Genomic DNA, 60,948 nt, shown 5'->3' on the forward strand with positions numbered 1-60,948 from the left:
AGGACCCTTGGTATGGAACAACCCCCTCCAAGAGATTAAGCCCCAGTATTCCCCGACTGAAACAGAATGGGGACTTTCATGGGGGCATAGTTTTCTCCCCTCGGGTGGTTAATGACAGAAGAAGGAAAGGTACTTATACCCAAAGCCAGTCAGTGGAAAATACTTAAAACCAATCCTTCCCTGGCAAATGACTGTAGGCTTTTTATCTCTCTACCAACCTCTGCTTACGCTGCCACTCCCATTCCTGGAAATACCTGGGTCTTTACCAACTTAACCTGCCACCCTCACTATGAAGGAAAAGAACCTTTCCGACTTCTAAATATGCAATCATTAGCCGACTTCCCCGTCTCTGACAGGACCAAGAATACTCTAACAGGACGTGCAATCCAACTTTTATGTCCTTATATTTGCAATCTCACCTATTGCACAAGCAATGAAAAGCCCATACATGGCCCTGTAACTATGAATACCATCTTAACTTTCGAAGCCCTTTATGCATCCAACGCAACCTGTTATCAGGTCTGCCCCTGGGGCACCTACTACCGCGTCAGTGTAATTACACCCTACAACTTCAAGCCCCAACTGATCACAGAAACAGCTCCATTTAGATGGCTTATCCGCTTCTCAGGGCCCCCCAAAATCATCATCCCCTGCCTGCTTAACAAACAGTCCACATTTTGTAATGGCAAACATACTCCCTGCATGACCATTCGCCCCTGGACCCCCTGCAGCAGCGCCCTCACCACTAGTGAATGCCTTCTCATCTCCTCTTTCAGTCACTCTCGAATGGTTCCTAGTAGATAGAAAATGGTTTTTTCTCCAATGGGAAAATAGAACACAGGGAGCCACTCAGTTTGCTCCCAACACCCCTTTCCAGCCACTCACCAGAGCTACCTTGGCAAGCACTCTAGGAGTATGGGAAATGAAAACAACAAACTCACACACCTTTCTAACATACATAACCAGTTCTGTCTACCCAGCCAAGGTGTATTCTTCTTATGTGGAATGTCGACCTACATCTGCCTCCCCATTAACTGGACAGGCGCCTGCATCTTAGTCTTTGTAAGTCCCAACATTAACATTGCCCCAGACCCTATCAGTACCCCTCAAAGCTCAAGTCCATCAGCGCAGAGCCATACAACTAATACCCCTACTTATCGGGTTAGGAATGGCTACTGCTACAGGAACTGGAATAGCCAGTTTATCTACTTCATTTTCCTGCTACCCACACTCTCAGAGGATTTCTCAGACAGTTTGCAAGAGATAACAGAATCTATCCTTAGTCTACAATCCCAAGTAGACTCTTTGGCAGCAGTGACTCTCCAAAACTGCCAAGGCCTAGACTTCCTCACTGGTGAGAAAGGAGGACTCTGCACCTTCTTAGGGGAAGAGTGTTGTTTTTACACTGACTTGTCAGGGATAGTATGAGATGCTGCCTGGCATTTACAGGAAAAGGCTTCTGAAATCAGACAACGCCTTTCAAACTCTTATACCAATCTCTGGAGTTGGGCAACATGGCTTCTCCCATTTCTAAGTCCCGTGGCAGCCATCTTGCTATTACTCACATTCGGGCCCTGTATTTTTAACCTCCTTATCAAATTTGTTTCTTCTAGGATCAAGGCCATCAAGCTACTGATGATCTTACAAATGGAACCCCAAAAGGGCTCAACTAAAAATGTCTACCAAGGACACCTGGACTGACCCACTTGCCCTTTCACTGGCCTAAAGAATTCCCCTCTGGAGGTCACTACAACTGCAGGGCCCCTTCTTCACCCCTATCCAGCAGGAAGTGGCTAGAGTGGTCATCGCCCAATTCCCCACAGCAGTTGAGGTGTCCTGTTTAGAGGGGAGATTGAGAGGTGAAGCCAGCTGGGCTTCTGGGTCGGTTGGGGATTTGGAGAACTTTTGTGTCTAGCTGGAGGATTGTAAATGCACCAATCAGTGCTCTGTGTCTAGCTAAAGGTTTGTAAACGCACCAATCAGCACTCTGTAAAAATGGACCAATCAGCACTCTGTAAAATGGACCAATTGGCACTCTGTAAAATGTACCAATCGGCAGGATGTGGGTGGGCCCAAATATGGGAATAAAAGCTGGCCACCAGCACCAGCAGCCGCAACCCACTCTAGTCCCCTTCCAAGCTGTGGAAGCTTTGTTCTTTTGCTCTTCACGATAAATCTTGCTGCTGCTCACTCTTTGAGTCTGCACTACCTTTATGAGCTGTAACACTCACTGTGAAGGTCTGCAGCTTCACTTCTGAAGTCAGCGAGACCATGAACCCACCAAGAAGAAGAAACAAATCTGGAGGCGCCACCTTTAAGAGCTGTAACACTCACTGCAAAGGTCTGCGGCTTCACTTCTGAAGTCAGCGAGACCATGAACCCACCAGAAGGAAGATACTCCAGACACATCTGAACATCCGAAGGAACTCCGGACACACCATCTTTAAGAACTGTTAACACTCACCATGAGGGTCCACGGCTTCATTCTTGAAGTCAGCAAGACCAAGAACCCACCAGAAGGAACCGATTCCGGACACAGTATTAGGGCCGGGAAGAGGAGGTGATATGGCAGGTGACATTTTCTCCTCCTCCCTCTTTTTAGGCTCTTCTGTGTGTAACTGAGTCAGGGTTGCTCTAATTAAAGCCCAGAACATTAAAGCTGTTGCTGGGACCTGCTGCGTTTGTACATGATGTTGTTTAAGATTTCTCCCCATGTGTTCCCAGAGTTCTGTGTCTAGCATTTCTTCCTCTGGAAACCATGGGCTTGGGATCACAACAGTTTGCATTACAACAGTTTGTCTAGCATGGGTGATTAGGTCCCTTAATTGAGCCTGTGAAAGTGATGCTCTGCTAGCCTTAAGCAATTGTTTTAACACTTCTATATACTGTTTCTGTTGAGCTGATAACTGTTGTCCCGTGATAAAACTCCACTTGAACAAACTTCCCCCAGAACTTGGTAATCTCAAGTAGGCACCAATGACTTACTGATTACTCACTGACCTGACTGCGTGGTTCCGTTTTTCACCTTCGTTTTCCTGGGGGGTCCGTCATGTTTCCTGCACACTTCCTTCACAGCTTTCCTCATGAGGGTGGTCCTGACACTTCCTTTGCAGCTTGCCTCACAAGGGGCTCCAACTGTGGGGAGTCTGTTTCTGCAGACCCCTGACTGGTCTCACACTTCCTTACAAGAGGGCACCAGTTGAGGTATTGCTTCTCCCAAGAGGGCACCAGTTGAGGTAGTGCTCCTCACATGGGGCACCAGTTGTGGTATTGTGCCTCATACCAATTGAGGTATTGCTCCTCACAAGACGGCATTAGCTGCAGGGGTCTGCCCGCAGACCCTGACCCAAAAGCCGGATGAATAAAACGTACTCTCACACACAGATACTCTGTTTTGCCAGTCCTGCTGAGTGTCCGACCGCCTGCACACCAAGAGAGGCTTGTCGCTGCAGCTGAACCTGAGCAGCTCACACTGTGAGCAGCTCGCACTCAAGGCATTTATTGAGTATGGAATTAACAACAAACGCTTTGAGTAAACACACTTGAGGGTAATTAACATGGTTAAGAACATAGTTCCATGAATGATTAAAGTTCAGGTACCAACCGGTCTAAAGTAAATAACCATTAGGGGGCAATATCCCTGGTCGACCTCCCCCGTGAGAGGACCATCTGGATAAAAGGTTGGTTAATGGAGGTAGAGTAAACAGACTTAACTGGGGAAACCTCTATTGCCCCTAGTATTTACCCTATGACCTAATGCTCTAAGGTAAGAACCAGCTGCCTTCAGCCTGTTCAGTTATTACAAGCTATGTAACCTTTTGGCCTTCCAAAAGGTTTGTGACTATTTCCTATAACTTTCCCTAATATTTCCCTTTAATATTTCTGCCATTGTCTTGAGTGAATCCCAGAATAGATAAAACCAGGGACAATGAGGGATCACCTGATTTTTGGCTCTTATGAACATGCTTTTCCTGCGTAGATGGTTGTTAAACTGGTGTTCTTGCATGGGGGACAATCAGTGGAGCCTTCCATTATATTTCACCATCTTGCTGTGCCTCCCCTGGATTAGTTCTGTTTTTTGTTTGTTTGTTTCTTTTCTGAGACAGAGTCTCGCTCTTGTTGCCCAGGCTGAAGTGCAGTGGCACAATCTAGACTCATTGCAACCTCCACTTCTTGGGTTCAAGCGACTTTCCTGCCTTAGCCTCCCAAATAGCTGTGCCTACAGGCACAAGCCATCACGCTCGGCTAATTTTTTGTATTTTTAGTAGAGATGGGGTTTTACCATGTTGCCCAGGCTGGTCTCCAACTCCTGAGCTCAAGTGATCCACCTGCCTCAGTCTCCCTAAGTGTTGGGATTACTGGTCTAAGCCACCGTGCCCGGCCTCCCCTGGATTAGTTCTTACAGGAATAGATTAGTTCTTGCCAGAGCAGGTTGTTATAAAAGTGAGGTTGCCTCTAGTGTTTTGCATCCTCACACGTGTCTGCTTCCCTCTTGACCTCTCCCTATGTTATGACCCAGCACAAAAGCCCTCACCAGAAGCCAAGCAGAAGCTGAAGCCGCACCCCTTGAACTTCTCAGTCTACAGAGCCATGAACCAAATAAACTTTTCTTTATAAATTATCCAGCTTCAGGTATTCTGTTACAGCAACACAAAAGGGACTAAGACAACTACCTTATCATAATAATACTATGATAGTCAAAATAGATAATGTCTGTTAAAATGCTAAAAGAGTTTACACATGTTATTTTTACCTCATTTGAGTGATTTATTATTCGTTAATATGTAGAGCGTCAATAAGGTATAACAACATAAACACTGAGATCATTAATCAAGGGTCCTGAGATTCTACTCTTGTTCTCCATAAATTAGCTGAGTAAATATGGTAAGTCATTTAACATTTGGGCTTCAGGTTTCTCAATCTATAAAAATGACAAAGTATCATTTAGAACCTTTTAGCTAGGAAATATATCATTTTGTGATCTCCTAAATCTAGTTTTTTCTCACATGCTGGCTCTAAGTTTTTGAGATAGGCTCTTGCTCTGTTGCCCAGACTGGCATGCAGTGGCATGACCATGGCTCACTGCAGCCTTAACCTCCTCAGCTCAAGTGATCCTCCTGCCTCAGTCACTCGAGTACCTGGGACTACAGGCTCATGTCACCACATTCAGCTATTTAAAAAAATTTTTTGTAGAGACAGGGTTTTCCTGTGTTGCCCAGCCTGATCTCAACCTCCTGGGCTGAAGTGATCCTCCTGCTTGGGACTCTCAAAGTGCTGGGATTGCAAGTGTGAGCCACCATACCCAGCCTTTAAGTTTTCTCCATTAAGAGACTGTTGCATTTGTCCCCTTTGCTCCTGCCTTGCTGAATGAGTTCATATACATGATTATTACAAAATACAACATGCTTAGGAAAATCTGTGACACATAGAAAGAGGAATCTTTTTACTTTTGAAACTTTCACTTATTTTGTTGCGTTTAGTTTTGATTTACATGCAGACCCCTGACTGGTCTCATACTTCATTTACGATGTATTTACATTACCCAAATTTAAAACACTATCACAAGTGACACAATGAGGAGTCCAGCTCCCTACCTTACCTGTCTACCCTTTTTCCTGCTCCCATCTTATTCCTATCTATCCTTCCAGTGTTTTTCTATGCCAAGTTCAAATGATATAAATATAATTTTTCTAATTTTCTCCCTTTTCCTGTTAGACATTTTACTTTTCTCACTTAATAATATATTCTGGAAATTACCATACATCAGTACACAGTGAGCCACCTTCTCTCTATTTTGTTTTTTAGCTTCATATTATTCAACTGTGGGGCAGAACCATAGTTTATTGAATGACTCTTCTAAAGAAGGACACTTGTTTCTAACATTTTGCTGTTGCAGAAAATGCTGCAAATAAATAACACTGTGCAGACATCATTTTGTATTATGTACAGGTGGATCTGTAGAATAAATTCCCAGAAGTCAGATTCCTAGGTTAAAGAGTAAATTAAATTACGCATTAAAAAATGTCATATTGCTCTCAACAAAATTCAGACTATTTTGCACAACTAGCAATATATCAGCGCGCCTGTTTTCCAACAGCCTCATCAACACAATGTGTTCAAATGTTGGATTTTTAAATAATCTGATAGGAAAAATGCTATGCAGAGTGATTTTAATTTGCATGAAGAGCTTTTAAAGAAAGAGTTGAGAAGTTGAAATTTAAGGTGAGTTTTGACAGAAATAGATTCTTCAAAGTGTCCCCCAAATAGGAAGCTTCACAGTTAATATTTAAAACCTCTTGTAAATAACAACTGGCATTGAAAGCAAAATATTACTTTGTAATCCAAAGCATATTGTCGGCCAAGTTCAAGGAAGCTTGGCGATTGCTCAATCTTAAATTACTCAATCTTAAACCAGAGAGATGAAATGGTGCATTCGTGAGCACTGGCCTTGAACTGTTAACTCTCCCAGCACTGTTAACTGGAGTTTCTTTATTGTTGGGCTCTTATCCATCCTTTGTATTAGTAACTCCAAATTAATAACTGCATGTTAATAAGCTCCAAAGGTGACATTACACATATCTGGTGTTTTGAGCAGAATGGCAGAAACAAGATGAGAAACAGAGCTGGAGGAAATTTTGTTTTATATCAAGTTAATTAAACTTCCTCTCTCCCCGTTTCTCTTTCTCTTTCTCTCTCTCCACACGCACACACCAGCAGAAGCATTTCTTTCAGATTAAAAGAAATGGAAATGTGTACATTCCATTCTATTGTCCTCTTAATTCTAAGTTAAATAAATCAATGTTAAGGAGTTGAATGTTATATAAAATATGTACTATACCTGCTGTGGTTACATGTTATAAAAACTACTATACCAAAGGCTATCTAATATCGTTTCTTTTGGTAACACCCCAAACCTCATTTACTTTAAATATACACTGTGCTTCAGTTTACTCATCAGTAAAATTTTAAGGATGCTGATCCCCACCTCATAGGGTTTTTGGTGAAGATTAAATAAGTCAAAACAGCCAGGCATGGTGGCTCACACCTGTAATCCCAGCACTTTGGAAGACCGAGGTGGGCAGATCACCTGACCAACATAGATAAACCCCGTCTCTACTAAAAATACAAAATTAGCCGGGCATGGTGGCACATGCCTGTAATCCCAGCAACTTGGGAGACTGAGCCAGGAGAATCGCTTGAACCTGGGAGGCAGAGGTTGTGGTGAGCTGAGATTGTGCCATTGCACTCCAGCCTGGGTAACAAGAGCGAAACTGTCTCAAAAAAAAAAAAAAAAAAAATTAAATCAAAACATGTAAAGCATCTAGAAGAATGCACGGCATACAGTAAACACTCAACACATGGCAGCTATTATTGTATTTATTCTTTTGTTAGTGAAAATTTTCCTATGACTGCAGACTCTTTGGACATAGTACCTATGGTAGGCATCACACACATTATTTCTAATGTGTATGTTGAAGAAAGTCTTGAAACCTTAATTAATGCACAGTTGTCAGAAAAAGCCTGGAAAGTGGAAAAATGAACAAATACACAATTGTTTATATTTGTGTTACAATTCTGTCCTTAGAAAGGACTCTCTCATGGTTAGCGTCAATGCTGAACTTGTTTGATGTACTGGAGGCAAAATAATGGTCTCCATATATGTCCATGCCCTAATCCTTGAAATTTGTGAATATGCTACTTAACATGGCTAAAGGGATTTCACAGATGTGATTCAGGGTAGGGACCTTGAGATGGGAGATTATCTTGGATTATCAGCCTGGGCCCAAATTAATCACAAGCCTTTAAAGGCAGAGAAGCTTTCTTGCTGAGGTCAGACAGAGACGATGACAGAAGAAGGGTCAGGGAGATGTGAGGGGAGGACTTGACTAGCTAGTTGACTTTGAAGATAGAGGAAGTAAGCTGAGAACACAAATAGCCTCTTGAAGCCAGAAAAGGCAAGGAAACAAATTCTGTTCTGGAGTCTCCAGAAAGGAGTACAGCCCACCTGATGCCTTGATTTTAGCCCAGCGAGGCCTGTTGCAGATTTCTGACCTACAGAATTGTAAAATAATACATTTGTTACAGCAGCAATGGAGAATGAATACGCCACAGTAGCAATATTTCGCAAGGACATAAAACTTAAGTCCACTTATTACATGTTTTGTACTAAAAATATTAAAATGAAACATGCCAGGAAGGAATAAACAGCACCACACACTACACATTCATCTGAATCACAGATAAATTTAATGCACAAGATTCCAATTTGTTATTCTATAAACATTTGAGATGGCTTAGTCCAGGTCTGAGGCTAAAGAAAACTTTTGAGCTATGGGCAAGAAAATCAAATCACTGCTATCACTTAAGGGATTCAATGCCAAATCTGTTTCAACTAGGACTTTCACACATAGATGCACAAATGCACTGGGTGGTTTTCTTATTCCTGGTGAAACTGGATTTTTGGAAACTCTTGGCAAGAAATGGTTTGGCTCAAATTTCCAAAATTAAAAATATAGCCTAGGCCGGGCATGTTGGCTCACACTTGTAATCCCAGCACTTTGGGAGACCAAAGGGGGCGGATCACCTGAGGTCAGGAGTTCGAGACCAGCCTGACCAATGTAGTGAAACCCTGTCTCTACTAAAAATACAAAATAGCTGGGCGTGGTGGCGTATGCCTGTCATCCCAACTACTAGGGAGGCCGAGGCAGGAGAATCACTTGAACCCAGGGGGCAGAGGTTGCAATGAGCCAAGATCATGCCATTGCACTCCAGCCTGGGTGACAAGAGCGAAACTCTGTCTCAAAAAAAAAAAAAATATATATATATACACACACACACACACACACACACACACACACACACGGCCTATACTACATTTCTAAAATTGTAGAGTTAAAGAAGTTTCAGACCTTTTTTTTTTTTTTTTTTGAGACAAGAGTCTTGCTCTTGTCACCCAGGCTGGAGTGCAATGGCAGGATCTTGGCTCCCTGCAACCTCCACGTCCCAGGTTCAAGCCATTCTCCTGCCTCAGCCTCCTGAGTAGCTGGGATTACAGATGCCTACCACCATGCCCGGTTAATTTTTGTATTTTTGGTAGAGACAAGGTTTTGCCATGTTGGCCAGGCTGGTCTTGAACTCCTGACCTCGTGATCTGCCTACCTCAGCCTCCCAAAGTGCTGGGATTACAGGTGTGAGCTACTGCACCCGGCTATTTTTTCTGACTTAAAACTTAAATAAAATAACATTCTGCAGTTCACTTTTATTAATTAATAATGAGAGTATGAATTAAGACCTACTAATCCATGTTTCCACCCTGCAGTGCAAGATAGTACTGAAAACATAATACGCCAACCTTAAAATATTAGAACTCTCTACAGCACAGAATGCAGTTTGTCAGAAAGCGTCTTTCTGGTTTTTAACTGAAGATATTTCCTTTTTCACCATAGCCCTCTATGGGCTTCCAAATATCACTTTTCAAATTCCACAAGAACAGTCTTAGCAAAAGGCTTCTTGAAGGGAAAGCTGAAACTCTGTGAGATGCATTAACAGAACAGAGTGCAGTTTGTCAGAAAGCTTCTTTTCAGTTTTTAACTGAAGATATTTCCTTTTTCACCATTGCCCCATCCTTTGGGTTCCATTTCACTATTCTTGAAGAATGTTGCATTGCTATGTACCTATTACTGCTTAACAAATTACTCCAAAACTTGACAAATTGAAACCGAATGTATTATATCCGTTTCTGGAGGTTAGAATTGGCATATCTTCTCTGGATCCACTGTTTCAGGGTTTTTCTCATAGGCCACAATCAAGGTGTCACCTGGGGATGTGGTCATCTCAAGGCTCAAGTGAGAAAGGATCAGTTTCCTAGCTCACTCCGGTGACTGTTGACAGGACTGGGTTCTTAGACCGTTGAATGGAAGCCTCAGTTCCATTCTGGCTGTTGAGGCCACCTTGAGTTATACCTTTGTTTAGTGAGGGTCTGATGGCAATAAGCTCTATCAGTTTTTATTGTCTTAAAAATACAGCCATGTACTGCATGATGACATCTTGGTCAACAATGGTCCCATAAGGCTACCATTTTTAGCTCCTCTAATGGAGCTGAAAAATTTCAATCACCTAATGATGTAGCTGTCATCATTATAGTGCAACACATTACTCACATTTTTGGTGATGCTGTTGTAAATAAACCTACTTCACTGACTTTTTATCACTATTTTAATTATAAAAAAGTAGTCTACTGTAAAACAACCTCAGGCAGGTCCTTCGAAGGGATTCTAGAAGAAGATATTGTTATCATAGGAGATGACAGCTCCATGCATGTTATTGCACCTGAAGACCTTCCAGTGAGACAAAATGTGGAGGTGGCAGACAGTGATATTAATAATCTTGACCCTCTACAAGTCTAGGCTCACGTGTGTGTGTCTTAGTTTTTTTGTTTGTTTATTTGTTTGTTTTCTGAGATGGAGTCTCGCCCTGTCGCCCAGGCTAGAGTGCAGTGGTGCGATCTTAGCTCACTGCAAGCTCCACCTCCTGGGTTCACACCATTCTCCTGCCTCAGCCGCCTGAGTAGCTGGGATACAGGTGCCCACCACCACGCCTGGCTAATTTTTTTTTTTTTTTTGTATTTTTAGTAGAGACGGGGTTTCACCATGTTGGCCAGGCTGGTCTCAAACTCTTGACCTCAGGTGATCCACCTGCCTTGGCCTCCCAAAGTGCTAGGATTACAGGCGTGAGCCACCATGCCCTGCCAAGTGCAAATTTCTTAAATGGACTAGATTTAGCCACCCTTGTAAAATGCCACATGACAAATTGGGCCATGGCCAGAACTAATGAACTGGTTAACTTAGCTGACCAATTATCCCGCACTATGCTAAAAAAGGAAAAACAAAAGATTGCCTGAGTTATGCATTCACAGCTAAAGCAATTAACTTCTCAAGCCTCTCAGTCCTGGAAAGACTTTAAGCTCCCTCAGTTTGAGGACTTTTCCCGCCCAGTCTGTTTCCACTGTTAAGAGACCAGGACACCTTAAAAGAGACTGCCTTAGAGGGAAACGAAAGAAAAGGCAGGTAAGTGCAACTCAGCAAGCTGGGAAGACTAGGGGTGCTCCGAGGAAGTTCAGGGGTTTCACCTCTCCAAACAGCCTACCCTGACAAAGAAATTGGGAGAGATTTGTATAATAATACACCATGAGCTTACAACTGCCTTAATTGACACAGGAGCAACTACATCTCTTATAAATCCCACCTTATTTAGAAACCCCATTCCTCAGAGTAATGAAAGAATTAACATGGTGGGTGTGTCTAATAAAACTGTCTCATGTTTTAAGTCCAAGCCTATACTTTACCATTTTGTTGGGTTCAGCTCCCCTGCCACAGGCTCTAAGTGTGACAGGCACAGTCTGTCCCAAGCATTTCTAATATGCCCTGGGGGGTCCCTGTCAAACTTTTGGACCAGGATCTCCTCAACTTCCATAATGCCCACATGGGATTATGGCATTATCTTTTTCATCAAAAAGTGAACTCTTTTAAGAATTGGAGCCAGGAGACCAAAAATAACAAATTCAAAAATGTCCTGACAATGTACCACAATTTAGTACTAGTAATGTTAAAATGTCATCTTGTGACCAGGAAAGTGACATGGAGACAGAGAAGGAAATATTAGGGGAGAAGAGAGGACATTGGAATAAAGAGCAGGAAACAGTAAAACTCCTTTTGGCTTCCACAATCTTCCTGTTAACCCCAGAAACGGGACACTTACTCAAGGATGTCCCCTCCCACTTATGGTCTCAGTCATATACAGATATAGAGAAAATATTCTCAGCCACTCCTATAAAGATAGCGATAAACCCAAAGAAACCCCTACCCAACCTTAAACAATATCCTCTATGACAAGAAACCATAGATGAAATTGCCCCTATCATATAAGATGATCTGAAAAAGGGGCTCATTATTCCCTCCACAAGCCCCTGCAATAGCTCTGTGTTCCCTGTTAAAAAAAAAATGTGGGAGAGGATGGAGATTTGTACAGGACTTGAGGGTAATAAAAAATATAATACCCAGAGACCTAGTAGTCCCCAACACACATACCTTTCTATCAGCTATACCCACCACCAGTCAGTATTTCTCAGTTGTGGATCTCTGCAGTGCTTTCTTTAGTATTCCTGTAGGTCTGGACAGCCAGTATTTGTTTGCCTTTACTTGGAAAGAATGGCAATATACGTGGACTGTAATCCCCCAAGAGTACACAGAAAGTCCCGTTTACCGTTCCCAAATATTAAAAGTTGATTTAGAGGATTACTTTTTCCCCAGGGCTCAACACTCATCCAGCATGTGGATGACCTTCTCCTTTGTTCAGACACACTGTCTTCCTGTCTGGAAGATAGTCTATATTTAGTCAGTTAGCCACCAAGGGACGCAAAGTGTCTAAAGACAAACTGCTGCTACGCTTACCACAACTTATGTATTTGGGGCATATTATCTCAGTCAAAGGACTGAGTATTAACCCTGATAGAGTGAGAGGAATTTTAGCTCTCTCAATGCCCACCACCAAGAAACAACTTAGAGGACTTTTGGGCCTGGCAGGCTATTGTAGAAACTGGATATTAAATTTCTCCCTTATAGCTCAACCTCTGTATGCATACCTAAAAATTGAACAACCTGATCCCATCATGTGGACTCCAGAGGGAAAATCAGTTGTACAACAAATAAAGGAAATTCTAATACCCCAGTCTTAGGGCACCCAAACTACAAATTGCCTTTCTCCCTTTTCACACATGAAATCAGAGGTACTGCATCTAGAAACACAGTGATCAGCAGAGACCTAGAGGCTGTCATAGCCAACAGCTGGAACCTGTGACTCAAGGGCTGCCTCCTTGTGTGAGAGCAATAGTAGCCATGGCCCTTCTCTGCAAGTCTGTTGAAGAAACAAATATGGATTCCTCCTTTACCATTTTTGTGCTGCATTCTCTTGAAACCCTTCTAAACTCTCATCATACTCAACCTCTCTCTGTCAACTGGTTAGCCTCTTATGAAATTCTTCTTGTATCATCTCCCAATATTACCATTTGCTACTGTAATAATCTTAACCTGGCCACTCTTGTCGGGCCCTTCCAACAAAACCCGTCATGCCTGTGTTCCGGTGACTGACCTATTTCTCACACCCAGGACAGCCCTACAAGAGATGCCACTGGATAATGCTGAGATAGAATGGTGTACAGATGGGGCTTATTTAAGAGGAGAGAATGGAAATTTTAGACCAGGATATGCTGTGGTTTCCTTACTAGAGGTAATTGAAGCCAGTCCTCTTCCCCAAGTCAGATCAGCTCAAGTGGTCAAATTGATTGTCCTGATCTGAACTTGTCAATTAGCAAGAGACAAGGCTGCAAACATTTATACTGATAGTGCTAGGCTTCTGGGGTTGCTTATGACTTTGGGAGGCTATGGAAAGAGAGAGGATATTTTAACTTCCTCAGGGCAACTCATAAAAAATGGACAACAAGTATCAGAGCTGTTAGAAGCCATTCTAAAACCAAAACGTTGGCAGTTATAAAAATCCCAAGTCACTCTCAGACACCACAGAAGGTCGGGATAACCAATTGGCTGATACCACAGTTAAAAGAGCAGCATTTGATCCACCAGCCCCAATTTGGGAAATGGCCATAAAGCCTGAAACACTTAAAAACTTGTTGAAAGAAACCCAGAACATAGCTCCTACAAAAGAGAAATCTGCCTGGAAACGGGCAGGGGATTTTTGTCTCCCGAAACTGAAATATGGTGTGGACCTAATAATAAACCCATTATTCCAATGGGATGTCAGGTCTCCCTTATGGAATATGTTCACAACCTAACCCACTGGAATCCAGATAAAATTATATCCTGGTGTAAACAATATTACTGGAAACCATCCTCACAGTGGCACAAAAAGTTTACCCTTGATGGGCTATTTGTCCCAAATATAACCCAGGAAAACCCCTCCATGGGGTCCAGGGTCATTTTTCCCTTCCAGCTGGACCTGGTATGGCAGCATGATTTTATCCAGCTGCCATCGTCTCAAGGTTATTGGTATGTTTTAGTAATGGTCTGCATGTTTTCCCACTGGGGTGAAGCTTTTCCCTGCAGGCAAGCAGCAGCCATGGCAGTTGGAAAAATCCTACTAGAAAAAATTACTCCACTATGGGGAGCCCCTGTGAACTTCACAGTGATAGGGAAACTCACTTTACTGGCCAGATTTTACAAAATCTTTGTAAAATTTGGCCATATTTCAACATTTTCAGGGTGCCTACCATCCCCAGTCCTCAGGCCTGGCGGAGAGGACCAGTGGAATAAATAAAACACAATTGGCTAAGTTCACAGAGGCATTTCACCTCCCCTGGCCCAAAGCACTCCCCCTAGTGCTGCTTATAGTCCAATTCACCCTTCCTGGAAAACATCAACTGTCCCCTTATGAAATTATAACTGGAAGGCCCATATATATGGGAATGAAAATAACCAATCCAACTTTTCTCAAGGGAGATAAATCGCAATATTGGAAAGGATTCATTTATCATCTTAAAAAAGCCAATACTTGGTAAAGAATTCCTTTCACAGTGCGTTCCCTGAAGATAAGGTGCCTGGTCAAGATCTGCAGCCTGGAGATTTTGTCTATTGAAAAAGACATTTAATAAGGGATTCTCTTCAACCTCGATGGAAAGCCCCATACTAGGTGCTATTAACTAATCCACGTGCAGCAAAATTAGAGGGTACAGCCTCATGGATTCACATCTCTCATCTTAAAAAGACACAAACTCATGAGTGGACTGTAAACTCCCATCAAAGACCTTCACCTCCAGTTCACTAAACATCGACCTTCAATCCAGAATAGAAGCAGATGACAGCTGTTGTGGACGGCTTAACCCCAAGACACAGGACCAGGCCTGTATACAAAAGAATGCCTATGTTTATTGTATAATAACCATTACAATTATTGTCCTAGAGCTACTGGCAACTGCTGTCTTATAAGAACAGGACACTTGCCTTGTCTGATTAAACATCCTTTTAGTAGCTAAAATGAATTTTACAACTTTGCTATTATTGACCCTATATCCCTACACCTTCTTGCCATTGCCACCCACTGACTCCAATGAAATAAACCTGTTTCTACAATGGACTCAGGATTATGCAGACAGATTACAAAAGGACACCTGCTGGATATGCAGACTCATGCCTCTTTCCAGTGGCCCTGGCCTGCCATGGTCGGTATCCTCCTTCCAAGGTTAGGACTGAATAGAATACCAAAAATTGATTACATCACAGAAATGGTCTGGTATTCTTAGTGCTGGCATAACAGAACAAGGAAGATGGGAAAAGTTTTTCAATGGAAAGGACCAGCTCATTAGCTCTCACTTTAGCATCCCCCACAACTAAAACAACAGGTGGTAACTATGGCCCAAACAACAGCCCATTTCAAAATGGAAGAATGCAAATTTGGGATGAATTTATCTGGCCCACCCTTTCGTTTGGCCAACTCAGCCAAAATGCTGGGAACAAAGAAACCACACCAGGGATTTATGACCAGACAGTACGAGAAATGTGGGGTGGATACAAGGAGAATGCTGTGACCACATTATCATATTACAAGACACTGGCATGCCACTGATTGGCTGTAGCAACTAGGTATTTATTGGCTAGCACCAAATGGGACGTATTGGCTGTGTGGTACTAACTTACACGGCTGTGGGCACCTCCAGGGTGATTAGGACAATGTTCCCTAGGTTATGCTAAGAACAAGGATGAATAATTCAGACCCTGCCCAAACCAGCAAGCCTTTTTCATTTACGATCTCACTGGACACATTCAGTATTCCAGTGGCATGATCACTTGAAGATTGAAGGTAGGTACTAAAGGCGTTGTATGGCATATAGATGCCTTAATGAATTACACCAAGAAGGCCCTAAATGATAGCCAGATGAGTATCTCGTTGCTAAACAATGAGGTCATGCTTTATACTCCCAGCAACACAGCGGGGGGGCTTGCACCACCATAAAAACTGAATGTTATGTGTATATTCCACATGAATCGAAGAACATAACCCGACTTATGACTGATATGAAAAGCCAGATAACCAACCTGTCAGATCCAAAACCCTCACTCATCAATTGGTTGAGCGATTGGTTTGCATCCTGGGGAAGTTGGTGGCAGAAGCTGTTGCTTATAATAGGAATAATAATAATAATTTCTGTTCTGTCCTGTTTCTGCTTACAGTGTTGTTATGGTATGTGCTTGCAGATAAGTCCACACACCACTGAAAGGTCTAGGGTAATGATTGCCCAGGGGATTGCTGTAATTGAGGAGGCAGTAATATAACCTGACACACCTTCCAGGTTTGCTTCCTATTTGTTGCTATAAATCTGGTCTAGGGACATATATACATATATGTGTGTGTGTGTGTATTTTTTTTCTTTTCCTTTTCCTTTTCTCCCACTTTTTTTTTTTTTTTTTTAGATCTTCATGGTACATAACATCTTAGGAATGAGCCTTCCTAGCAACATGGGACCTGAACCTCCAGGAGTTAACCATCCTAGTGAGGAGAAACCAGGCCAAAAGAAAAGGAAGAGAAAGCAACCTAGGTCAGAAAGCTGTATTCCTTCTGAAACGCTTTCTCCAAAAGACTTTAAAGAAAAAGAAGGGAAAATGTGAACGAAAATTAAATCTTGAGACCCCAAACTCATTAAGCCAAAGGGAAAAGCTAAGCTGGGAACTGGGTCATGCAAACCTGCCTCCCCCTTTTGGTTTCTAGATAAGATGGCTGCAAGATGAAAAGCTACATGCCTCCTCCATATTTTGCCCACAAAGAAAATTCCTAGTGAGCTGCAAGATCTTTTAAGGTAGTTCTGTTAAAATTTCACCACGGCAATGTAAATGGATAGATAATCTTTACAGATGCAGTCACCCCGCTGCCCACCAGACACAAATGCATATCTCATTGTTCCCCTGCCCCATTTTGTCTATGCTACCTTATGTAAAAATGTAGATGTCCTGCATTTTTCCTCTGCTCCATTTGTCTATGTCATCTTATATATATAAAATCAGATTCACTGAGCTAGACACAGGCATGAATGACTACTTTTCCTTATCCCCCTCATACATGAAAATGATGTACTTCTCAAATCCCACCTTTTCCCCTTTAAATTTGGAACCTTCAAAATCATCTTCAGAAAAGGCATAGAACTGTCTCCTGGGCGTGCATCCTTAACTTTGGCAAATCAGTCTCCTAAAATGATTGAGAGTTGTCTCATAATTTTTCTCGATTGACACCTTTATAAAAGGACTGGAGGAAATTAGGCATGTTTGCCCTTCCCTCTTGCATCATGTGAGGACACCATCACGTCAGGACAACAGGACAGGATCTTGGAACAGGACACCATCTTGGAAGCAGAAACTGAGCCTTCCATCAGACATTAAACCAGCTGGCACCTGGGCGACCCAGTTTCCAGACCTGTGAGAAAAGAAATTTCTGTTCTTTACACATTACCCAGTCTGTGTGGTATTTTGTTATAGCATCATAAACAGATTAAGACAAAAGTCTTCAAACAATGAATGGATTTCGAAAGGAGTAAAAGATGGGCTGCTGGGCATGGTGGCTCACGCCTGTAGTCCTGGCACTTTGGAAGGCTGAGGTGGGCAGACTGCTTGAGCTCAGGAGTTCCAGACCAGCCTGGGCAACATGGCAAAACCCCATCTCTAAGGAAAAAAAGAAAAGAAAAGAAAAAAAAAAAAAAAAAAGGGAATGGAGGGGTGGGAGTTTTATAGACAAGAAAACAATAAGCAAACAGATAAGCAAAAGCACGTCCTCAGTAACTCCATGTTGCTTTATCTGTATTCATGACCATGTTTACAAATCCCTTTTGGAATTCTGCTGACTACTGGTATTTGCGATTTTTGGCATTACCCCTCATCCACCTTTGAAAACCTGGAGAACATTTTCTCTATCTTTAATCTTCATATACAGGCTTAATGAATTCTGATGATTATTAATGGAAATTACATAACATTAATTTATTCGCCAATATTTATTGGACCCTTGATATGTTCAAGACCCTGTAGCTGGTGCTGTCGGAGTTATTAAGATGAACTATATATACAACTACTCTATGTATACAAACAACTACTCTACAAAGCAGAAAACTGTCAAGTGCCTTAAAGGAAACTGTATTTGCTACAGGAGGGCTGAGAGAAGAGAGAACGTCTACAATTTTTTTTTTTCTTTCCAATTCTCTTCCTACAGCTAATTCATCCGACCTTGGAGGTTTGATCTTATTTAAAAAAAAAAAAAAGTTAACTGTTCTTTTACAACCTCCTCTTCAGGATTACTTGTCAGGGTTTGCTGTGCCCTTCGCAGATTTTTCTTCACCCAAAGAGTTGAGGCAATTAGGAGCCATTGCCTTCTCTCTGCCATTGGGTTCGAGAAAGCACCATACATTGTCCGTAGAGACTTTACTCAGGTTTACACTTTCTTGTTCTGAATTATCAAAAATTAGTGGGGCGTGGTGGCACACGCCTGTAGTCCTAGCTACTCGGGTGGCTGAAGCAGGAGAATCACTTTAACCTGGAAGGCGGAGGTTGCAGTGAGCCGAGATCGCACCACTGCACTCCAGCCTGGGCAAAAGAGAGGCTCCATGTCAAGAAAAAAAAAAAAAAAAAAAAGTATCTGATTGTGTTTAGCATATCTGCAATATCCCCTTGACTTTGGCCTTTAGCCTCTTTATGAGTACCCTGATGGAGGAAGGCCCAGGAAGTGGTAGCCTTCCTGGTTTGTGACGCACTGTATGTTTTGCGTATTTGTTTAACATCGGAATGGCCCTGAAGGCTGGAACATCTTATCTGTGTTTGAAAGTTATGGAAACTCTGGTCCTCTAGGAGAATAATTTTTCCAAGGTCTTAGATCTCTAAAGTAGTAGACGTTGGATCTGAACATTGCTATTTCTGACCTTAAAGCCCATGCATTTCCCACAACATATTAACCACGATAAAGTGCATTTTAAAGTTCATCTTTTCTGGTTTTTGTGAAAGTCTTTTAGAAATCTCAGCTCATCACAAAGTTTCCTGTTCAGTCTCGTGGGTTTCATGTACTCAGCCAACATTTATTTGCCAGTCAAGGTCTAGGATGGCTGCCTGTCCTCTGCAGCAGCCCCAAGCCTATTCATTATTGTCATTTACAATTTTACAGTCATAATTATTTCTTTGTATAATAGCATTCTGAGATTTTCCAAAATTTCCCCCTGTCCTCGTTTTACAGTGCGCAGAATTCACTTTTGCTCTAACTTGACTCTAAGATGACACAATTTCCCAGTTTTTTCTTTTTTTAACGGCTGGGGGATGGGGGGACACGGAACAGAACACAGTGGTCTAGCTAACCGGTGTCCGCTAGACGTCCAGCTATCTTTTAAAATATTTTGTTTCTGCACGGCAACTCCAGGCGCTAAGAAACCACCCAGCTTACGACGGAACCTAGAGGATAGGTAAAGGTCCCCTGCGCTGGCCCCGCCCCGTGGGACTGGGCGGCGTGGGCGGGAGAGGCGGGGCGGGGCCGCACTTTGCTCGCCAGTGTCTTTATAGGTCACCCGGAAGGCACGCGGGACCTCGGCGCGCTGCTCCCAGTGGGGCCTCTCCGCCACTCCAGCCCCGCGCCCTTCGCCACGGCCCTCCGGCGTCTGCGCCGCAGCTGCGGCCCCCGCCTCTTGGGAGTCTCTCGCGGCCGCAGCCCGCGGCCTGCGTCGCTTCCGGCAGTTCCGGACCGCGGGCGATGGCTGCCGCTGGGGGCGCCCGGCTGCTGCGCGCCGCTTCTGCGGTACTCGGCGGCCCGTGCGGCTGGTGGCTGCACCACGCTGGGTCCCGCGCTGGAGTCAGCGGCCTGCTGAGGAGCTGGGGGCCGGGCGGGAGCGCCGGGGCGAGCCGGCCGCTGAGCGTGTCGGCGCGGGCGCGGAGCAGGTAGGGCGCCGTGTGGGCGCGGGCCGGGGTCCCCGGTGGGTGGCGTCTGGCTGGTTGGGCCCAGTCTGGTTCCGCCGCCTTCTACGCGCCGGGCCCACACCCTGGAGGCCTGCCTCTCGCCTCGCTCTTCTGGGGTCCCTTCGCGGCTCCATCTCGCTGCTCGGTGGCGTCGCTGCCTCCCCTCCGTCGCACCGCAAAGTTCCTTCGCGTATTACCCACTCCTGGCGGGAATCGGGGACTCTGGATGCCCAGCTACCTTTCCCAGCGCCTCCCGTGCCCACGGGAAAGCCGGGACTTTGCTGGTGCTTGTTCTCCGTGTGATTTGTCTGGGATCTGACCTTTGCTCTGCCCGAAACTGGCAGTGACCTTCGCGACAGGCTCTCCTGCTGCTGTCCTGGCCTGACACTCCTGCCAGCCGTTTCTTTCCCGGCCTTGCCCTGCTTTGGGAGGACACCTAGGTCCCAGGTCTTTGTCAGGGGGTGTCCAGGTAGAATACACCAAGCCCATAACCTCTGCTGCTCTGTAGGCCCTTTGCTAGTTGCTCAAGTGTTGAAAGCCCCTGCGTTGAAGTAATCCGCTGGGACTTGAAACTTCGCTTTGGCACGGATTGTCTGACGTGCCTAACTTCGTCAGTCCTTAGGAACCCAGTTTCCCCATTTGCAAGTTGAAGATAATAACAGTTTAGACCTCCTACGGTTAATTGAAGAATAAATGAGTTAATACAGCGATACGGGTAGTCTTGTGCCTGGCACATAGTGAGGGCTCAGTAAATGCCACTTGGTGGTAGCAGCAGCAGCAGCAGCTGCCTCCTAGGCTCACAATGTTGAGAGGGTTTTGTTTTAAATATTTTAAGAGATGTGAACAATTTTCCCCAAATGTGTTGAAGTTTTAGGTTCTTGGGCATATTTGTTTTTCAAAGACACTCCGTAGATATACTAGAGATAAAATTTACACATGATTTCTAGCAGCAAGGAGGCTGGCAACATGGTGGCGATTTATATAAAGCAGATCTCTCAACAGCCCTTTGACCCCATGATGTAGGATAGCAGGAATAGAGAACTAGAGGGAGAGTATGTTGGATTTATATGCTGCTTTTTCTAGTTTCTTCTTGAGAAGGTCTCTCTGAGAGCAGGGTGTAAGACTTTCAGTCATCTTTTCCCCACTAATCCCGTTATCTAGTGGGTGCTCCATACATTTCTGTTGTGTGAACTTTGGGGGAAATCAGGAAGAAGGCAAGCCAGATTTATTTGTTCCTGTTTCCTCTGCACTTCCCTGCCTTTGATCTGTGTGGGTGCCTTGCTTTCTGTTATACAATGGATGAGTTTTGGACAGTTGTGTAAATTGGGACAGATACTGAACATACTTGTGTAACTGGTACAAGGGAATGTGAATGTTTTTGTAATAATTAGGAGTTATCTTTCTCAGATTTGTTTTTTTAGATTTGGATATGTCAGGTTGTCTTAAAGGGGAGCACATCTATTTCCTCATAATCCTGCTGCCCTCTTTATTGGCACAATTTCTTTTCTTTTTTTTTTTTTTTTTTTGAGATGGAGTCTCGCTCTGTTGCCCAGGCTAGATTGCAGTGGCGCAATCTCGGCTCACTGCAAGCTCCGCCTCCCTGGTTCACGCCATTCTCCTGCCTCAGCCTCCCGAGTAGCTGGGACTCACAGGCGCCCGCCACCACGCCCGGCTAATTTTTTGTATTTTTTGTATTTTTTTTTTTTTTTTTTTTGAGACGGAGTCTCGCTCTGCCGCCCAGGCTGGAGTCCAGTGGCCGGATCTCAGCTCACTGCAAGCTCCGCCTCCCTGGTTCACGCCATTCTCCTGCCTCAGCCTCCCGAGTAGTTGGGACTACAGGCGCCCGCCACCGCGCCCGGCTAGTTTTTTGTATTTTTTAGTAGAGACGGGGTTTCACCGTGTTAGCCAGGATGGTCTCGATCTCCTGACCTCGTGATCCGCCCGTCTCGGCCTCCCAAAGTGCTGGGATTACAGGCTTGAGCCACCGCGCCCGGCCAATTTTTTGTATTTTTAATAGAGACGGGGTTTCACCGTGTTTGCCAGGATGGTCTTGATCTCCTGACCTCGTGATCCACCCGTCTCGGCCTCCCAAAGTGCTTGGATTACAGGCATGAGCCACCGCGCCCGGCCTGGCACAATTTCTATTCATGGTCTTATCATTTCTGTTACAGACCTTGGAGCTAAAACTGGATTTTCCAGTTCTTACGGTGTTAATGAAACTCGTGCTGTCCCATACAGTAGCTACTAATCACATATGGCTATTGAAGTTTAAAATAATTAAAGGTAAATAAAATTAAAGATTCAATCTCCCAGTTACACTAGCCACATTTCAGGTACTCAGTAGCCACATGTGGCTAGTGGCTGCTGTATTGGACATTGCAGGTAAGTGTAGAACATCTTTGTTATGGCACAAAGTTCTTAGGGACAGGCAGAGCAGTTCTAGAAACCGTAGTTCCGTCTTTGAAGTTTAACAACTCGATAAGCTATCAGTATTTGAGAGTCAGAAAAACTCCTTTTACTCTAAAATACCGTGACACAATACTTCACATTTTGCAGTGATTTAGGTAGCAAAGAGCTTTCACGTGTATTATTTCATGTGACTCTTAAGACAATTCTATGAGGTAGGGAGGGTAGGTAAATGGGAATAAAAAATTCATATTAAGTAGCTGGCAAAACTAGGACTAGAACTCAAGAAGTTTTTGTGAATTTTAAAAAAATTTTAATTTCTTTTTATTTTTAAAATTTCAGTAGTTTTTGGGGCTCAGGTGGTGTTTGGTTAATGGGTACATTCTTTAGTGGTGATTTTGGTGTACTCTTCACCTGAGTGCAGTGGTGCCATCACGGCTCACTGCAACCTCTGCCTCCCAGGTTCAAGAGATTCTTGTGCCTCAGCCACTCGAATAGCTGGGATTACAGGTGGGCACCATCACAGTTGGCTAAGTTTTGTAGTATTAGTATAGATGAGGTTTCACCATGTTGGCCAGCCTGGTCTCGAACCTCTGGCCTCAAGTAATCTGCCTGCCTCAGCCTCGCAAAGTATTGGGATTACAGGTGTGAGTGACCACTCCCAGCATAGTGTCTACATCTTCTGACTCTTAGGTTCCATACTCTTTCAACTGAAGAATTACTTTTTTCTCTCATTTCCACTTCCTCTCCTATTCTTTAGTAAACCTGTTAATACTCTTACTTGGCAGTTTTTTGTAGGGCTGTTGACTTTTAATACAGACCAACAGGTTGGACTTCTTAGCAAAAGGGCTTGGTCTTTAAATAAAAGTTATTAATCAGTGTTTGTTGGATTCTACTATGTGTTACATATTTTGCATACCTTGTCAGAACTGTAAGATTAATGTTGTCCTGATTTTATAGAAGAGAAGGCTGATGTAAAAGAGATTGTGAATTCCTTTGCTGTAAGCTTAACTCTAGAGTGCTTCAGAAGAACAACGCTAAAACCTCTGGCTTTCAGTAGTGTGTATAAATGATGGAATTCTTTCTAATGTACTTCCTGTAGCTTTAGCTACCAGGCATTCATTGATGTCAAATCTCTAGACTTCCCTGCTGGGCTCAGACCCATACCCTTATTTCCATCTGGCTTTTGGACATTCTTATCCGGCTTTTTCATTATTAAATTCAGCAGGTCTAATCTTCAACTTATTTCCGTCTTCCCCAAAGCTCCTTTGTTTCCTGTCTTAAATCTAGGTTAAATGGTACCACCTAATTGCGTGAGCCGGAAATCCCAGTGTTTTTCTTCCCCACTTTTCAATTTATCTTAAGTAGATGGTCACTAAAACCTTTCGGTCTACCTCCTGGATGTCTGTTAAGTCACTGTGTTCTCCGTCCTTGATTAGTTTATGCTGTTTTGATAACCTCCAAAGTGGTCTCCCTGCCTCTGGGGTATTTTCATTCTCAGTCATTCTACTTTGAAAAAAATGGCAGTTATTCATATTGAAAATCATGAATAATATGTGGGAATACTAGTTTTAAAGCATTTTTGGCTGTGAAAAGAAGTTGGAGAGCGCAGGCCCTTTTGAGGAACATTCCTGAACACACACATCCTTTTGATGAGTTTTAATGAATAGAATCCTGGTTTTTTTCCAGTGTTATAATATTAGGGAGGGCATTATCCAGTGGGGCTTCAGTTGCCTCATTTGTGAAATGGGATCATTGGACTTGGTAACTTTTGAGATAGTGATGGCTCTGCAATTATTTAATTCTGAGTTTTACTTATATTAAAGATTTGTTTGATGGGCTATTGCCATCTATTGGTAGTAGTAAGAATAACAACTCATTATTTTAAGTTGAAGAGAATCTTTTCAAGTGTGAGGTAAAAATTAAAATGACCAATGGTGGAGGAATAAGGATCTAGTTGCTAGTATAATGTCTTCTCCAGTTTTGGAGGGATGTTTGTGAGAAGTGAAGGAAATTTTAGTCAGCTAGCTGATAGCTAACATACTATCTTATAAAACATGTAAGGAGGTATTTATCTTACAGATTCAAACAAATAAAAAACTTTTTCTAGTCCCTTTGATTTGTAAGTATACAATGTGGACTGAAATGAGATGTCAAATACGCAGAAAACTTATTAAACAACATCTCTCAGCAATAGTAGTCTATGTAGCACTTGCACAGCAGTTGCTGTGTTGAGAGCAGAATGATTTCCTTTTTTTTTTTTGGAGACAGAGTTTCACTCTGCCACCCAGGCTGGAGCGCAGTGGTGTGATCTCAGCTCACTGCAACCTCCGCCTTCCGGGTTCAGGCGATTCTTCTGCCTCAGCCTCCCAAGTAGCTGGGATTACAGGCATGTACCACCACATCTGACTAATTTTTGTATTTTTAGTAGAGACGGGGTTTCACCATGTTGGCCAGGCTGGTCTTGAACTTCTGACCTCAGGTGATCCGCCCACCTTGGCCTCCCAAAGTGCTGGGATTACAGGCATGAGTCACCATGCCCGGCCATGATTTGCTTTTTAAAAGCTCACTACAACCCTGGTCTAGTCTTTTATGGACACATTCATGTTTTTCAGAGGGTTATGTGACTACTTTTTTTGTTTTTTTTTTTTGAGACAGGGCCTTGAGCTGTTGGCCAGGTTAGAGTGCAATGGTGTAATCACGGCTCGCTACAACCCTGAACTTCTGGGCTCAGGTGATCCACCTCAGCCCCCTGAGTAGCTGGTACTACAGGCAAATACCACCATGCCCTTTATTTTTCACACACCTACAACCATCTCATTTTTATTTTTATTTTTTGTAGCTATAGGGTCTCTCTATGTTGCTTAGGCCAGTCTCAAACTCCTGGGCTCAAGCAGTCCCCAGCCTCGGCCTCCCAAAGGGCTCCTGTACAGGTGTGAGCCACCACACTTGGCCTTTTCTTTTTAAACAACAGGGTCTTGCTATGTTGCCCAGGCTGGAGTGCAGTGGTGCAGTCATATCCCATTGCAGCCTCCTCCTCCTCCTGGGCTCAAGGGATCCTCCCGTCTCAGCCTCCCAATTAGCTGGGACTACAGATCACATCACCACACCTGGCTAATTATTTTATTTTTTGTGAAGATGGGATCTTGCCTTGTTGCCCAGGCTGGTCTCAAACTCCTGGCCTCAAACGATCTTCTCACTTCAGCTTCTCAAAGTACTGGGGTTACAGGTGCAAGCTATTGCACTGGCTTGTATGAGAGTAAAATAGAGTTCATGAGTGATAATAATTGCCAAATGTTTTATAACTGTGACTATTAGGGAGACATATACTGAGGCCATTTGACCAGGTAGTCATTGCCATTTCCTGTAACGTAGTAGAGCTTATTACCTGGTAGCTGGGTAGATATATATGCCTTTGATTTGTGTTGCCTTCTTCCCAAATAAGCTTTGGAAAGAAAAGAAAATACTTTCGGCTAGTCGTGGTGGCTCAGGCCTGTAATCTCAGAGTTTTAGGAGGCCAGATTGAGAAGACTGCTTGAGGCCAGGAATTTGAGACCAGCTTGAGTAACATGGTGACACCCTGTCACTACAAAAAATGAAAATAAAAAAATTAGCCAGGCGTGGTGCTGGGTACCTGTGTTCCCATCTACTCTGAAGGCCTTATAGGCTTTTAAACCAATTATTTTGAATTATGTTTTGAAATTACTAAAAATACTAAAGGACTGCTTTCTTTTCCAGCTCAGAAGATAAAATAACAGTCCACTTTATAAACCGTGATGGTGAAACATTAACAACCAAAGGAAAAGTTGGTGATTCTCTGCTAGATGTTGTGGTTGAAAATAATCTAGATATTGATGGCTTTGGTGAGTATGAAATGTTTCTTAAAATGCATAAGTGAAACTGTTAGATTTCAAATTTTTGTTTTGTTTTGTTTTGTTTTTTTAAGAAGTTTAACCTATAGCATGCTAGGTAAAATATTAACATTCGGGATGTGTTAGTGTTATATTCTTGTTTATAAATAATAATAGAGTGACACCGTTGTTCTGTTCTTCGTAGATTTAAATAACTCATGATCAGAAATCGGCTGTGGCCTCATTACCTTACTGTTTATGTATGCGATGCAAAGCTGACGGTACGGAGTAGAGTTAAAAGATACCAGGTTAGAGAGAATAAATGTCCTAGCACAGAGGGGTACTTAAATATCTTGAATGTCAGCTCACCTTCCTAGGAAAGGTAACTTATCCTAGAAAGTGATTTATTTAGGAAGTTTTCATTTTTAGACTTCTGACCATATGCCTTAACTACACGTGCAAAGCCTGTGTTCCTGCAGCTGCCCTTTTACACTTCCTGAGGCATACCCTGTATATCACCTGTCAGTTTTGTTCAAGCACTGTGTGTCTAGATTAGCAGTTCTCAGAGGGTCTCCTTGTCCATTAGCATGAGTGTCACCTGGGAAATAGAGATTCTCAGACACTCCTCCCCCACCCGCCACCCCTGCCCCTGCCCCAGACTTACTGAGTCACAAAGTCTGGGATAGGTCCAGCATTGTGTGTTGTAACAGCTGTCTGTGTGATACTGATGCATGTTCAAGTTTGAGAACCACTAGTCTGGAATAAGGTTCAAGGAGTGTATCTGACTCTGCTTCTTTCAAGGCACTGTTCACATTACCTTTAAAGAACCATTTCTAGATCAGAATTAATTTATCTTTCTTCGGTTTTCCCATGATTTATTAAATCTACCTCTCTTTGTTAATGCTTTTAACAGTTTTCCTTTTTAGAAAGAATGGCTATCTCTCTTATTAGATTATTAGTTTTTGAAAGACTGCTCCATGAGGTTACTCAGGTACAGTAGACTTTGTCGAGAGTTGGCACTCAATAATATTTGCTGAATATCTTTTAAAAAATTTTTTTTGACAGGATCTTGCTCTGTCACCCAGGCTGGAGTGCAGTGGTGTAATCACAGTTCACTGCAGCCTCAAACTCCTGGACTCAAGTGATCCTCCTGACTCTGCCTCCTTAGTAGCTGGGACTATAGGTGCACTATCACACCTGGCTGAATTTTGTATTTTTTGTAGAGACAGGGTTTTGCCACATTGCCCAACCTGGTCCTGAACTCCTGGGCTCAAGAGATCTTCCTGCCTTGGCTTCCCAAAGTGCTGGCATTACAGGCGTGAGCCACCATGCCTGGCCTTGGATATCTAAATCTAATTTTTTTTTTTGCTAGTTTTAAAATAATTATAACAACTAGAATTTGAGTGTATACTACATTCCAGCATATGTTAAATGAAGTAGACTTTTTTTTTTTTTTTTTTAGCTCTCCATTTGATAGTTGAAGAAACTGAGTCTCAGGGAAATTAAGATTCCCTGGTTATACACGCAGCAAGTGAGAGGGCTAAGACTCAAACCTGTCTTGAAGTCAAGATTGGTATATCTCATTGTGGTTTTGATTTCCATTTCTCTGGTGATTAGTGATGTTGAACATTTTTCCGTGTTTGTTGGCTGCTTTTGTGTCTGTGTCTTCTTTTGAGAGGTGTCTGTTCATGTCTTTTTTTTTTTTTTTTTTCCCCAACTTTTATTTAGATTCAGGGAGTATATGTGCAGGTTTGTTAAATGGATGTATCATGTGATGCTGAAGTCTGGGGTATGAATGATCCTGTCACCTAGGCAGTACACTTAGTAACCAATAGGTAGTTTTCCTTCTTGCCCCTCTCCCTTCCCCCTCTGGTAGTGCCCAGTATCTGCTGTTCCCAACTTTATGTCCATGGGACCCAGTATTTAGCTTGCACTTTTAACTGAGAACACTTTGCTTTTCTGGTTTTCTATTAATTTACTCAGGATAATGGCCTTGAGCTGTATCCATGTTGCTGGAAAGGACGTAGTTTTGTTTTTTTCTAATGGCTTTGTATTCCGTGGTATATATGTACTACGTTTTCTTTATCCAGTCCACCATGACGGGCACCCAGATTGATTCCATATCTTTGCTATTATGAGTAGTGCTGAGGTAAACATACAAGCGCATGTGTCTTTTGGTAGAATGATTTGTTTTCTCCTGGGTATGCACCCAGTTGTAGGAGATTGTTTGGTTAAATGGTAGTTCCATTTTTAGTCCTTTGAGAAATCTCCAAACTGCTTTCCGCAGTGGCTTAACTAATTTACATTCCCACCAGCACTGGCTAAGTGTTTCCTTTTCTCTGTAGCCTTGCCAACATCTATAATTTTTTGACTTTTTAATGATACTCTTTATGACTGGTACAAGATGGTATCTCATTGTGGTTTTGGTTTGCAGAGTGGAGTATTTTTTCATGTGTCATGTTTGTTGGCCACTTGTATGTCTTCTTTTTTTATTAATTAATTAATTTATTTATGAGATGAAGTCTCACTGTCACCCAGGCTGGAGTGCAGTGGCACAATCTCGGCTCACCGCAACCTTCACCTCCCAAGTTCAAGCGATTCTCATGCCTCGGTCTCCCGAGTAGCTGGAATTATAAAGGTGTGCCACCATGCCCAGCTAATTTATATATTTTTAGTAGAGACAGAGTTTTGCTGCGTTGGCCAGGCTGGTCTTGAACTCCTGACCTCAAGTGATCCGCCCTCCTTGGCTTCCCAAAGTGCTGGGATTACAGGCGTGAGCCACCATGCTTGACCTCTGCCCACTTTTTAATGAGGTTATTTGTTTTTTGCTTGTTGATCTGTTTAAATTCCCTATAGATTCTGGATATTAGATCTTTGTCGGATGCGCAGTTGGTGAATATTTTCTCTCATTCTGTAGGGTGTTTACTTTGCTTTTTTTAGTTTGTTTGTTTTTTGAGACGGAGTCTTGCTCTGTCGCCCAGGCTGGAGTGCAATGATGTGATCTTGGCTCACTGAAACCTCCACCTCCTGGGTTCAAGTGATTCTCCTGCCTCAGCCTCTTGAGTAGCTGGGATTACAGGCGCCCGCCACCATGCCCATATATTTCTGTATTTTTAGTAGAGATAGGGTTTCACCATGTTGGCCAAGCTGGTCTGGAACTCCTGACCTCAAGTGATCTATTCACTTTGGCCTCCCAAGTGCTAGGATTACAGGTGTGAGCCACCACGCCTGCTCTACCCACTTTTTTTTCCTCCCCCAAGACGGAGTCTTACTCTGTTGCCTAGGCTGGAGTGCAGTGGCATGACCTTGGTTCACTGCACCCTTCACCTCCTGGGTTAAAGCAATTCTTCTACCTCAGCCTCTCGAGTAGCTGGGTTTACAGGCACATGCCACCACGCCTGGCTAATTTTTTTGTATTTTTAGTAGAGATGGGGTTTCACCATGTTGGCCAGGCTGGTCTCGAACTCCTGACCTCATGATCTGCCCGCCTTGGCCTCCCAAAGTGCTGGGATTACAGGTGTGAGCCGCCATGCCCAGTCCTCTGCCCACTTTTTAATGAGGTTATTTGTTTTTTGCTTGTTGATCTGTTTAAGTTCCCTATAGATTCTGGATATTAGACCTTTGTCTCATGCATAGTTTGTGAATATTTTCTCTCATTTTGTAGGGTGTTTACTTTGTTGACAGTTTCTTTAATGTGTCGAAGCTCTTTAATCAGGTCCCATTTGTCAATTTTTGTTTTTGTTGGAATTGCTTTTGAGGACTTAGTCATAAATTCTTCGCCAAGGCCAATTTCCAGGAGAGCATTTTTGAGGTTTTCTTCTAGGACTTCTGTAGCTTTAGGTCTTACATTTAAGTCTTTAATCTGTTTTGAGTTAAATTTTGTATATAGTGATAGGGGTCTAGTTTCATTCTTCTGCATATTATAGCCAACTATCCCAGCACCATTTATTGAATAGGGAGTTCTTTCTTCATTGCTTATTTTTGTTGACTTTGTCAAAGATCAGATTTTCTAGATGAATAGCTTTATTTCTCGGTTCTCTATTCTGTTCCTTTGGTCTGTATCTGGGTTTTCTAGTTTATGTGCACAGGGGTATTGATAACTAGTCTCTAGGATCTTTGTATCTTTATGGGATTGGTTGTAATGCCGTCTTTGTCATTTCTGATTGTGCTTATTTGGATCATCTCTTTTTTTCTTTGTTAATCTAGCTACTGGTCTATCCGTTTCATTTATTCTTTCAGAAAACCAACCTTTGGTTTTCTTGATCCTTTGTATAGATTTTTGGGTCTCAGTTCTGCTTTGAGTTTAGTTATTTTTTTTTCTTCTGCTAGCTTTGGGGTTTTTGTTTTTCAAGTTCTTCTAGGTTAATGTTAGATTGTTATTTGAGAGCTTTCTAACTTCTCACTGTAGGCATTCAGTGCTCTGAACTTCATTTTAACACTGCTTTTGCTGCATCCCAGAGATTTTGGTACTTGTGTCTCTGCTTTTATTTATTTCAAAGAATTTTTTGATTTCTGTCATATGGTGGAGCCACTTTAGCTGGTAGATATATTTCCTGATCTTTGACAGAAGTGGGTCAACCATGCTGTTGTTTGTGTGCATTGGAAGTTGTGGCTGTTATGCCATTGAAAAATTTAAATCAATATCTCATAACAGTGTTAACTAAACTTTCATTTAGTGATGGTATGGTACTGAAATATATCCCAAATCAATAACATTGGAATGGATGCTAAACATGATCTTACACGGAAAAAGGCTAAACAATCAGCCTGACATTTGGTGCTGTTGATTTGGGAGTAGATACTGTATAGACAAAAGTGCTTAGAAAATAGGATTTTAAAAGGCATTGCAGTAGGAATATTTTTAAGCTCACAAAAAAATCACTTGATGTAGGGTAATGGAAAACAATACTGGTGATACGGTCTGGCTGTGTCCACACCCAAATCTCATCTTGAATTCCCATGTGTTGTAGGAGGGACCTGGTGGGAGGTAATTGAATCCTGGGGTCAGGTCTTCCTTATGCTGTTCTTGTCATAGTGAATAAGTCTCCCAAGATCTGACAGTTTTATAGGAGGGAGTTTCCCTGCACAAGCTCTCTGCTTGCCTGCTGCCATCTGTGTAAGATATGACTTGCTTCTCCTCACCTTCTGCCAGTATTGTGAGGCTTCCTCAGCCATGTGGAACTGTAAGCCCATTAAACACTTTTTCCTGTGTAAATTACCCAGTTTCGGATATGTCTTTGTCAGCAGTGTGAAAATGGACTAATTAAGCAAATTGGTACCAGGAGTAGGGTGCTGCTGAAAAGATACCCCAAATGTGGAAGCAACCTTGGAACTGGTTAACAGGCAGATGTTGGAAAAGTTTAGAGGGCTCAGGAGAAGAGAGGAAAATATGGGAAAGTTTGGAAATCCCTAGAGACTTGTGGAATGGCTTTGACCAAAATACTGATAATGATATGGACAATGAAATTCAGGCTGAGGTGGTCTCATGGAGATGAGGAACTTGTTGGTCGTTGGAGTAAAGGTGACTCTTGCTATGTTTTAGCAAAGAAACTAGTGGCATTTTGCCCCTGCCCTAGAGATTTGTACTTTGAACTTAAGAGATGACTTAGGGTATCTGGCAGAAGAAATTTCTAAGCAGCAAAACTTTCAAGAGGTGACTTGGGTGCTGTTAAAGGCATTCAGTTTTAAAAGGAAACAGAGCATTAAAAAAGTTTGGAAAATTTGCAGCCTGACAGTGCAATAAAGAAAACCCCATTTTCTGGGGAGAAATTCAAGTCGGCTGCAGAAATTTTGATAAGGAATGAGAAACTGAATGTTAATGTGTCTCAGGGGAGACACTGGGGAAAATGTCTCCAGGGCATGTCAGAGATCTTCATGGCAGCCCCTCCCATCACAGGCCCAGAAGCCTAGGAGGAAAAAGTAGTTTTGTGGGCTGGGCCCAGGGCCCCCTTGCTGTGTACAGCCTAGGGACTTGGTGCCCTGTATCCCAGCTGTCCCAGCTGTCCTAGCTGTGGCTGAAAGGGCCAATGTAGAGCTAGGGCTGTGGCTTCAGAGAGTGCAAACCTCAAGCCTTGGCAGCTTCCATGTGGTATTGAGCCTGCTAGTGTACAGAAGTCAAGAATTGGGGCTTGGGAACCTACGCCTAGATTTCAGAAGTTGTATAGAAATGCTTAGATGTTCCAGGCAGTAGTTTTTTGCAGGGTCAGGGCTCACACAGAGAACTTCTGCTAGGGCAGTGCAGAAGAAAAATGTGGGGTTGGGGCCCCCACACAGAGTCCCTATTGGGGCATCACCTAGTGGAGCTGTGAGAAGAGGGCCACTGCTCTCCAAACCTCAGAATGGTAGATCCACTGACAGCTTGTATGGTATGCCTGAAAAAGCCACACTCAATGCCAGCCCATGAAAGCAGCCGGGAGGGAGGCTATATCCTGCAAAGCCACAGGGGTGGAGCTGCCCAAGAGTGTGGGAACCCACCTCTAGTATCAGTGTGACCTGGATGTGAGACATGGAGTCAAAGGAGGTCATTTTGGAGCTTTAAGATTTGACTGCCCCGCTTTATTTTGGACTTGCATGGGATCTGTAGCTCCTTTGTTTTGGCTGATTTCTCACATTTGGAATGGCTGTATTTACCCAATGCCTGTACCCCCATTGTAGCTAGGAAGTGACTAACTTGTGTTTGATTTTACAGGCTCATAGGCAGGAGGGACTTGCCTTGTCTTGGATGAGACTTTGCACTGTGGACTTTTGAATTAATGCTGAAATGAGTTAAGAGTGTTGGGAAGGCATACTTGGTTTTGAAATGTGTGGACATGAGATTTGGGAGGGACTGGGGCAGAATGATATGGTCTAGCTCCGTCCCCTCCTACACAAACCTCATCTTGAATTCCCATGTGTTGTGGGAGGGACCCAGTGGGAGGTAATTGAATCTTGGGGGCAGGTCTTTCCCATGTTGTTCTACGATAAGACTCACAATATCTGACAGTTTTATAAGGGGTGGGGGGGGGGTTCCCTGCGTAAGCTTTCTGTTTGCCTGCTGCCATCCATGTAAGATGTGACTTGCTCCTCCTTGCCTTCCGTCAGGATTGTGAGGCTTCCCCAGCCATTGTGGAACTAAGTTCAGTAAACCCTTTTTCCTGTATAAGTTACCCAGTTTCAAGTGTGTCTTTATCAGCAGCGTGAAAATGGACTAATACATCTGGTTATATAGTTGAAGGCACAAAACTGTGGCAGTGTACCTCAGTCTGCAATGACTGATGTTTATGGGTGCTGAAAATTCATCTTTACCCCTGCCCTGCCTCTCTCTTTTTTTTTTTTCTGTAGGAAAATTATCTCAACTGAATTTTTAAATTATGTGAAGCTTTCAGCACTATCATCTCTTGTATAAAAGGAAGATGATTGGATTTAGATTATCTTCCCTCCCCGCCACATCATTTAACATGGCATCTGTTGTTTTTTGATTTTTTAATAATATCCTTTTTTTTTTTGAGATGTAGTTTAGTTCTTGTTGCCCAGGCTGGAATGCAATGGCACGATCTCGGCTCATTGAAACCTCTGCCTCCTTGATTCAAGTGATTCTCCTGCCTCAGCCTCCTGAGTAGCTGGGATTACAGGTGTCTACCACCATGTCTACCTAATTTTTAAAATATTTTTAGCAGAGATGGAGTTTCACCATGTTGGCCAGGCTGATTTCGAACTCCTGACCTCAAGTGATCTGCCCGCCTTGGCCTCCCAAAGTGCTAGGATTACAGGTGTGAGCCACTCTGCCCGGCCAACAGCTAATACCCTTTCTGACTGGTGTGAGATGATATGTCATTGTGGTTTCAATTTGCGTTTCTCTGATGATTAGTGATGTGGAGCAATTTTTTCATGTTTGTTGGCTGCTTGTATGGCTTTTTTTTGAGAAGTATCTGTTCATGTCCTTTGCCTGTTTTTTAATGAGGTTGTTTTTTGCTTGTTGATTTAAGTTCCCTATAGATTCTGGATATTAGACCTTTGTTAGGTGCGTAGTTGGTGAATATTTTCTCCCACTCTGTAGGTTGTCTGTTTACTTTGTTGATAGTTTCTTTTGCTGTCTAGAAGCTCTTTGTTTAATTAGGTCCCATTTACCAATTTTTGCTTTTGTTGGAATTGTTTTTGGGGACTTAGCCAAAAATCCTTTGCCAATCCAGTGTCTACAAGAGTATTTCCTTGGTTGTCTTTTTAATAGTTTGAGGTCTTACATTTAAATCTTTGATCCGTTTTGGGTTAATTTTTGTATATGGTGAAAGGTAGGGAGTCCAAGTTCAGACTTCTGCATATGTCTAGCCAGACATCCCAGCACCGTTATTGAATAGGGAGTCTCTTAAAAAGAGTAAGTGCTGGCCAGGTGTGGTGGCTCATGCCTGTAATCCTGGCACTTTGGGAGGCCAAGGCGGGCAGGTCACTTGAGGTCAGGAGTTTGAGACTAGCCTGGCCAACACGGTGAAACCCCATCTCTACTAAAAATACAAAAATTAGCCAGGTGTGGTGGCGCACACCTGTAGTCCCAGCTACCTGGGAGGCTGAGGCACAAGAATCAGTTGAATCTGGGAGGTGGAGGTTGCAGTGAGCTGAGATAGCGCCACTGTACTCCACCCTGGGTGACTGAGCAAGACTGTCTCAAAAAAATATATATATATATATGTATATATATGTGTGTATATATGTGTATATATGTATGTATATATGTGTATATATGTATGTATATGTATGTGTGTATATATATGTGTGTGTATATATGTGTGTGTGTATATATATGTAACTGCAGAACAACCTCTGAGCTGCTACTCTGGGCACACTGCCTGTGGGGTAGCCCTGCTCCACAAGGAGTCCTACCTCTGCTGCTGCTGTACGCTGCTGCTTCAATGAAAGTTGCTATTTAACACCACCGACTTGCCCTGAATCCTTTCCTGGGCAAAGCCAAGAACCTTCCTGAGCTAAGCCCTAATTTTGGGGCTCATCTACCCTGCATCAATTCCATATGAATGTTAGAATAGTTTTTTTATAGTTCTGTGAAAAACGATGTTGGTAGTTTGATAGGAATAGTGTTGAATCTGTAAATTGCTTTGGGCAGTATTATTTGCCTATTTTTTTGATGAGGTATTGTTTATTTTTGTAGGTTAGCAAAAGCTCTTTAAATGTCCTATGTGATAAAAATTGTGAAGGCAGATTTTTAACATTTATTTAAATGGCTTCCAATTGCTGTTTTACATGAAGCTACATATTCTCAAAATAGTGTAAAATGCTTTTTGCATAAATAATTTGTGTGGATTGCTTTATATTAATTTAAATTAAAACACAAGTATTATGATCTTAATACTTGAAAGTATTCTTTTAAGTTTTTAAAAGTATTTTTTTCTTCATCACTTGTGACTATGTATTACAGTCCAGTTTTTTTTAAAACTGCAGGTGGCAACTATTACAGGATCATGAAATCAATTTAGTCACTCCCAACTAGCATTTTAAAGAAATCAAAAAGAACAGAACATATAAAAACATACCATCTTTTGCAAGAGTATTATCTTATTAAATGTTTATTTAGCTATTTACAAGTATGTGTGTACTGGGTCATGATGTAAAATGAAATTCATACTCTGAATCACAGTTAAACGAAGTGTTTTCTGAAAGTCATTGGTTGGAATGGAAGAATGTCCTGCCTGGGCTTCTTTCCCAGCTCTATCACTTTTTCAGCTTTGTGACATTGGGTTAGGTATCTAACCTACTCATACCTCATCTTTTCATCTGTAAAGCGGGGATGATATTAATATCTACCTCATAAAATTGCTGTAAAGATCAAATTAGTAAATTCAAGCAACTGCTAAATAAATATTAGCTAATATTGTTAACATAGGTATTAATACAGATTCATTGTTCATTATAGCAAATTTTGAAAATAGATATAAAAAGAATTTAAAACTTCATATCATCACACAGAGATAAGCACTGAAATAATCTTTTTTCCCAGTGCCCAAGAAATATAGAAAATTTAATGTAAATGTAATTAAAGAATTCTGCTGGTATCATAGAAATTCACATATTCAGACTCAGAAGAAAAGCTGTAAAGATCAAGTATCTTGACATGTCCACAAATCTTTGTATTTAAAGATAAGCTTGAGATAAGTAAGCTAAACTAGATTCACCAAAGATAGAGTTAAGCCTAAGCCTCTTTCTAAAATAAAGATGAAAGAAATGACATCAGGAAGGGTGCCGTGTTATCGTTATAAAGAAGAGCTTATTACCACAACATTATGGTGGCAGCTGTTTCATTAATTCCTAAGGCTGAATGCAGGAGCCCATCTAAATACCACACTTGTCATAAGTCCTACTCACAGATGAACACCGTACTCCAAACGTGGCTGACCAAAGTACTCAGTTTCTTTACAGTTTCTCCCTGGGTGATCTCATCCGTTCTATGACCTTAAATCCTTTCTAGATGTTGATAAACTCTTAAATTTACATCCTTAGCTCAGACCTCTCCTCTGAGCCCTGACTTACAGATCTAACTTCTTGCTTTACATCTCTTCTTGGAAATCTAACATATTTAAAACAGCTTTTGGCTTTTTTCCTCCTGATGTAACCTGTCCTTCCTCGAATCTTTCCTATCTCAGTAATGAGCACCACCCGGCTGCTTGAACCTGAAACCGTAGAGCACCGTTCCTTCCTCTTTCTGCCCCACCTGACATCCAGTCCATCGGCACCTCCTGCCAGTTGTGCCCCCAAGATTCGTCTCTAGCACCTCCTGTTGGCTCCATCCCTACAGTCGGCACGTGGGGCTGGCCAGCCACTGTGCGCCTGGAGCTGTGCTAACCTGCTTCTGCTCTGGAGCTTAGCAGCTGGGTAATTTGTCCTACCAGAAATCAGACATATCAGTGCCCTGATTAAAAATCATGAGTGGGCCTGGCACTCATGGGCTGATGCATGTAATCCCAGCACTTTGGGAGGCCTAGGCGGGCGGATCACAAGTTCACGAGTTTGAGACCAGCCTGGGCAACATGGTGAAAACCCTTCTCTACTAAAAATACAAAATTTAGCCAGGTGTGGTGGCACACACCTATAATTTCAGCTACTTGGGAGACTGAGACAGGAGAATTGATTTAACCTAGGAGTCAGAGGTTGCAGTGAGCCGAGATTGCACCATTGCACTCCAGCCTGGGTTACAGAGTAAGACTCTGTCTTGGGGGAAAAAAAAAAAAAAAAAAAAAAAAACCAAGACGGGCGGATCACGAGGTCAAGAGATAAAGACCATCCTGGCCAACATAGTGAAACCCTGTCTCTACTAAAAATACAAAAAAAAAAAACAACCCAAAAAACAAAAAAAGAAAACAGCTGGGCGTGGTGGTGGGCGCATGTAATCCCAGCTACTTGGGAGGCTGAGGCGGGAGAATTGCTTGAACCAGGGAGTCGGAGGTTACAGTGAGCCGAGATCGCACCACTGCACTCCAGTCTGGCAACAAAGTGAGACTCTGTCAAACAGAACAAAACCATGAGTACCTTTCTTTGCACATGGGATAAAATCTGTATTCCCAACCATAAAAGGCTCTGCATTATCTGGCCCTATCTGCCACTCTTCCTCTTTTTTTTTTTTTCTCATTGTCCTTTGTCTCACTTTGGCGATACAGGCCTTTTCTCAAGAGCTTGAACTTACCCAAAATTCCTACCTTTGAGACTTTGTAGATACTTCACCCTCTCCCTGCGATACATCCCCCTCTCTCCCATCCCCAAAATTTAGCTTTTCATCTCTCCAATCTCAATTTATATACTTCCTTAGCAAGGCTTTGCCCAGCCACCCAGTCCAAAGTAGTGGTTCTCTTGTTGTCTTAAACCTATTATCCTCCTTCTCAGCATCTTGTTCATTTGTTTCGTAGTATTTGTCACAATTTAGTAATTATGTATTTCTTCCCAATAAACTTCAATGAGGGATAAAGTAATTCCTATTTTATTCCTCATTGTATATGAAATGAAGTAGTGAATGAACAAATGAATAAAAAGGGACAGTCATAAATTTTGGAAACAATGCAAACTTATAAACATTCTCATTGCCAACTTTTATATTAATATAGGTTTTTTGGATGATGCAGGTACCTGTTTTCAGAGTGTATCATAATATTCTGTCACTAGGGGGCAGTTACACACCTGTGATTCAACTTACCTGGTTTACTCTCAAGACATTTTTTTCCTTCAATATTACCTATTTTCTTCATGTGTCTGTTTTGAGGGGAATTATACAAATTGGAAGATCCTGATTGTGTTTGTATAAGTTTATATTTTTTCCCTTCATACTTGAGTCCCTATTGATATAATGTATTTCTGACTATGCTAGATCAATCTTTACTCTAGAAAATTAGATTTTGTGTTTACACATAATTTCCATTTCTAATATATAATATTCCCATGCAGCCATCCTCTAGATTTTTGTTTGGGAAAGGGTGTCGGGGCGGGCAATCTGTATTGTCACCATCGTAGTAGATAATACAAAATGATCTTAATATGAGATGCATACACACGAAATGTCTTTTCCCATTGGCAAACACTGAAGTTACATGAAAGGAAAGGAACAACAGTCTGCAGAGATCTGACTTTCTCTAGGAATTAATTTCGCAGCTAGAACTTCTGAGGATTTGCCCAAGTGCTTACTATCATTATTCCTGTTTAAAAAAAACAAAACTTAATTCATGAGTTCACCAACCTTGAAATTAGTAAGCATGCTTTACTATTCTTCGTGTCATTTTATATGCATATTTGAAATTGTGCAGATTAACAGTATTGAGAGTCTTCCTCTAGCAAAATCAGAAGTATTGTGAAAACCAAAACTTTTGTCAGGAATCCTATAATTTTAAGCTGGCAGGCTATGTGAGTTGTAAATTTTATGTTTGTTACTGCAGCTCAAGGTGTACCATTTTAGCTTATAAACAAATCCCTGCCATCCTTTGTCAGCACCATGTGAACCACGCTGTTTATAGACATTTGAATATCTGTATGATTTTCTTGACTATGGCGATGATATTTTTAAACGGTGGTTATTAATTTAAAATCATTTTTAAAGCCTGTATCAGTTTCAGCCAAGCATTAAGTGCTAATACTGAAAAATGTATCTGAAAATGAGTTATTTTGGAACAGAGATTAGATGTAACAAAATGCTAGGAAGAAAGCCAAAAACCTGTCATGATACCTATTACTGTTAGTTTAGGAGAAAGAACTCTGAATTGTTAGCCAAAATGTCAACAAAATCAGAGCAGTACTAAAATGTATATACTTTTAAGTTCATGAAAATTGTTCTATAACCAAGCCAGGATGGTGGGTAAAATGCTGGCCCCAGGGGCTAATATTAGTGCGGCTGTAACGTGTTCCTAAATCAGGTTTTCAGTGCTAAGGCATGAAATGTGTTATTATTATTAGTTTTAATTGACGATCATAATTGTATTTGTGGGGTAGGTACAGTGTGATGTTTTGATACATGTATACAATGTGCTTCACCTCAGTTATTTTTTGTGATGAGACATCTGAAATTTGCTGATAGTAACTTTTGAAATACACAATACATTATTATTAACTGCAGTCACCATGCTGTGCTATAGATTTTTAAAAATTCTTTTAAAATAATTTTTTGAGACAGAGTCTCACTCTCTCACCCAGGCTGGAGTGCAATGGCGTGATGTTGGCTCACTGCAGCCTCCACCTCCTGGGCTCAGGTGATTCTTGTGCCTCAGCCTCCCTAGTAGCTGGGATTATAGACGAGCACCATGACACCTGGCTAATTTTTGTATTTTTAGGAAAGATGGGGTTTCACCATGTTGCCCAGGCTGGTCTCGAACACCTGACCTCAAAAGTTCGCCTGCCTCAGCCTCCCAAAGTACTGGGATTACAGGCATGAGCCACCGTGCCCAGCCTGTGCTAGACATGTTAAACACAAATTCCTCCTAACTGAAACTTTGTACCCTTTGAACAGCATGTGCTCATTTCATTTCCTCACCCCCACTCCCATCCGCTGGTAACTACCATTCTATTTTCTAAGGCCGTGGCCCCCAACCTTTTTGGCACTAGGGACTGGTTTTGTGGAAGACAAATTTTCCATGGACGAGGTTGGGGTGGGGATGGTTTTGGGATGATTCAAGTGCATTACATTTATTGTGCACTTTATTTCTATTATTATTACACTGTATCATATAATGAAATAATTATGCAACTCATCATAAGGTAGAATCAGTGGGAGCCCTGAGCTTCTTTTCCTGCAACTAGATGTAGGTGTCATCTGGAGGTGATGGGAGATAGTAACAGATCATCAGGCGTTAGATTCTCATAAGGAGGGTGCACCCTAGACCCCCGACATGCGCAGTTCACAATAGGGTTCTCACTCCTGTGAGAATCTCATGCAGCTGCTAATCTGACAGAGGTGGAGCTCAGGCGGTAATGTGAGCAGTGCAGCGGGGAGTGGTGGTAAATACAGATGGAGCTTCCCTCGCTCGCCCTCTGCTCACCTGCTGTGTGGCCTGTGGCCCGGGCCTGCTGTAAGACATGATGTATTTTTGGTTATTTGAACAGTGGGTATAGTAATGTGAAGAATTTTACTTCATACATTTGTTCTACTTAAGTATATTTTAAAACAAAAATGTTTGAGGATTTTAGATTTTTAAACTTTAGGAATCCACTTTCTATTTTGTTTCATTGAGAAAATAATTCTTGAAATATGAGACTTGTACAATTCTCAAAATCTTTGAGAATGCATTTCTCATAAAACGCGATCACTTTGTGTTTACATATATGTGTATATCCATGTATATATACACATGCACATACATATATACATATACGTACACATTTTCCCTATTCATTTACTTTTATATAGCCAACCACTTACAAAGACACTAAAAGCTGACAGTCACCAATATTACTCTGGGGCAGTGTATATAATAAGTTATATAAATTTTGCATCTTATTCCTTCATATACATAATGTATTAGTATGCCCATATTGTGATCAGCTGCAAGTTTTAGCCTTGTAGTTATTGTTTGTTATTTTATATCCTTTATTCTTTTATGGTTTTATAGGTTATCTTCTACTGTTTGTTTTGTAGGGTTCTCTGTGTATGTGAAAAGTAAAAAAAAAAAAAAAAATTCTCCCCATTTTGTGAATTGTGAATAGGTTTTTTTTCCATAATCTATTTTCAGGTCAGCTGCTTGTTATTTGGAATTTGTTTTCCCATAAACATAATGTTGGCTAAATTTTTGAGCCAACATGCAGAACCTATTTCTTCACAACTGACTTAATTACCATTTATAGCTTGTTTTTTTGGGATAAAATGCATTACACCTTCTAACTCTTGTAATTATAGCTGTTGCTGCTTCTTTCTTCTACTTTTAAAAAGAGACAGGGTCTCATGCCAGTCAGAATGGTGATTATTAAGAAGTCAAGAAACAACAGATTCTGGTGAGGTTACAGAGAAATATGAACACTTTTACACTGTTGGTGGGAATGTAAATTAGTTCAACCATTGTGGAAGACAGTGTGGTGATTCCTCAAAGATTTAGAACTGGAAATACCATCTGACCCAGCAATCTCATTACTGGGTATATACCCAAAGGAATATAAATCATTCTATTATAAAGATACATGCACGTATATGTCCATTGTAGCACTATTCGCAAGAGCAAAGACATAGAATCAACCCAAATGTTAATCAATGATAGGCTGGATAAAGAAAATGTACATATACACCATGGAATACTACACAGCCATAAAAGGAACGAGATCGTGTCCTTTGCAGGGACATGGATGGAGCTGAAAGCCATTATCCTCAGCAAACTGATGCAGGAACAGAAAACCAAACACTGCGTGTTCTCACTTATAAGTGGGAGCTGAAAAAGAGAACACATGGACACAGGGAAGGGAACAACACTTACTGGGGCCTGCTGGGGGAGGGCACAGAGGGGAGAGCATTAGGGAAAAGAGCTAATGCATATGGGGCTTAATATCTAGGTGATGGGTTGATAGGTGTAGCAAACCACCATGGCACACATTTACCTATGTAACAAACCTGCACATGTACCCCAAAACTTAAACAAAAAGAGATGGGGTCTTGTTTTGTCATCCAGGCTGAAGTGTAGTGGTATGATCATAGCTCGCTGCAGCCTTGACCTCCTGGGCTCAGGTGATCCTCCTGCCTTAGCCTCCCAAGTAACTGGGACTACAGGTGTGCACCACCACATCCAGCTAATTTTTAACTTTTTTGTAGAAATGGGATCTTGCTATGTTGCCCAGGCTGTTCTCAAACTCCTGTCCTCAAGAGATCCTCATACTGCGGCCTCCCAAAGTGCTGGGATTATAGGCATGTGCCACCGTGCCCAGTCTGTACCTTCTAATCTCAGATCAGGGACCCACCCTACACACATGAATGCACACACACACACCAGGAACACCTTAACTCCCTGGGCCCACCCTACACACACACACACACACACACACACAAAACAAAACAAAAAAACAAACAGAGACTCCTTTCTCTGTGTTGCACCCGAGTCTGATAGTGGGAATAAATGCATGGGCGATCTCAGTGCAGAAGATACCATGGTGGATAGGAGCCTGGGAATTCTGTGATGCTGAAGAAAGAAGACTTAGAAGATGACGCCTAATGACAATGTTATCTACTTTGTTTCTGTGGATAGGCTTTGGCATCTGGGGCTGTGACTCTAGCATAGTTGGGAGCTATAGGGATGCTCATTATGGCTCTGAACTCTGTGTCAAAAGAGATAGAGAATTGGTGGCAGTTCTCATGTTTTAACTGGAAATAAGAAGGCAGTGCCAGATCAACTCTATGCAAAATAAGGTGCTGATAAAAGGAATCTACAAAAAACTCTATAACTGACATCATGCTTTATGGTGAAAAATGGAATGTCTTTCCTGTAAAATCGGAGACAAGGCAAGGATGTCTACTTTCACCACTCCTATTTAACATCACACTGGATGTCTTAACCAGTGTATTAAGGCCAGAGAAAGAAAGCAAAGGCACATAGATTGAAAAAATAAAAGTGATTTTAGATGACATGATTGTTTATGAGGAAAGTTACAAGGAATCTACAAAAAAATTCCTAGAGCTAATGAGTACGTTTAGCAAGGTCCTAGAATATAAGGTCAACACACACACACACACACACACACACACACACACCAGTTGTATTGCTATGTACTTAACGGTGAATGTTTGGAAATGAAAACTAAAAAAATAATCCATTTATAATAGCTTCCTAAATGAAAATTTTAGGTTTAAATCTAACAAAATATGTTTATGGAAAAGCAAAGAAACTAGAAGAGCCAAAACAAGTTTAAAAGAAGAATAAAGTTAGAAGAAGCACAGTACAGGTCTTAAGACTTACAATGACACCACAGTGATGAAGATGGTGTAATATCAGCAGAGAGACATGCAAACATGTAGATCAGTGAAACAGAATAAAGGGTTCAGTGACAGACCCATAAAAGATGGGCAGTTTTTTTGATAATAGCTTTATTGAAGTATCATTTAAATACCAAACAAGTCACCTATTTAAAGTATGCAGTGAATTTTTTTTAGTATATTCAGAGTTGTGCAACATCACCTTAAAACATTTTCATCACTTCAAAAGGAAACCCCATCCTCTTTAGCTAGCACCTCTCAATCCCTCATTTCCCTAGCCCTAAGCAGCCACTACTTTCTGTATCTATAGATTTGCCTGTTCTGGACATTTCTCGTCAATGGAATCATATAATATGTGGTCCTTTGTGAGCGACTTCCACTTAACATAATGTTTTCAGTGTTCATCTTGTGTTTTAGTTTGTGTACTTCATTCCTTTTTGCGGCCAAATAATACTTCTTTTTATGGATGTATACCACATTTTCTTTGTCTCTTTATCACCTGAGAGATATTTGGGTTGTTTCCACCTCTTGGCAGTGGCCAATTGGTTTTTGACAGAGGTGCAGAACAATTAGTGAAGAAAGAGTATTCTTTTCAACAGGTGATGCTGAATCAATTGGATATTCATGTGGGAAAAAAAGGAGCGTCAACCTAAACCTCATAAATCTTATAAAAACAGTAATGCAAAATTGACTTAGCTCTAAATGTAGAACTTAGAACTGTAAATTCCTCAAAGAAAGAACAAAGAAAAATCTTCAGGACCTGTGGGTAGGTAGGCAAAGAATTAGACATGACTAGAAGAGCACAAGTTTTTCTTATATATAAGAAAAAATATATAAATTAGACTCCATCAAAATTAAAAACTTTTGTTCTTCCAGAGACACTGTTAAGGGAATGAAAAGACAAACTACAGACTGGGAGAAAATACTTGTAAATCACATATCCAGTGAAAGGACTTGTATCCCAAATATGTAAAAAGCTCTCAAAACTTAACAGTAAGAAACAACCCAGTTAAAAAATGGGCAAAAGATATGAACAGACACTTCACCAAGGAGAATGTAGAGATGGCAAATAAGCTCTTAAAAAGATAATTGAGGGGCATCGGGACTGAACTTGCATGTATGAACGACTCTGTTTTGTTTAGAGTTTTCTTCTAGAGGGACAGGAGACTAATGGTGATGTCATACTCCCAAGTGGCTTTGGAAAAAAAAATGAGGCAAGTTAAAAAAAAAAAAGATATTTTACACCTTTAATTTCTTGTAGAGAATGTGAATGAAAGTCACAATGTGACACCACCAAATACCTATTAGAAACAAACCGTGGGACATTCAAACAGTGGAATGCTTCTTAGCAATGAAAGGGAGCAAATTATGGATACACGCAACACATTGGATGAATCTCAGAGGCATTGTGTTGAGTGAAAGAAAGCAGTTTCAGTCATACACTGTATGATTCTATTTATGTGAACATTCTGGAAAAGACTAAACTACAGTGATAGAGAACAGATCAGTGGTTGCCAGGGGTTAGGGATGGGGTAGACTATGACAACAAAGCAACAGTAAAAGGGAATGTTTTAGGCTGATGAAGCTGCTCTGTATCCTGAATGTGGTGGTGGTTACACAAGTCTATACATGCATTAAAACTCACAGAACTGGCCGGGTGCAGTGGCTCACGCCTGTAACCCCAACACTTTGGGAGGCTGAGGCAGGTGGATCACCTGAGGTCAGGAGTTCGAGACCAGCCTGAACAACATGGTGAAACCCCATCTCTGCTAAAAATACAAAAATTAGCCAGCCGTGGTGGCTCATGCCTGTAATCTCAGCTACTCCAGGAGGCTGAGGCAGGAGAATCGCCTGAACCCAGGAGGCGGAGGTTGCCGTGAGCTGAGATCACGCCATTGCACTCCAGCCTGGGCAACAAGAGTAAGACTCTGTCTCAAAAAACAAACAAAACAAAACAAAAAACCTCATAGAACTGAACACCGAAAGAGACAAGTAGTAATTGGAGGACATAGCTTTCATGAAATGGCAGTATTTTATGAGATAAAGAAAACAGAAAAGGAGGAACCTTTTTTTTTTTTCTCTTAAGTAGTCTCTTGTTCTCAGAGTTTTAAGCTCTTTTTATACCCAAATATTTACCTTATTTTTGCAGGATTTTTTTCCTCCTAAATACCCTTTTTGGATAGGTGTCTCCAATATTCTCAAAAATTCTTTATTTGTTAATAAACCATATAGGTTAAATCTCAAAACAAACTCTAGAAAATGAATCATCTGTCTTCTTATGGAATTTTGCAAGATTGAAAGTTTCTTTTTACTTTTTTATTTTTTAATTTTTTCTTTGAGCCCTGACCATGGCAAGGACAGAATAGTTCGTAAGTGCTACCCATGGGGTCTTGTAAACCCTTGCTACAGATCGGTTCTCCAGTGATAGTTGTTCTAACGCAGTCTGACCATGAGCTTTCTCTGGTTTAGTGTTAGCTCTCTCACATAGGCTGGTTTCATTCTGAGTCTTCTAGTTTCTATTGTATTTGAACTTCTTCCTAGTACAGAGAATAAGAAAGAATAAATTGTTGACAGATTTTTGTGGCAGAAAAGGTTCAAAAAGGATCATAAAATAATGAGGGATCGTGAATGTGATGTGTTCATTTAAAGAATAAATACGGGACTAGAATGTATAATAGGAACTTAGTATGTAGACATCAAAAGTTAATCTGTAAATATTCAGCATTTTTCAAATTCTTATTAGAATAGTCTCTTCAGCGCTGAGCTTAGCAACTTAATCAAGATGTGGAAATGATTGCCAAGGTTCCTGAGCCATGAAAATTTAAATAAGAGAATAGAATAATACCTTTAAGAGAAGGTTAAAAGAATGGAAGCTTCCTAGGAAAGAGAGGGGGAGAATTTGAAACCTATGAAGAGCTAGAACAGGATGGTAACTCTTCATTTCGACTGGCCACTGGTACAAAAAGCAGTGTCCTTTGTTTTTCAGGAGGGATTTGTTGGCATATGAGCCTTTTCTCTCCATTTAATATATAAGTAAGGCAACTTACATTATTGTATGGCAATACAGTAATGATTAGTTGCCTACAGCATTGGGAAACTTAAGTTGAAGTCCTAACTCATCTCTAACTAGTGATATGACCTTAGTCCATTTCTTTAACTTCTGGGGATTAATTCTTAATTCCTCTTACGTTTACAAATAAAGTTCAATTACTCTAAGAGTTTCTGTGACTTCCAGATAATAATAATAATGTTTACTAACACTTACATAGCACATACTATCTGCCAGTCATGGTTGCCAGTATATATATCCATATATATTAAGTATGCAATCATGTGTAATTCTTGGAACTACTATGTGAGGTTAGTATAGTTACTCTTGAGGAAACTGAGACATGGAAGGTCAAGTAGCCCAAGGTGACAGGGTCAATAAAAAGGGAAGCTGTAGTTGAAGGGAGGAAGTCTGGCTGAAAGCCCATGCTCCTAACTCTTGTACTTCACTATATGGTCTCCCTCTCCCATAATTCTGTTATTGCTTTGAATTGGATTTAATAAAAATGAAGATTTAGAGAGACCTCTCAATGGTTCTTTTTTTTTCTTTTTTTTTTTTTTTTTGAGACGGAGTCTCACTCTGTCGCCCAGGCTGGAGTGCAGCGGTTTGATCTTGGCTCACTGCAATCTCTGCCTGCCTCCCAGGTTCAAGCGATTCTTCTGCCTTGGCCTCCCGAGTAGCTGGGATTACAGGTGCGCACCACCATGTCCAGCTAATTTTTGTGTTTTTAGTAGAGACAGGGTTTCACTATGTTGTCCAGGCTGGTCTCGAACCTCACATGATCTGCCTGCCTCGGCCTCCCAAAGTGCTGGGATTACAGGAGTGAGCCACCATGCCTGGCCTGGTTTTTTTTTTTTTTTTTAAACAGTAAAATAGGAATAACAAGTGCTTAAATTATAAGGAAGGAACAACTCTAGTTAAAATGATCCATTCAGAGGAAAATTAAGAAGGTTACTAGTTGTTAATAGTGGTTGTGTATATTTCATATAATGTTTAGTTCCAAAAGAGAATATAAATCAAACTGAAGTTACTCTGAGGACTCTATGGTCTTTGAAATTGTACAGTGACTTTAAAAATTCATGTAAAAACAAACCCGAATCACTGTTTTTAAAGTTAGATTTAACCAGACTGATTCTGCATGCCTCTGTTGTCGGGTTCTCCCCTGGGATACTAATATGTTCTGGATGCCATATTTTAAGAAAAGCCCAACTAGCCTGAGGGATGGGAGTTAGAACTGTGTTGTGTAAGAAACAGTGGCAGGACCTAGTGGAAGGACCTGGGGATGCTTAGCTGGGAGAAGGAAGAATAATCTCAAATAAATGAAAAGCTATCCTTTAGAAGGATTAAACTCCATGAGATAGCACTGGACCAGTAGGTGCTAGTTACAGAGTGGCAGACTTTAGCTTGGTGGAAGCCAGCTGAATGCAAAATTGGCTGACTTATGTGGTGCTGGTTTCTTTGTCAGGAGATTTTCAAGCAAAGTCTGAGTAACACTTAGACATTTAACTTAATTTAGTGGTAGGTTTGATTGCTTTCTAGTTCCTCTTATATACTATAACTTACATTGCTGTTATGTCAGTAATTACTATGTAAGTTTAAAAATGCACACGCATTTATATATATGCATGTCTCAGCTTATTAATTTTTAAGCTATTAGGACTATGTATTTTCATAGGTATTCCTTCATAGCACCAAGCCAAAACCTTTGTGAAATAATACAACGTGAGGAATTTCAAACTCGTGCGAGTGTGTGTGCGCGTGCGGCAGGGAATGAAGGGTTGTTGCCCCTATTCTCTTCATTTTCAACTTTCACTTATATATTCTATTTTTTTTTTTTTTTTTTTTTTAGACAGAGTCTTACTCTGTCGCCCCGGCTGGAGTGCAACCTCAGCTCACTGTAACCTCCGTCTCCCCTGTTAAAGTAATTCTTCTGCCTCAGCCTCCCTAGTAGCTGGGACTACAAGCATGTGCCACCATGCCTGGCTAATTTTTGTATTTTTAGTAAAGACAGGATTTCACCATATTGGCCAGGCTGGTCTCGAACTCCTGACCTAAAGTGATCTGCCTTGCTTTGGCTTCCCAAATCACTGGGATTACAGGTGTGAGCCACTGTGCCTGGCCTCACTTATGTATTCTAACGCTGATTCTAACATTTAGAAACCTTTACTGAACCAGGTTTGAATCATCTGATGTAAAAGGGAGTATGTTCAGTGTTTGTTGCTTTTGTCAGGTGCATGTGAGGGAACCCTGGCTTGTTCAACCTGTCACCTCATCTTTGAAGATCACATATATGAGAAGTTAGATGCAATCACTGATGAGGAGAATGACATGCTTGATCTGGCATATGGACTCACAGACAGGTAAGATTTTTGGACTGCTTCAATTGTACTAATAATCTGGGAACATAGATGTTTTATTATGTTGTCTATGTAAGACCAGACCCATGAATGTAATAGTATTCTACCAGGTTAAATAACAGTCACAGATTTTGAGTATCATATATGTGGCATTTCTCTTTGTTTTCACTGCTATAGTTTAGACCTTATGAAACTTTACAAAAGTAAAAAATATTAATTAGAAGTATTGGAAGTATAAGTTATAGATCCTAACACCTCTTCTTTAGTCTCTTTTTACTCCAGGAGCTAATATTTATTACAGCTGAATGGAGGGGTTAAATTTAATGCTTTTATAGTATTCTTGAAGGACAGGTTTGATAATTGAACACAATTATGGTGGAAAGTTTTACCTATTGAAGAGAACAGAATTTTTAAAGAAACTTAATATATAATAGTAATTATGTTAAAATGAATAGTTCTTTTTCTAAATGTACCTTAATCAGAGCTTATTTTTGTTATTAATTAATAGGTAGAGTTACTCTTGAAAGTGGTGAGATTTCCAGTAGCAAGTGACATCAAGTGATATCTTATTTTTTTCTTAAAATATCTAGTCTTTCAATTGGAGTCAATGAAGGTAGCTAGCTGATATACTGTTTCAAGGGGTAGGATAATGAGAGCTTATTACTTAATTAAGGTTGGCTTTGTTTAACTCTAGTTTGGTGACCTTAATGACAAATAATTTTTTAAAAATTAAAAATAGTAATAATAGTTTTATTTCATGTGTATTATATAGCTACAATTTTGTTATATACTTAACATAAACTACCCCATTTAATCCTCACAAAAATTTTCAGGTCATTTGTATTTATTTAGAGAAGAAGAATCATTTTGTTCCTTTTATAATTCATTTCCCTCTTGGTAGATGTGAGACTGATAACCCTGGGAAGAGAAACTGGTGAAATAGTATCTCTTTGGACACCAAAGCAGAGTGGATTGTGGCTACTGTCTCCCTGTCCCCTTACATCTTCAGTGTCGTGTTCTCTATGAGCACCTCCTTTTTTTCCCCTTAGCACAGAAACTAAATCCAATGACTGTATTGGTTTGGTTCTGAGAATTGTGTCTCTTAAAAAGAGAGGTAAATCATAACTAACTGCTTTCCCTTTTATACAGTTACAATTGTAGATGCATGTAATAGATAATTTTCTAATTGAAAAGAAAGGGAAAGGGGAGAGCTATAGTTAGATACAAAAGGTCTGTAATAAATGTCAGCTAGCAAGAATATTGATGATAAAATTGCCAAGTTTTAGAGCTAGATAATGGAGAGCAAAGAATAGCTTTTATAGTGTTTTATGGCTGGTATTCTTTTTTTTTTTTTTTGAGATGGAGTCTCGCTCTGTCGCCCAGGCTGGAGTGCAGTGGCTGGATCTCAGCTCACTGTAAGCTCCGCCTCCCGGGTTTACGCCTTTCTCCTGCCTCAGCCTCCCGAGTAGCTGGGACTACAGGCGCTCACCACCTTGCCCGGCTAGTTTTTTTTGTATTTTTTAGTAGAGACGGAGTTTCACCGTGTTAACCAGGATGGTCTCAATCTCCTGACCTGGTGATCCGCCCGTCTCGGCCTCCCAAAGTGCTAGGATTACAGGCTTAAGCCACTGCGCCCAACCTATGGCTGGTATTCTTAAGTACACAGCATTTTAGTAGAAATACTTGGTGGGAAAGAGTATAATGAGTTTCACAGCTAGCATTTACAAAACACATTGACATATTTGGAATGGAAAGAATTTTGTTCAAAGCTGGTAACCACAGGTAAACTTATTTTTAGGGTATCAGAAAGTTTCAAAAAAAGAAATAAGGAAATTCAGCCTTTTAGTTCATATACTTACTTTACTTTAAATACTATGTAAATGTTTTTAATTTTTAAGCAAAAGCACCATCATTTCATTTTTTTTTTTTTTTGAGACAGAGTCTTGCTTTGTTACCCTTGCTGGAGTGCAGTGGCATGATCTTGGCTCACTGCAACCTCTGCCTCCTGGGTTCAAGCAATTCTTCTGCCTCAGCCTCCCAAGTAGCTAGGATTACAGGTTCCCGCCACCATGCCTGGCTGATTTTTGTATTTTTAGTAGAGACGGAGTTTCACCATGTTGGCCAGACTGGTCTCAAACTCCTGACCTTGTGATCTGCCCGCCTTGGCCTCCCAAAGTGCTGGGATTACAGGCGTGAGCCACCGTGCCTGGCTTCCATGTTTTATTGGTTGTCCTTACCTTGATTGCTGATGGATGGATGATACATGGACAGCCTCATTGTTTTTTTCATACTGGTTACCTCTCTCCCTTTTCCCATTAGAGGAGCCGCCATGTCTTATTTTACCATTGTATCTCTAATGCCAGATTCACAATAGAGGTCACCAGCTGCTTGCGGAATTAATAGTTGATGGAAAGGGAGATTCAGGAATTACCTGTGAGTTTACACTGGATAATTGTCATTGCTCCCTGCCACCAATTTGCATGGATAATCTACACAGAGGCTTCAGATTCCTTATATGTAAGATGAGGTTAATAATAGTATCTACCTCACAGTATTGCTGTGTGGAGTTAATGAGGAAGTACATGTGAAGCTCTCAGAACAGTGCTTGGTGGAGAAAGCGTTCATTAAATGATAGTTGTTAGCATTGTAACTACCATCATATCGACCTATCTATTGGGAATTTACATGCCTAGGCACTTAAATATTATTTCTAACCTTCAGGGTTAGGCAGTACTATCACCATATTGTAGGTGGGGAGACAGGGTTTAGTTGTCGTGGATTTGCTTAAGGCTGCATAGCTAGTGGGTAACACCCCTGATGCCTTTAGTCTTTTACTGTTTCAAGCTGCTTCTCTGAATTGAAAACCAAACCCTAGATCTAAACTAAACCCAGTACCCAGTATATTTTCACCATCAGGGATATGTGGCAAGAGTGACTGGAGAAAATAACTTCGAGGTTTGCACAAGTGTCAGAATGTTTTGGGACTCAAAAGTGTGAAATCAGGGGAGCCTTGTTGTCTGTTTCCTTCTCCAAAGTATGAGACACTGTCTGTATTGGTGGATCTTGGAGCCAGAGACCTTTAAGGAAGCAGAAAAAGTAGGAGAGTGAGGAAATAGTCACGGAGCGCCTCTGCCTTATTTTCTAGAGTGAGCAGGAGCTTTTTGTTCCATCTCTTTCTGTGTTCCCATAACAGGCTTATTGTTCTTCTGTCACCACACTTCTGGTATCCTGCCATGTTTCACTGATAACTGTTTCCCTCTCTGTTTCCCTTACTAAAGTAACAGTTCCTTGAAGACCAGCATCATCTTGCTATCTGTATATGAATACCAAGAGTAATTAACAGACTCTCTAGAGCTCACTGCTGCCTTAGTGAATTTGTCCAAATTGGCTCGCCACTTTTTCTCTCTTGCAGACAGAGCTTAATGCATACTTGAGTATTGTGAAGGCTGTTTCCAATTCTACAAATAAAGAACTCTTGGTAGAAGCGATTTTTTTCTATTAGTAATCAGTATTTCTCATGGTTAAGCATACCCCTTTACTCCAAAACTTCCTGGTGGTGCCTCCTTGCTCACCAGTGAAACACATACCCCTTAACTGATATTCACAGCTGCCTGTGCCTCTGGCCACCTTTCTGGCCCATCATTCCCCTTGTCCTTGTTTGCGCTGTGCAGCAACCAAGCTAAAACACCCATCTTGCCTTAAATGTGGCTTGAGCTTCTCTGCGTTGTATTGCCTTTGCCTCACATACTTTTCTCCTTTATCTTTTACTAAATAGTAAATAGTAAATCCTACCTATCCTGCAAAGCCAAACACCACCTCCCATGGCCAGAAGTAAGCCCTTTCTTCTTAGACCTCTCAGAGCCATTTGGCTTTCTCCCTCGGTGGCATTTGCCACAGTCTCACATGTTAAGTATCTGAATGTATCTCATCTCATCCCTTTGATTGAAAGTTTACTCATTAATGCTGGCATTAGCAACCAATCCTCACATCAGTCCTGTGAGGAATTCTCCTACTCATCTTGAAGATTAGGTTAGGAAACCAGCATTTGGTGAGGTTAAGCAAGTTGCCTGTGAACATGGTGTATTAAGTGCTGGGTTCTGCACTGCTGGTCTTTTTGGCTGTAACTCTGATGCTGTCTCTTTAGTGCATCCCAGTGCCCAGAAAGTAAGAGGTGTTCAACAAGAAAGTGTGGAGTTGAGTTGGTCTTCGTCACTGACATTTAGTATTGTGCCTTCAGGTGCTCCATAAATGCTTGATGAATACATTAATAAAACCAAGACCTGAATATCACATTTCATCAAATCGAAGACATGTCGATTGTAAGATTAACATTTCTTTTTATATGCCACTAAGGAAGAAAAAAGCACTGCTAATTCAAATATGGCACAGTGTTATCACTTAACATATTTTCTGCGTATTGAAAGAGTGAGTTAGACTTCTCTAGACACAGATTTGAATTATATATCACTGCTAAGAAAAGAAAATGGCTGAGTGCCATGCCTCTTGCCTGTAATCCCAACACTTTGGGAGGCTAAGGCGGATAGATCACTTGACCCCAGGAGGTTGAGACCAGCCTAAACAACATGGTGAAACCTTGTCTCTACAAAACATACAAAAATTATTCAAGCGTGGTGGTGTATGCCTGTATTCCCAACTACTCAGGAGTCTGAGGTGGGAGGATTACCAGAGCCTGGGAGGTAGAGGTTGTAGTGAGCTGAAATCATGCCAGTGCACTCCAGCCTGGGTGACAGAGCCAGACCCTGTCTTAAAAAAAAAAAAAGGAAAATAAACACAAAAGAAAATTAGTAGTAATTCTGCAAAAAAATAAAAAATAAAAAAATAAAAAAAAAGGAAAGGAAATTATAGTCTTTCTTAAAATGACAAATATTTATTAATTTATACCCTGCTTTCTTTCTGTATTCTTCTTCATTTTCATTTTGCAACCTTTTTATACTTATTTTGAAAAGTAGGTAAATTCAACATGTGGAACTTACATACTTTCCATAACTAAGTTGAAGAGACCCCTATATGAATATTGTCACCAAATTTATAGCTGTGAGATGACCATTACCTGACAGTGTAGCAGTGATTGGAAGATTCCACTGATTTTAAGATGCTTCTTGATTTTCAGAGATGGTAAAAATTTGAGAAAAAATATGCTGTTATAATTGGTGACTTAAGTCTATGTATTTATTCCAGATTTCATCTTTTAAAGGCTTTAAAAAGTGTAGCTTCCTTTTATAGTCTGTGTAGTTTTAATTATCTAGGAATTGATTAATCATTTTCTTGGCCTTGCGAATAACCTCAGTTCCCCACCATTGTGCTTTCTGATTGTTTCCTTGCTTGTCAGCTCTTTGACCAAAAAATAGTGGTCTGGTGAAACAGTCAATAGATAATAGGAACCACAGGCTAAAATGAAGCTTTAGTACACCAGGTTTATTGTATTCATATATACCTTTTGTTACTCTCTAGTTGATAGGGTTGGTTATATCTGTTTTGACATGAAGGAAATTTAAAAGGTTAATAAGTTCCCTGACTGCTTTGGGTAAGAAAACATAAAGACTATCTTAAACAACTGCATTACCTTGTGAATATATATATGTAATAGTAAACCATATCTTCCCCCTTTTCCATACAGGTCACGGTTGGGCTGCCAAATCTGTTTGACAAAATCTATGGACAATATGACTGTTCGAGTGCCTGAAACAGTGGCTGATGCCAGACAGTCCGTTGATGTGGGCAAGACCTCCTGAACTAGAACAAATGGGAATGTTTTCATGGAATTTTACCTATTTTTATAATTATTATTTCTTAAAGTGATTAAATGAGAACATGGATGAGTGGACTTCGTATTATGACTAGCTTTTACTATTTTAATTCATGTTGTATAACTACAGAATTTTGTCATTCTTGAAAGTATGCAATTTTTATTTTGGTTGTATTACAAAAATGTCAATCAAATATTAAAAAATAGTTAATGTGATAGAAAAACCTTACTTTTTTTTCTTATTTTTGTTTAGCGACTTTAGCAAAATGTTTTCATATAATCTCATCTGTTTACCTAGAAGATAGGTTAAGGAAATATATTATTATTCCTGTTTGATGTGGGTGAAGGCAGAGATCTAACCTGGCTTGTTTAGGGCCATACCACTAATTAGAAAATCTGTACTAGAACCTGTGTCTTATTACTATAAGCTATGTGTTCAGACTGAAACTGGAGAAATTATGACTATTTATAGCGGTAGTTAAATCTTAATGTGTATGGACAAAAATATTTAATTGCTCAGTAAACTGCTTAACTTCAAAGATAGTTATTAACCTTATAAATAAATATTTCAGAATTTTGATTCTGAAGTCTAAGTCTGAGCGTGGAAATTATAACGCTATCAAAGAAGTTTGATCTCTGTTTTGACTATACTAGAGGAATAACGATTGGATGTGTTTATTCTTTTCTAAGCAGAACGGTTTAGCTTTGTACTCTTTGAAAAATAATGCTGATTTATAAATCTCTGCCTATAACGGAATGGAAACCTTATGAATGAATGGTTTTTCTCTGTCCTGAGCTGGAGAAGGGAATGAGCAGGCTGACACATCGCACAGCCCCAGGTGGCGCTATTCTCTCACGCAAGGATGGGGCTGCAGTGTGAGCAGCATGGACTGCAGTGTGTCATTCCCAGGAGGGAGGGAGTGGCGAGCACCACAGATTACCATGTATGTGTGGAAGACATTTGTATCCTTATCTTTACTATAAATAAATTCATAAAAGTTAACAGGGATACACAGTATGGTCTTTGGAAATACAATAAAACATCAACTAACTTGGAATAATTGTGAGGAAGAGCACAACAAATTAGTAGAAAGAAGGTGAATTGTAAGACAATTGAGTTGGCTTCATGTGTATTATTGCAGCTTGATCATTTATGTAAATATTTGCCTAGTACAATGCTTGACATACAGCATTCTGTTATGCCCATTAGGGACACAGAGGTGAACAAGACAAGGAATGTCATCAGGGAATTCACCTTTTATTAGGAAAAGATAAAATATATATGTATGTGCAAATAATTTGCTTGAACTAAACTGACTAGTTCTGCAAAATAAGATTTTAATTCATATGTGAAAAGTGATTAGGAAGAACTTGAAGAATCTGATTTTCATTTGATGCTTAATAACTATTGAGCAGTGTGTGTGTGTTTGTTTGTTTGTTTGTTTGTTTTGAGACAGGGTCTGACTCTATCACCCAGGCTGGAGTGCAGTAGTATGATCTCAGCTCACTGCAACTTCTGCCTCCCAGGTTCAAACAATTCTTGTGCCTCAGCCTCCCGAGTAGCTGGGACTGCAGGCATGGGTCACCACCCCTAGCTGATTTTTTGTATTTTTTGTAGGGATGAGGTTTTGCCACGTTGCCCAGGCTGGTCTTGAACTTTTGAGCTGAAGTGACCCACCCACCTCAACCTTCCAAAATGCTGGGATTACAGGTGTGAGCCAATGCACTTGGCTATTAACTGTTGAATGCTTTCTATATGGAGAGTGCTTGTCTTAATTTTCTATAGCTATAATAGAATACCACAGACTGGGTAATTTATAAAGAAAAGAGATTTATTTGGATCATGGTTCTGGAGGCTGGGAGGTCCATGAGCATGTCACCAGCATCTGCTTGGCATCTGGTGACAGCCTTCTTGCTGCATCATTACATGGTGGAAGGGCAAGAAAATGCGTGTGAGAGCAAGAGGGCAAAATGACTATCCTTTTATCAGGAGCCCACTCCTGATACAACTAACCCACACCTGAGATAACAGCATTAATCTGTTCATGAAGGCTCTGCTCTTAAGAGAGATCACCTCTTAAAGGACCCACCTTTCAATGCCATTACACTGGCAATTAAATTTCAACATGAGTTTTGGAGGGGACATTCAAACCATAGCAGTGCTGTAATTTTAAAGTACTTCAAAGCCAATTTATTCTCTTAATTAGCTTCAGTATTCTCGTCTTTGTGTGTGGATTACTTAAACTCTCCTTCCAGAGCTACTTTAATGATTATATTCAACCAAAGTGCTCTAAAATTTAGAGTATAAATTGTCTTATATTTTCAAATTAGACAAATTCAAATAAATGAAGTGTAATTGTGTTATTAGATAAAACCTTCTAAAATTATTAAATGGAGGATATAATCTATAATTGGTTTGTATAAAGGTGATGTTTCAGTTTGAAAAATCATTCTATATTTGATGTATGTGTATTGTAGGTAAATATGTTGGTTTATCTGTTGCTGCAAAACAAATTACCCCAAAGCTTAGTGTCTTAAAACAAGAAACTTGTATTATTTCAGACAGTTCTATGAGTCAGGAAATCAGAGTACAGAGTAGGGATGGCTTGTCTCTGCTCCACAGTGTATGGGTCTTAAACTGGATGACTCAAAGGCCAGGTTCTGGAATCATCTTCAGGCGTATTCTTCATGTGACTGGTGTCTGCTGTTGGCATCAGCTGGGGCGTCTAGGAGAAGATACTGCCTGGAACACCCACACGTGGCTTCTCTGTGTGGCCTGGACTTCCTTAAACCTGGCGCCTGGGTTCTAAGGGCAGGCATCCTCAGAGGAGCGTGCATGCCAGGCAGAACTGGATCCTCTTTATGAGCTAGTTGTGGAAGTGACAGAGTATCACTCCCAACTATTCTTTTCATTAGAAGTGAAGCACTAAGTCTGGCCCATCATCGGAAGGGATGAGTTTCCAAGTATTTGGAGATATCAGAGTAACTGTTAACTTATTGATAAACCCCTTATCTCCTGTGAATACTGACCTTTTAACTAACCGTGTTCTAAACTTACGAGGAGCTAGCTTTTTCTCTTATATTTGAAAGATTCTTGTGTCTGCTTTATTATGATGGCTCACTTGTTTTATTCTATAACTCCCAACATTTTGCTTCTTGACTATTGATTTAAATGAAAGGAAAAAATAGTGGGCTCCCTTTCAATGCTGTATAATTTTTTTTTTAAACTTTTCGTAGTCATTTTTCTACCAGGAAAGGCATCTTCCTTTGGTATAGAGTTCTATGTAATTATTGGTTGTGTGCTAATACTTAATACTGTATTTGGCTTTCGCAGATAAAACCAACCTATAATTTAAGTAATTCAGAACCACTGAATTTCTTAAGTGAACCATTCTAAGGAATTCTAAAACCTTTTGCCTTTAACTGTGAAAATATTTCTAATATGTCTATTTTTTCTGTCTCAAAAGACAGCTTTCCTATTTTCTTACTAGCTATTTAAGTATCATATGATCATCTATGTGGTAACTGTAGTGGTCATTCAGCAGTTACTAGAATGATTATATTTACTTGAAAAGTTGTTTTCTAAGAGAGACTTCAACTGTGTTCATATATTTTCCCATTTTTTCTTTTTCACAAGTCTTTTAATTGTTTTTCCTTCCTTAAACTACCTGAAATTTTGTGGTAAGCCACATTTTAGATCAGAATTTGTTAGATGGCTTTCTTATTTATAGCACAACTTATTGTTCTATTACCCCCCAAAATAGGAATAATGTTGTATTTTACATTACTAAAACTTTATATAAAGTGTAAGTAAACGACAGTAAGACATTCATACATTACATATAAGCTTTGTTTTCTGTTAGAGAAATATTGAGAGTAGAAATACGACTTTGGTTAGGCAATGACAGGATTCTTTTAATGTGTCAATATGCCACATGATATCAGGTTATTTTGAACAGATTTTTTTCTGTTTATAATTTCTAGAATCTGAAACATTAGAAAACCAGCTGGCAGGAGGAAGGCATGATCAGTAGCAGACACAGATACATGTGGCTACAATAGAACAGAAATGGGGAGTTAAAGGATGATTTACATCTACCAGAAGCAGCTTCTGAGGGGAGTTGATAGAAAGGATCTCGGCCAAGCGTGGAGGCTCAATCCCAGCACTTTGGGAGGCTGAGGTGGGCGGATCATGAGGTCAAGAGATGGAGACCCTCCTGGCCAACATGGTGAAACCTCGTCTCTACTGAAAATACAAAAAAATTAGCTGGGCATGGTGGTGCGCACCTGTAGTCCCAGCTACTTGGGAGGCTGAGGCAAGAGAATTGCTTGAATCCAGTACACGGATGTTGCAGTGAACTGAGACTGCCCTCTGCACTCCAGCCCGGGAACAGAGCGAGACTCAGTCTCAAAAAAAAAAAAAAAAAAAAAAAGAAACGATCTCATGATGAGGGGCATCACTGCTGCAGTGACTGTTAGTAGTAAACTGTCTAATAGAGGTCTCTTTCCTTTTTCCCTTGACTCCCATTTGCTTATTATCTAAGATATTATTTGTCATTTAATTTTTAGACTTGATTTGATAGTAATACAAAATTAAGCAGAGCCTTTTGCCTTTCTGGCTCCCTCACTTACTAGCCATTTCTGAAATCATCAGCACTCAGCTTGGTTTACCTCACTCTCTTGTCTGTCCCGTTACTCTGCTTCAGGTCGCCCTTTAGAGCATTTCCTACGTCTGGCATATGTAGCACTTACTCCATCTAGCAGTTAGCACACCAGCGGTTGTTTTCATCATCAGTTTTTCCCTGAGAGAACAGCACCTCCTTTTTTTTCTTCTTTTTTTTTTTTTTTTTTTTTTGAGACAGTCTTGCTCTCTTCCCCAGGCTAGATTGCATTGGCATGATCTCTGCTCACTGCAACCTCTGCCCCACTTGTTTCAAGCAATTCTCAGGCCTCAGCCTCCCAAGTAGCTGGGACTACAGGTGCATACCACCAAGCCTGGGTAATTTTTTGTATTTTTAGTAGAGACAGGGTTTCACTATGTTGGCCAGGCTGGTCTCGAACTCCTGACCTCAAGTGATCCACCCGCCTCGGCCTCCCAGATTGCTGGGATTACAGGCCTGAGCCAGCACTTAATATTTTTAAGAATAAGGACTCTCTTGTGTTCAATTTTATAACTGCAATGTCTATGATAGTATTTAGCCTACAGTAGGTGTATAGTAAGTGTATGAATTAATCAAATCCTGGTCTTACAAGGAATCTGCTTTTAGCATTTGGCTCTGTGGCAGTCACTTGTTATGGATGGGACTACATAAGCTCAATACAGACCAATATACTGAGCCTGCATTCTAACTAACTAAACAGGAGTCAGGTTACATAGGAATGTTTTTTTGAAAAATGAGGCAATTTCCACTGCATTGAAAAGGACAGTGTTCAATTCATCAACTTTTTTTTTTTTTTTTTTTTTTTTAACATATCTTGGAGGAAACTGCCTTCAGATGAGCCGAATACAGGTCCCTCTGCTAGTTTTGATCTTGTAGGTCAGTGGTTCTGAGGCATGCGTGTTGAAGGTCCTATAGGTGGCACATGGACTCCACCTCCCTGTATCATGTGGTTCTGTCATGGTCATGCCTCCACATGAGTGCTCTTCTATCACTTGAGTACCTGGCCTCATGCATTTCTGATAGCTCTTGGTGACGTCTTGCCAGCCTTAGGCTTCCCATGGATTCTAATGCGGATTCCTCAAGGTGTGGGAGAGGAATAGCTGGTCCACAGAATATTCTCCCCAAGCAAGCAAGCCAAAGACTGAGAATTACAGAAAAACACTTTTCTTAGTATTTTAAAATTTTAACCTTTTTCATTCATACAGCTTTGTTTCTTATCTGAACTCTAAGGACTGAATGAGCCTCAGAGAGATAGCAAAGTCAGCTCTTTTACGTATTAGGGGAAAAGCATCAAATTTATCATTTGAAGACCTGGATACTGTTTACAAATTATCTGAAAATTGGAAATGAAGAACTGCATGTCTCTTCAAAGTTGTATATAGAGGACTGTCTAACTGGGTCACTGAAGGATCACTTGATGTTTTAGTAGGATGGGGGTTAGCAAACTGTGTCGTAATACAGTTTTATGGGAACA

At 41.0% G+C, this 60,948-nt stretch overlaps 1 protein-coding gene and 1 long non-coding RNA gene across 3 annotated transcripts in view; both read left to right on the top strand.

Moving 5' to 3' along the window:
• Positions 1-2,670, top strand: part of LOC140710682 (uncharacterized) — a 25,037-nt gene extending 22,367 nt beyond the window's left edge. The window contains exon 4 of the long non-coding RNA XR_012091823.1: positions 1,614-2,670. This is a non-coding gene — a long non-coding RNA (uncharacterized lncRNA). The remainder of the gene's footprint in view (positions 1-1,613) is intronic.
• Positions 2,671-19,337: 16,667 nt separating this feature from the next.
• FDX1 (ferredoxin 1) lies at positions 19,338-55,816 on the top strand. Of its 2 annotated transcripts, none has more exons than XM_073020904.1 (4): positions 19,338-19,495; positions 26,127-26,251; positions 48,920-49,049; positions 54,685-55,816. In XM_073020904.1, exons 1-4 carry the CDS (start codon positions 19,353-19,355, stop codon positions 54,797-54,799), a joined length of 513 nt encoding a protein of 170 aa, XP_072877005.1. In that variant the 5' UTR covers positions 19,338-19,352; the 3' UTR covers positions 54,800-55,816. The 2 variants fall into 2 exon arrangements, with proteins under 2 accessions (XP_072877005.1, XP_008018974.3); XM_008020783.3 differs by lacking the exon at positions 19,338-19,495 and adding an exon at positions 19,582-19,964.
• Positions 55,817-60,948: the final 5,132 nt, after the last annotated feature.

The sequence above is a fragment of the Chlorocebus sabaeus genome, chromosome 1 (genome assembly GCF_047675955.1).
Source record: "Chlorocebus sabaeus isolate Y175 chromosome 1, mChlSab1.0.hap1, whole genome shotgun sequence".
NCBI lineage: Eukaryota > Metazoa > Chordata > Mammalia > Primates > Cercopithecidae > Chlorocebus > Chlorocebus sabaeus.

Bases quoted from the DNA above. Each gene is read 5' to 3' on its own strand.
- FDX1 (XM_008020783.3), top strand. From the start codon at position 19,780: ATGGCTGCCGCTGGGGGCGCCCGGCTGCTGCGCGCCGCTTCTGCGGTA. The intron at 19,965-26,126 runs GTAGGGCGCCGT...TTTCTTTTCCAG, and splicing joins TCGGCGCGGGCGCGGAGCAG to CTCAGAAGATAAAATAACAG. The intron at 26,252-48,919 runs GTGAGTATGAAA...TGCTTTTGTCAG, and splicing joins TCTAGATATTGATGGCTTTG to GTGCATGTGAGGGAACCCTG.